At 33.0% G+C, this 72,089-nt stretch overlaps 4 protein-coding genes across 8 annotated transcripts; 1 reads left to right on the top strand and 3 right to left on the bottom strand.

Moving 5' to 3' along the window:
• Window positions 1-4,103: 4,103 nt before the first annotated feature.
• On the bottom strand, window positions 4,104-6,917 carry LOC120213249 (probable aquaporin PIP2-5). Its single transcript, XM_039211406.1, has 5 exons — window positions 6,583-6,917; window positions 6,346-6,496; window positions 6,031-6,175; window positions 4,826-4,966; window positions 4,104-4,539 (listed from the first exon to the last, which is right to left on the bottom strand). The coding sequence occupies exons 1-5, from the start codon at window positions 6,872-6,874 to the stop codon at window positions 4,420-4,422; spliced, it is 849 nt and encodes a 282-aa protein (XP_039067337.1). The 5' UTR covers window positions 6,875-6,917; the 3' UTR covers window positions 4,104-4,419.
• Window positions 6,918-27,185: 20,268 nt separating this feature from the next.
• LOC120213246 (mRNA-decapping enzyme subunit 2-like) lies at window positions 27,186-39,473 on the bottom strand. 2 transcript variants are annotated; one of them, XM_039211404.1, is made up of 9 exons: window positions 39,453-39,473; window positions 32,857-32,954; window positions 31,682-31,833; window positions 31,080-31,207; window positions 30,501-30,596; window positions 29,739-29,891; window positions 29,272-29,375; window positions 29,117-29,184; window positions 27,186-27,585 (listed from the first exon to the last, which is right to left on the bottom strand). In XM_039211404.1, the coding sequence occupies exons 2-9, from the start codon at window positions 32,934-32,936 to the stop codon at window positions 27,401-27,403; spliced, it is 966 nt and encodes a 321-aa protein (XP_039067335.1). In that variant the 5' UTR covers window positions 32,937-32,954; window positions 39,453-39,473; the 3' UTR covers window positions 27,186-27,400. The 2 variants fall into 2 exon arrangements, with proteins under 2 accessions (XP_039067335.1, XP_039067334.1); XM_039211403.1 differs by lacking the exon at window positions 39,453-39,473 and having other exon boundaries at window positions 32,857-33,212.
• LOC120213248 lies at window positions 34,253-36,814 on the top strand. The gene is made up of 3 exons (XM_039211405.1): window positions 34,253-34,605; window positions 34,869-35,265; window positions 36,482-36,814. Exons 1-3 carry the CDS (start codon window positions 34,452-34,454, stop codon window positions 36,768-36,770), a joined length of 840 nt encoding a protein of 279 aa, XP_039067336.1. The 5' UTR covers window positions 34,253-34,451; the 3' UTR covers window positions 36,771-36,814.
• LOC120213245 (phosphoglucomutase-like) lies at window positions 37,343-52,320 on the bottom strand. Of its 4 annotated transcripts, none has more exons than XM_039211401.1 (18): window positions 52,256-52,320; window positions 52,174-52,216; window positions 50,983-51,053; window positions 50,325-50,508; window positions 49,824-49,876; window positions 49,487-49,575; window positions 49,019-49,249; window positions 48,792-48,856; window positions 39,494-39,554; window positions 39,280-39,397; window positions 39,115-39,196; window positions 38,912-38,984; window positions 38,771-38,832; window positions 38,307-38,402; window positions 38,028-38,182; window positions 37,852-37,948; window positions 37,696-37,773; window positions 37,343-37,610 (listed from the first exon to the last, which is right to left on the bottom strand). In XM_039211401.1, exons 2-18 carry the CDS (start codon window positions 52,174-52,176, stop codon window positions 37,500-37,502), a joined length of 1,629 nt encoding a protein of 542 aa, XP_039067332.1. In that variant the 5' UTR covers window positions 52,177-52,216; window positions 52,256-52,320; the 3' UTR covers window positions 37,343-37,499. The 4 variants fall into 4 exon arrangements, with proteins under 4 accessions (XP_039067332.1, XP_039067331.1, XP_039067330.1 ...); XM_039211400.1 differs by adding an exon at window positions 51,329-51,560 and having other exon boundaries at window positions 50,983-51,049; window positions 52,174-52,300; XM_039211399.1 differs by adding an exon at window positions 51,329-51,556 and having other exon boundaries at window positions 50,983-51,049; window positions 52,170-52,299.
• Window positions 52,321-72,089: the final 19,769 nt, after the last annotated feature.

The following is a 72,089-nucleotide window of genomic DNA, read 5'->3' as shown; positions in this document are numbered from 1 at the left end:
AATAAAAAATATATAATATATGTTTAATATAATATATATAAATGTGTGATATACGGGACGAAATGATGTGTCTACACATCTATATTCAACTTCTTTTTGTTATCATTTTTAAATAATTAGTTCTATCCTATAAATAAAAATTATAATCTTAAAAATTACAAAACAAATTAATCACATACATTGACTATTTCCCCTAATCTTATCATAAAATTATATGATGTAAATAGGATAAATACATGAAAAGTTTTGAAATGTCTAACTAAATAACTCAGAAAAAAATAGAAGATATAAATAAATATGGTGAAAAATAAATTTTATTAACATTAACATAAAAATGAGTATTATTGCACGTTAACAAGCAATCTTATGACGATCCAAAAAAGACAATAACGTTTGATTAAATAATTATTTTGGCTCATTTTTTTGAAGCATTTTGACTCAAATGTTTTATTTTGTGATAAAAAGATCTTTAATGTTTAATAAAAAGTCAATTTAGTCCCTTTTTTGAAGTACTTTGACCCTAATGTTTTGTTTTTGGACAAAAATACCTTTTTATGTTAATTATTTTTTAACTAACAATTTTCATATGGACTTTATTACCTCAAAATAAAATGTTAGAAAAAAAAACCTAAAATAAATATTTAACAATCTTTGTCATTACCCTTTCCATAATCGCACGCAAGAAAGGGCGGGAGTAACATTGGTTAAGTTGGGCCAAGATATAAATTTTCTATGGCATGGGTATGGGTAGGCAATTTCAATGGACTGACTTAATTTCGCTCTTTAACAACAAAAACGGGCTTCAAAATAATCCCCTTCATGACCCAACAATTTAAAAAAAAAAAAACTAAAACTAAAACTAAAACTTTATCCAATAATTTAAAGAGTGGATATTTTATTTTAAATTGGATATATCTCAAGAGAAATTAGGCAAGACAATATTATTAAGTTTCAAGTTGTCCAAACATAATTTTTGTCTCCTTATAATGTTGTAGACAAGAATCCAATAAGAACACTAAACATCATTTTCCCCAAATATATAAGCAACACATGCAATCACTCCAAGCAACGAAGTGAAAGAAGCATCATTAAAAAAAATCACATGTTCAGTTCTCATGATCTTAATTATTTAATTATTTTTTTAATTATTAGAGTTACCATGTTAACATAAGGATCAAAATGGAATATTATAGATAGTTTGAGGATTAATATTAGATTTTCTAAGATTTAAAGACCAATTTAGAATGGACGTTATAGTTTGAAGGTTTATATAGAATATTTTAAAGTTTAGACATCAATTTATAATAAGAGTCATAGTTTAAGAACCTCTTATACAATCATCTCTAATCGTTTTGAAACTATTAAAATTAAGCCTTACTCTCAAATATTTTTTGTTTAATTATTTTTTAGGTTGATGTCAAATTTAAAATTATGAAAATAAGTCCTTACCCCAACTTTTTTAATTTAATTACCTTTTAATAAATTTGTACGTTATCCAATAATAAATGAAAATAGACGGCTGTAATTTAGGACCGGTAGATGAGTAAGACGAGTGAGATTAACAGTAAGAAATGTGAATATATTCATTGCAAAAAAAAAAAAAGAGTTAATCTCAATCGTCTATTTCTATCAATCTAATGATCATAAATCTGTGTGTTAGATCATATATATATATATATATATATATATATGGTTTGAAAATGGTACCCATCACTACCATATTCTTCTTCTTCCTTGATGCTTTCTCTTTGGTTTGGAGCCCTGAAATATCCCAGCTCTTGTTGGCTACTCCGGTGGCCGGATACACTTTCTTGCCACCTGAATCTTCAACCTTTCAACTCTTGCTAATTGGATATTCACTTCCATGAATAAGGTAATTCATCTTCGATTACTAATATTCATTCACCTTCAAGGATTTCATGTTTTGTTTCTTACATTTCTAGAACAAGATATCCATCGATTCATGACTTTACTAAATTCATGTATGCAGGTTACTGTAAAGGATAGTAGGCATATTTGAAGTGCATATCAGATTATTGATAAAATATGTTTAAACTTTAGGGTAAACTACGAGTCTAGTACCTAAATTATTACTTTTATTCTATTTTGGTACTTAAACTTTATTATTTTTCAAAATCGTACCTAACATTTACTTTATGTTTCATTTTGGTACATCGCAATTAAAAACTTACATAACTGCTTATGTGACATTTTTTTAATTATGATGTAACATTATCTTATATGGTGAAAAGTAATATCACCGTTAAGTTTTTAACGGTGTGTACCAAAATGAAACCTAAATTAAACGCTAGGTATGATTTTGAGAGAAAATAAAGTTTAGGTACCAAAACAAAAACAAAATAATAAGTGTTAGGATTGATGAATGAAATCGAGAAAATTGAAATATGATTCAAATCGTATTATGTGGTTTAATTTGGGTTTTTATTTTGTGGTTCAGTTTAGATATTTGACTTCATAATTCGATTTAGCTCCGATTTATCATATGAAGCTTATTTGTGAATTTAAACTTGGTGTTTGCGCTCAGATTTAAGTTTAAAATTTATTTTATTTAGGTAAAATCAAATTAATTTTTTCAATTTTATATCATTCAATTTTGATTTTATTTTTAAAATTTTACGCAATGCAATAAGATTCATCTTTTATTAAAAGAATTTAACTGAACTAAATACTCCCTTAATAAGTATGATCAATTGCTTGAACTGGAATGTTATATCAGATTATTATATGCTCAATTTATCTTTTATCTTTTTTTTTGTATATTTAAAAGTTTCTTAGATATTTAAAATCCATGACATATATCCAATTATATATGCGACAAAAATATTAAATAATGATTATTAGTAAATAGTAATATTTGTGGGTAAATTACATTCTTGGTCGTTAAACTATCAGTTTAATCTTATTTTGACTATTGAATTAAAATATTTCTCAATTAGATCACAAAACTTTTAATTTAGTTTCAATCAAACCACCCATGGTTAACCGTTAGTGGGATTGTTGACATGACAGTTAAGTAAATTTATATAATAACACATTTGGTTCATATTACTTATATATTCTATCAATTTGATCATAATTATGATAACACATATGATCCTTGTTATTTATACATTCTGTCAAAATGTAATAAATGTAAAACAATCATAAAATAAAGAATATCAAGATGTAATCTAGAAAAATCCTTTTGAGAAAAAATCACAGGTAGAAGATGAGAAAGTTCACTACATCAAAAAAGAGTACAATAAGGTTTGTGTCTAAATGTAATTTAGGGATTAATCAACTTATCTCTAAACTCTAATCTCTAGTATTTATTTATAGGAATAAATTTATTGTTTACAAATGAAACTTGCATAGAAATAAAAATAAATTTACTCAAACCGGATCTCCTACTCTTTATCAGTGCACAAAAGAAAAAGTAAAATTTTATATAGATTGAAATTCTCCTTATTTTTTGAAAAGAGTTTTTGCATGATTAAGATGGATAACTCATACAAAAGTGACATCGGAGTGTACTTGTTACAAAACCTCCTTAATCTTAAGATGGAACAAAAAGAGTGCACTGACCGAGTCGAAACAGCCAAAAACCACAGAGCAGGGGTTCAAACAAATGCAGAAACTGGACCTAACCCCTATTCCTGCAACATTGCACACTTAAAAGGAACATGACATACATCAAACTTGACAAAATACCAACAAACACAAGACAGCAAGTGATGGCTACCCTCCTCGCCTCATCTCGAACCTGATAAAAAGCAATTTGGGTCTTACAATTCTAACAGAATACAATTTTTTTTAAGTTGAGAGGAGAAAAGTTCAATTAATGAATCACATTTTCAATTAGTAATATATTAAACTCAAAAAAAAAAACTTTTCCAAAATGGTAAATAAATAGTCTTTAATTGAGCTTTTTAAGTGGTTCCTACACTAAATACAATTTCTCTCTCTCTCTCTCTCACAAATTAGTTATAAGCACATATAAAGCAAACCCAAATTTTATATCATTTTCATTATTGGAAATGAGTAAGAATTTGATAATGAAGCCCTTAAGCAATGAACACTAAGTGCAAATTGAGACACAATACATTAAAATAAAAGACAACAAAGTCCAACACTTTTCTTAAAAGCATAAACTTGGTACAAAACAAGAGCTAAAATGAATTTTAAGGAAAGTAAGTACTTGAAAAGCCCTCCCACCCCACACTTCTCAAAAGAGTAGTTTATCTACATTTTCATTATACCCTTAGGTTTCTTTTTCAACTTCACCCAAAGGAAATGTTGAAGAAGAAAGGGAGGGGCCCTTTGAAAGGACACTTGAACATACACAAACCATAAACCCTAATTCCCACATTATTCTCCACATTTTCCCTACTAAATTATATATGGTTTCGGTGCATGAAATCAAACATGGGTTTGGCTTCTGAATGAGCCAAGTGCCTTGACAGCTCCTGCTCTCAAGATGAATTGGTGGTAGAATGCTGCAATGGCTGCTCCAACCATGGGTCCAACCCAGAAGATCCACTGAAAAAATAGTAAAATAAGTGACAGATCCAAAAATATTTTTAAAGATAAACATACATATATTAACAATACAATTTTTTTATACGGCATGAGCACAAGTAATATTTCAGGATATATACCATAAATAAAATAAATAATTAATCGTTGAAAAATAGGATTTCAAGGTGGATCCGCCACTTAGTAGAATATATGGTGGGTTTGCTAGTTACTCTACATATGAATATTTAACCATTCGAACTTCGACCCAATTTTTTTAGATGTGGAGATTGTGGAGAAGAATACTAACATGATCATCCCAAGCCTTGTCGTTATTGAAGATAACAGCAGCTCCAATGCTCCTAGCAGGGTTGATGCCAGTGCCAGTGATTGGGATGGTAGCCAAGTGAACCATGAATACGGTAAATCCAATGGGAAGTGGAGCCAATACCTTCAAACACAATTAACAAAACTCATATTTTCCTATATTGTTGATTACCAAGAAAGACGTTTTTTAATTTGGGTAGAGTATACCAGAGGTCATTGAACTATGTTCAAATTATCGTTTTAGTCACTGAACTTTTAAAAAGATAAAGTATTCATTAAATTTATCAACTGTTATAAAATTATATTTAAATTTTATCAAATTGTTATGAAATGGTAATTAAATTTATCAAAATTTTACAATTATTACAACATTTCAGTGATCATTTTGTAATAATTCTAAAAAAGATAAAGATCATTTTTTAACTTTTAAAAATTTAATGACCGAAATAATCATTCAAGTATAGTTTAGTAATCATTGATAGGGATGCTCATTACCGTATACCCGCAGGTTCGGGTACTCAAAAGTGTCAGATACTCGATATTTTTAGTACTAAAGTAGTCGGTTTGTGTCTTGACCCATAAAACTCGAATACCCGTTAGTTCATGTAAGAGGGCACCCGGTACCAATTTTAATTTTTTATATATCAATCAATTTTAACTTTTGAAAACTCAACAATGAAAAATTTAAAAGTCGAAATTACATAATACAAATATAAAATTTTAGAGATTTAGGTAAAAAAAATTATAATTTTTATTCAGATTAGAAAATTAAATATCACAAATCGAATATTTTTAAACATCCCTAATCTTCGCTATACTTTACCCAAATTTGCTTTTGATCTCTTTATAATGGTATACACAGCGATGATCCAGTTAATCTCACAGTGCATGTTTCTTCATCTGATACTTGGTAAAAAATCTCATTCACATCCTTATCATCTATGGATCTTAAATCGAATATTTTTTTTCAATAATGTAAATATTATTATGCATATTTTTATTTATTAATTTTAAAAATATAAAATATATATGATTTAAATATGTTAAAAGTTTCATTTAATTGAAGAATGCATTATACATCAAAACTAGAATTTAAACTGCTGAACTTTTTTAACTCCAAACGACTTGATCTAACCTGAAGTAACTCGACTAATTATGACCTAGAAGAAGGTGGCGAATGGAACTTACAGGGACATGGGAGTCTCGAGCCTTCCTCTTGGGATCAGTAGCAGAGAAAACAGTGTAAACCAAAACAAAGGTTCCAATAATTTCAGCGCCCAAACCAGTTCCGGAACTGTACCCATCAGCAAGAGTGTTGGCTCCACCTCCGTATCTGTATTCACAAATTCATAAATATTTTCAAGAGTGAGCATATAAATATTGATAATAAAAAATTTTGTACGAAAAAAAACAAATAAAATTTTAGAAGAGATAATACCATCAATAAAACAAATATTTAATATAAAAAAATTCGAATTTTAGAATACACTTGCCACTGCATACCTGTTGTAGTACGATGACTGGAAAGCCTTAACCAAACCAACCCCACAAATGGCTCCCAAAGACTGAGCCACCATGTAAGCAATGGCTCGAACCAACGAGACCTTGCGAGCCAATAACAGACCAAATGTCACCGCCGGATTAATGTGACCACCTGTTGTTTGCACCCCAAGAAAACAAAACAAAAATCAATAGAGACATTTATAAAAACACATGGGAAACTCAAAAATCAAGTACTACCGGAAATCCCAGCAGTGCAGTAAACGAGGACGAAGATCATGCCACCGAAGGCCCAAGCGATACCAAGAATACCGACACCGGCACACGAGTCGGTGCTGGTATCGGCTTGGCTCTTGTATCCGATCACGGTCAAGACCGTGATGTAAAGGAAGAGCAAAGTTGCGATGAACTCGGCTATCAGTGCCCTGTAAAATGACCATTTCTTGAGCTCCGATGCATCGAACAACGGCGCCGGTGGAGGGTCGACGTAGTCCTTTGCATGGAACGTGCTGTGCTCTCCTTCTTTGGCCATGGATTAGTTAGCAAGAAGCTGATGAAATAAGCTATGCTTTTGCTTGTTTATTTTTTATGAGAAATGAGCAGAGGTTGAAGAAGGATGGGGGTATATATGTTGATATAACACAAGGCGTTTCTCTTTATCTTATATTTTTTATTAGTTTTCTTAAAATTATAATAATTAATTTCTCAATTGGTTTAGGGTAAACTACTTATTTAGTCACTCAACTATTTGTATAATTCTATTTTGGTCACTCGACAAAAAAATTAAATAATATTTGATGTTACATTTTGGTTTTATTTTGGCCACTCACTGTTAAAAAATTAATAATGATGTTTATGTGTCCATAAGATAATGTTACACTATCATTGAAAAAACTAAAAATCATCATGTCAATAGTTCTGTTAATTTTTTAACAACGGGTGACCAAAATGAAATCCAAATATAATATTAGGTTTGATTTTAAAAAAGACAATAGTTAAATGAGAAAAAAGAACTAAATGAATAGTTCAATGACTAAATACATAGTTTACCCATTTCTTTAATATCGAGTCAGAAAATTATTCTCCTCCAATCTTTAATTTACGATCATACGTACTTAATTAATATTTTAATTAATTAATTAAATGGTAGCAGATTAAAATCGCTTATATCTGTTTTAAGCTTCTTTCAATTCAAAATAATAATAAAAAATCGCTTGTTCAGAGAGAAAAATCTATCAAATAATTGTTCATAATATAAATTGAAAAATTCATCTAGATATAATTTAAATATAGAATTTTATTTAAAATATTTTTGTAAATAATTTATTTGTAGAAAATAAATAATCCGATATTAATATAAAATAAAATATATATAAGAGACAATATTTAACATGTATTGATTTTATTTATTACCATAAATAAAAGTATAATAATTCATTATAAATATAAGGAGCATGACTATATATATATATAAAATTTGTATCCTAAACAAACAAAGAAGATTACAAAGAAGAACATATATTTATGTGTAAAATCTTAAACAGGAAAAACATAGGCAAAGACAAGAAATTTTATTATGTTAACGACAAATTCAAAAGAATTTCATAAAAGTATACCATACCCTAAACTATTAGTTACGCATATATAATTTTACGAACATATAAATTATAATTTAATTAAATTGTATCATATCACGAGAAATTTATTCATGTATCATCAGGGATGAAGTCAGAAAATTTATTTTAAAGTGTCAAATTTATAAAGAAAATAAATTATTTTAGGGTGTTAAATTTAGAATATGTATGAAGAATTTTTTTTTTAAGTTGATAAAAATGAATAATTGGTGTCAATTTAGGTTTAAAGGTACTAATATTCTTTTGAATTAATCACTAGTATCCGATCTATTGATCGATTAATCTATATCGAGTACTGCAGGGCGCGGACGACCCTCCCATCCCAGTTTGCTCAATTCGCAAACGACAATGTTCGAACCCATGATCTTTATATTATTCTTTTAAAAATATGTTTATTTTTTTAAAATATCTTTATATTAATTTTATATAAAATATTTTTTAAAAATTATTGTGATGTCATATGACACCACTCGTAGTAGGCTGGCTACGCCAGTATGTATCATGTCAGGATCTATGGTAGATGTAAAAACCCTCAGACCGATTCAACAAATGTGTCACACCACAAAAATTTTAGGTATAGCAATTATTTAATTTTTTTGTTGAATAGAGTTTATTTTAGTTTGAGAAGGCTTTCTTTTTCAACATAAAATTGTACCTAAAATTTACTTCTTTTTAAAGTTGTTGATGATTTTAGCTTGAAAATATAAGATAATTTTTTTCTTGTTTAACTTAAATGTTTATTAACCATTTTCTTGGTTGCTTTTATTAGTAGAAAAGTGCTTTAATTGATGAAAATATATCATTATCTTAAAACACAGGCAACATTCATGAATTTGATTTCCTTTTCAAATAACCTTGTACTTATTGAATAAAGTTGTCAAATTATAAAACTTGATGAATTTAAAAAAACCTTAAATAACTGTACGAACTAAATGATCTTGGTGGTTAAAAGAATTATTGTTATCTCTAAAGGTATTAGATTTGAGCACAATGTTTATAGGGATGTTTGAGCGTTATCGACAAAAAATTGAAAATATTTCAAACAAATATTATCTTATAATCAATCTAGACTAATAAAAAAATCAAATAACTCGATAAAGATCTGAATTTAAAAAAGATAAATAAATATTTTACCACATCAGCATGATATATTACCCACTTGCAGTCACTCCTTTTGTCTTTTACTCTTTTTGTTCCATTTGGTGGTCTTTCATCCTCTTAGCATTTTCCTGTTTGAAACAAACCCTAATGCACTTTTAACCCTAAAAGGTAAATAAAATAAGAATTATGTTTCAACTTGTTTTATTTTTCTACTTTTTGTTGCCTTTTACTATAAATATATGAACACCCACTACGGGATGGAAAAGTATTAATGGATGGTAAACATAAACAGGGTTTCCCCCCTTTTTTAATAAAAGCAAATAATATATATATATATATATATCTTTTAAATTAGAATTTCTATAATTTTTCAAATAAATTAGTGTCAGAATACTTTAAATTCACTATAAATAAATTAAATATTTAGGACATGCAAAAATTTCTCATATATGTATTGGGTTTAAATTGATTTTAAAAACTCCCATATTCTTCTATTTGTTGGAATGTCCTACTCCTTCTAGGGATTAGAATTGCAAAATAATAATTAAGACAAAATTTCATAAAAAAAATTATCCCCTTATTCACACAAGTTCAATTTAATAATCATGAATTAAAAAAATTATTTCTATATGTATTTGATTTAAATTAGGATGAGTAAAATTTGATTCAACTAAAAAAATTGATTTGAACACAAGTTTAATTTAATAATCGTGAATTAACAAATCATTTTATAGTATTAGGTATAATTTCGAGTTTATTTGAATTTTCATGTTGGATATTGAGCTCAACTCCTATTATTAACATTTCTTTTTTGCAATTTAGTCTCATTTTGTTCAGTGTGGTTATTTGATTAACTTTCTTTTTTTTAATAAATTATTTCTTCTCATTAATTCCTTTTGACTCCTTTGTACTCCCATCAATAACTTATTCTAAAAATCTCTTATTTAAAAATAACATTATAAATATATTTTATAATTTCATAAATAATTTGATTTATTAAATAATATTATAAATCTTACTTACACATGTGAAAAATAATATGAAGAAATAAATATGTATATATTATATGGTTAGAGAAAGTCGTTTAAATGGAAACTAATATGTACCATAACATTATAAAAGTACAATTAAATTTAAAGAAAAACTCGAACAATTTGACTTGATTCGAATTGAATTTTTTTTAAATAAAATTTGAATTATAGAATAAGACTTGTTAACTCGAGTCATTCAAATATTCATACTTAACCTAAATTATATGGTATAAGATGTGTTAAACATTTTTTGGTTTAAATTTTAAATAAAAAATTCATAAGGAAATTAAATATGGAAAAAGTAGGGACAGAATTTTCTATACATATATAATTTATAAAGTTAAAAAAATTAAAGAAAAAGAAGGATGCTTGTGGCTGTCAACTTATTGGATTGCAGTTTGGGAGAATCTTTATGACAGGTTAATTGGGCATGGCTTGTTGATTTATTTAACTTCAAGCTCTGCTTTGCAGTTTCTTAACACATATATATATATATATATATATATATATATATATATGGGTTAGGATCTACTTACACCATGTAAAACTATTTAATTTTACATAAATTTAAGATTATTGGATGAGTATGATCATATATTTTTGGAATTTTGAATTCTCGTATAATTTATATATTATATATTCATTTTTTCTATTCATAATCTAATTTCACATTCTTTGAAAATTTATAATTTTACACCCTCTAAATTTCTAATATAATTTCTTAAGTTTGTACTTCTTGACGTAAAATGTTACTTTGGTTATTATTTGATATAGTGTCAATAGACAAGATAATTTCACAATCAATATTTAAATAATATTTGACATGTTAAATAAAATAAAAAAATGAAATATTTAACATCATCTAAATGATAATTATAAAATTATTTTTTCAATATATGCATATATATGGTCAAAAGATGCCTTCTTGCCTTCTCAATTCCTCACTTTTTTTTTTGCATCATCCAATTATTAAAAATTATAAACATATTATTCTTTTTATTTCTCTTTTTTTTTTCCTTTTATATATATGGTCAAAAGATGCGTACTTGCCTCTTTAATTCAATTCAATCTTTTTTTCTCTCACATCATCCAATTATTAGAAATTAGAAACCATTATTCTTTTTATTTCTCTTTTTCTTTTTTTCTTTTGTGGTGTCATTGTTATTATATTGTAATGCGTCGCTAAAGTTTGCACATGAATAAATATAAATTCTTTAAAATTAAAATAATCCTAAGGAATTTTCTTTTCTTTCCTTTTTCCTTTTAAGTATATGGCATTGTATAGTAAATAAATCAATTAATAATATATATATATATATATATATATATATTACTTTATATACTATAATTTTACGAGTAATGTTTAAATTAATGTGTTTTTTTAAATTAATAATAATCGTTAAATGTTTTGAATATGAAGAAAGTACAACAAAATTAAAATAGATTGAATCATATTAATCTATCATCTCTATTAAAATCATTGGAATGCATAAATTTAATCATGGAAGAATAAAATAGAATCATACTAAAACATGGTTAAAAGCTCAACTAAACAACTCGAAAAAATGATATATCAAACAAACAGCACTATTGACAGAACAATAAATACCATTAATATTAATATAATATATATATATATGTAGCAATATAAAAAAAATTTAAAAAAATGAAATTTATCATAATCCAATCACGATATATTTTTGATGATTATGAGTGTTTATCAATAAAAGGTAATCACTCAAATTTTAAAATAGAGATTTTTTTTAATAAATTTGGAGTGAATATAAGATAATATTTTTATTTAGAGAATTTCAATCATTTGATAATGAACATTTGTACCACGATTTTCTAACTCGAAACCTCAATAAATAACAATAAGTCTATTTAAAATTCAAAGTCGTTGACTCATTTTTCAAAAATAAAGATAAATTAACAAAGTAATCAAATAAAAAAGTAACGTCAAATAATATTAAAAAACATATTACAAAATAGATAATACATTTTTAGAAAATATATTAAAAAATATACTATAAAAATATTTTCATTAAAAAAGGAAGAGAATACTAATGGTTGATCCCATACTTGCAAGAAAGGCCATCCGTGATTGGTCGGTGAGCCAGGCTAAGCGATCCCCGTGAGCACGTGGAACCCATCAAAGAGGGCCGAATTTATTTTTGTCGTTAATAATTTTTTTATTATGTAAAAAATAATAATTGACCACTTGTTTTACCTTTTACCATTAGAGTTTAATTAAAAAACAGAAATTGTTATTTTAGAAATTAAAGAAACAAAGAGAGAGGGAGTCCGGGTTAAATTCTTTACTTCCATTTGGATTCTAGGGGGAAATGGAATATGAAATAGAATAACAACAGTAAAATTTTGAATATTTTAACTTTTTTTTTAATCCAAGTTGGGTTAAAAATGAATATATTTTGAGTTGTTTTAATCTTTCCAGGCCTTACAAATGGCACCCCTCTAGTTTTTGTTGGACAATGTGGATTTTACCGTTGATTTTCAACCAACTTTAAAAATATATTACTAAAACAATTACATGTAATAAATTAGGATAAAGTCAGAAAACTTATGCTATGTTGTGATGATAAATAAATCAAGTTGGGTTAAATTTTCAATCAACATGACTTGAAAAACATATATGTATTATTTATTTGAATTTTGATCTAATTTGAGTTTAGAGAGATCTCATCTTATTTTAAACATGACTCGAATTTTGAAGTAAACCCCACATTCAACCTTATTCAAATCAATACAAATATAAATTTTTATTTTTATTCGATAAAAAAATTATAAAGAGAAATATTACATCCATACTCTGCAGACACAGTTGCTTAAATCCATAAATTTAAAGAAAAATAACATTCTTTTTAATTACTAAAATCACTCATTGAATTCATTACTTTCTTCAATATTTTATTATAATATAATTTGTTTAGAACATTTCGTATTTTAAGAAATAAAATTATGTAACATGAAATTCGAAATATATATATATACACATTAAAACGTCTTTTATACCAAAATAAAATCATTCCAACTGACGGTGGAATCATATATTTTTTAGGTTTTAAATTCTCATTATTTTATGTAAGATAATTATATATCAACATGTGTATATTTAAAGAGAAAATAACCTCAGTGACCAAAAATGCTTTATAATATACGAATTTAACCAACTTTTTTTGGATTTGTCAAAATGACCAACAAATTCGCAACGCGATCTCAAATTCGCAACGCGAATATGTAAATCGCATTGCGATTTTCCAAATTCGCGTTGCGATAGTCAAATTCGCAACGCGAAAGTCAAATTCGCAACTGAATTTCAAATTCGCAACGCGAATTTAATTTCGCAACAGGTTTTAGTTTCGCAACACAAATGTTTTGGGTATATAACAACACAGCAGCAGCAACTCATAACCTAAATCCCTAAATCGCAACGCATTCCATCTCCATCTATCACTCTCTCCGGCGACATCCGTTCCTATATCCAACGACATCCTTCCCCATGTCTATTTTTTTTACATAATTTTATTTCTATATAATTTTCAATGATTTCTCTCCCAAATTATCAACTATCAACTTAATAAATGTATGTTTTTCTCTAAGTTAGTGATGATATCTAGTTTATAGCTCGTTTATTTAGTAAATTAATTTACAATTTGTAGAATGAAATCATCTAATGTTGATCATGTTTGGATAAATTTGTGTTTTGGAGGGTCATGGGAGAATGTTCATGGTGTTTTATAATATGTGCCTTTACCCATGAATCTTCAACTAAAACTGTCATTAAAAAAGTTAACTTATGAAACTCTAATGTTACGTGTTGCAAAGAAATTGAATTTAGAGCCTCTAAGTGGATTTATGCTATCTTATCAGAGAAAAGGTAAAGTTTATTTGTTAACCGACAATGAAGATGTTGAACGATTCATTGCTTACATTAGTGTTTCGCAAGAAGATGATGTTACATTGTATGTTGTTGAACCTAGAAGTAGTGAAGTTGGGTCAGTAGCGGGTAGTAATCAACTAAGTTCTTCAACCCAAAATTTAATGGTTCCACCACAATTTCATCACCAAACAAATTTTGTTTCACCACATTTCCAATACCAAACACAATCTCAAAACCCACAACATTTTCCTAATCCAAATCCCAATCAAATTTCAACACCAAATTCCGATTTTTGTATTGACCAGTTAGACGATTATGAGCCAACAGAAAAAATTATGAGTACTAGTCAGTATTCAAAATTTGATCTTGGTCAATACCCGGACTTTGATCTTGGTCAATACTCGGATTTTGATGATGTGATGGAAGAAGAAAATGATTTTGATATTGGTCAATACCTGAATTTTGATGATGAAATAGCCGCTGTCGAGGAAGATGTTGTTGATGATAATGAGGAGAAAGTTACGACTGTGAATGAACATGTTGAACATCCATTCTGTAATTCATATAACCCTGAAGAAGAAAATGAAGAAGAAGTCCCCGAAGAAAGGAAAAAGAAGAAAATACCAGGGGAGTATAACTGGAATATGCCGGAATTACTTCAGATACCGGAAGAAGAGTTGGTAAAGATATCAGTTGATTATTACACAAAAGTTATTCGTATCAAGAAAGATGATTGTTTTGATACAAATGAAGACTTGAAGATAGCTTTGTATACGAAATGTGTGGAAGATGACTATCAACTAAGAGTTAACAAATCAAGCAAAGATCGTTTCGAAACAAGGCGTATGATTGACAAAAACTGTACGTGGCGTATGATTGCAAAGAGGATAAAAGATTGCGAAATTTTTCAAGTTAGGACTTTTATTGATAAACATACATGTTCAAGAACCCAAGTTTTTCCTCACCATAGACAGGCAAACAAAAAGGTATTGGGTGGTTTTCTGGCTGAGTTAATGTTTTTGAATGGAAGGGTATATCGGGGACATGAAATTATGACTGACATGAATGCTCGGTTCAAGATTAGTATCTCATATTCTCAAGCTTGGAGAGCCAAATGTTATGCATTGGAATTGTTGAGGGGGTCTCCAGAAGCATTGTTTGCCCAACTGCCAGCTTATTGTCACAATTTAAAGCTTAAAAATCCTGGGTCGGTAACTCATATCAAAATAGATAGAGATGGATGCTTTGAGTTGCTGTTTATCGCCATTGGTGCTGCGGTTAGTAAATCATTATAATTTTGTTGACTCGTTTTTGTTAGTTGCATGCATTTAACATTAAAATAAAAGCTGTTTATTTACATAAATTGACCAAAATAACCAAAATCGATCAAAGATTATTCAACTCAATCAATTAGTACATGCCAACTATATTCAGATTAACCAAACACATTTAAATCATCTATTCTCTGATCTGAAACTTTGTAAGGAGAATGCTGACCTGTCTTGCTCCTCTTACCTTCTCACTTTGCTTTCCAGAACCTACGTATGAAACACTCACATGCTAAGTCTATGACTTAGTGAGGCATTAAACTTATAAGAGAAACTCTAACTTGTTAACCATGCATGAACATATCATACTATGCTATCACACAAAACAATATAACATTATGTATAATCAAATATACACAGAAACATACACTCATCATTTACTTCCATTAATCTTATTTCACTATCCATATTATTTTCATTTATATGTGTTGATCATACCCTCTTGAACCTAACCTTTTTAACCAACATATGCTTCGTGTAACCAAACAATACACATATCATCATATGACTCGTGCAATACACATATCAATATATATCACAAAAGCATATTCTTCACATATATATTTATTGTTATATCTTTGTCTAGCCCATGTACATTTATGAGACCTGTAGATATGTGAGTCTATGGAGGTTGTGCACTATGTTGTCACCACAGCTCGTAAGGGGTCCCATTAGGGGCTATGAGATTTTGTCCCGAAAGACCTATGAAATATCCCGAAGGATCACTGTATGTCCCGAAAGACCGCGTAGACCCTCAACTCTTGGCATGCCAACTATACCTATAGCTCTCGTATCATATAACATGGGCATTTTCACTTTATCATTTCACATGTCATATAAGCTCATAGCTTCTTTCACGTATACATGTAGTCATATAGCTTCTTTTCATATTTTCATAGGATCACATAGCTCATATCTTATACTTTGTTTTCTCATGTTCACATATAACATGTCATATGACTCATATCTTTATCATGCAATCATATAGTTCAGTTTCCCATATGTTCATATATATACATCACATAGCATATACTTCTCATATCATTATATTCAAAAGCATGTTAACCCATATAATCAAGCATACATACAATTCATGTCATTCATATACGTATAATCATATATTCATGCATTCTAACATAGGAAATAGACTTGTCACAAATCTTGTTTCCATTTAGCACCATAAACTAACTAATATGCACTCATCTTGGCCTCACTTGCTATCAATTACTCCTATGGCTTTCTTTCTCTTCTGGATCAATTCTAATATTTCAATTATTCAGAAACTTTCTCTCGATCGATATCTACACAATCATATATTTATACTATCAATATACAATCGATATAATATAATCTATCACTGCTTAGACTAAGAGAAAATCTAATTTCATCTTTTAATGAAGGCATGCATCGATGCACTCTACCGTGTATCGATGCATTCCTTAACGGGTGCATCGATGCACTACCGGTGCATCGGTACATAAATCCCATTTGATGTTTGTATTTTAAACGGGTGCATCGATGCACTCCTTATGCATCGATGCACTATTGGCATTCGATGTTCAATATTTGAGAGTGCATCGATACACATCCAAGATGCATCGATGCACACAACCCAGAATTTACATTTTACGCACGAATTCACTCTCTTTCAGCTTAACTCTTCATCTTTCACCTCCTTTAATATTCCTAACTTTCATATACATACTTAAACTCATTTCTACTCCATAATCACTTCTTTAAACTCAAAATTCTATCTTCCATATGAAATCCAAGAATCATACTAAATTTTCTACTTGTTCTAAATTCAATTCCATCACTTCATATCCCTTAATTAAGTTGATGACAAGTTAAATTTGTCTTCAAATACGAGTAATGAACTCTATTCCAAGATTTCATTTAAGAACTCAAAATCTTTAATCTCTCATATATCTTTTATCTTGTTGTTTAAGAACAAATTAAGCTTTCCTTAAGCTTAATTATCATCTAGTGATCATAACTCAACCTCTAAATCAACAAATAATCAAGAAATCATAAACTTACCTTTGAGCTTGTAGATACGGGAGGAAGAAGAAGAAGAAGAGAGTTTTCAGATAACTCTTTCTTTTCCCCTACGTGATTCATTCTTATAAAAGGGGAAAAATATCTTTCTTATCAAATGACCAATTAGCCCTTTAATTCATTCAATAATTACCAAACAACCTTCGACTATATTTCTAATAAGTCATTAAACTATTAAACTATTTTACTTTTATCACCAAAATTCAAAAATTCTCATTTTAGTCACTGACCCGGATTTCGGGATGTTACACTAACAATGAGATACTGCCAATAGCTTACGGGGTTGGCAAATCTGAAACCTCTCATTCATGGACATGGTTTATGGGGCATCTTAGGGATTACATAGGTCTTATTTGCAATCTGACAATCATATCCGATAGGGCAAACTCAATTGACAACGCTGTTAGAAGGTGTTTCCCAGATGCTTTTCATGGACTTTGTGGTGTTCATTTGTACAGAAATCTAAAATCAAGGTCTGCTGGTATAAAAAATCACAAATGGACATATTGGAAGGCTGTAAAAGATTATTGGGAAGTGGATTTTAATAAGCATATAAATTGTTTAAGACGTGTTTTGCCTCAATATGCTCAAACACTAGAAGATGTCGGGTTTGAAAGATGGTCAAGAGTACATCAACTTGGAGCAAGATATGGTTTCATGACGTCTAATAGTGCAGAATCAATCAACGCTCTAAGTCGTCATTCCCGGAAATTACCCATTACTATGTTAATGGAGTTTTTTTAGCCTCTATTCAACAGTGGTACTACAAGAAAAGAAACCATGCAGGTATTATTTCTTTAAATTCGTAACTTATCATATATTTTACTAAATATTATTTATTTAAATTTACAGGAACATTGGAACGTCGTGTTACACCATGGACTGAAAAAAAGATAACGAAACGTGTTGTAAAGTCAACGTCCTGGAGAGTTGAACTATGTTCAAACACTTTGTTTGAAGTATTGGATAATAACTTAAATGGGCTTGTCGATCTAAATGCAAAGACGTGTAGTTGTAAGAAATGGCAAAAATCTGGTTATCCGTGTGGCCATATTATAAAAGTTGCTCTTCATCTAAACCAAGATGATTCAAGCGTATACGCTATGGTTGCTACACTACATAAGTATATCGACAGACTTATGCTGAGATTGTCTACCCATGCCCACATCCTTCTGAGTGGGACATACCAGATGACTTACAAACAATTTTGCCACCAGTCATGGATAGCAGGCTACCTGGCCGACCAAAAAATCACGATCGTATACCGTCTAAGGGTGAAGAGAAGAGGATGTCGACATGTAGTCGGTGCAAGGAAAGTGGTCATACAAGGTTGACCTATGGATCACCAGTGCCATCACAATCATCTTTTCCTCTACCAAAAAATGGATCCTCATCAAAATCCAAAGCTCATATGGTGCCAAGAAAAAGGAAATCAAAATCGCAATCAAAATCAAAATCCCAATCACAACCGGCTTCACCTTTTGGGACTTATTAACTTAGGTGATTTTTAAATGCAAACGTTGTATTATGTGTATTTTATGTGTGAATGCATACATTTTCAGTTAGACATTCATTAGTAACTTCAGTTTGAACATTGCTATGATCTATTCAGTTGTTATCATGTTGGGATTTTCTCTTGTGTTTGATTGCTTGGATAGTTGTTCTCTTGCTTCTTCAAGTGTCCTTAGCTTGTATTTATAGCTTGGAATGTGTTTGATGTTGTATATACCTTGATGTTGTATGTTGCGATCAATACGAAAGTCAAATTCGCAACGCGAAAGTCAAATTTGCAACACGAAATAAGCGTTGCGATAGTCAAATTCGCAACGCGAAAGATAAATTCACAACGCGATAGTCAAATTCGCAACGCGAAATCGCAAATCGAATTTGACTTTCGCGTTGCGAATTTGACTATCGCATAGTGAATTTGACTTTCGCGTTGCGAATTTACCTTCAACATGTCTTTTTTACCTTCAACATAATGCAGATTGAAAATTAAACAACAAATCAATTAAACATTGTTGTGGGTACATTATTTGAACATTGTTATGAGTACATTATTTGGAAAAATAATATTCCAGACTTCGTTAGAAATAACCCTTTTTCATCGGATTAATTTCATTTTTGTAGGTACATTATTTGAACATTGTTATGCATAAATTTGTTGTGTATGTATGTTTTGGTTTGATTATATTGTATGTATATTTTCATTCAGATGAGATGGGCTGTGTATAACAAAACAATCTATCTCTTCCATGTGAGTACTTTAATCCAACCATATGACAAGTGTGACAACCCCATCAACTCACAACTCAGCTTTGAACTCAATCAATATTGTCTTTTAGCTTGATGGTTCATAAAGCATGTTACTTGAACAGTATGAATCAATTATGCAATTTCCATGTTCAATTTAACACTGCATTTCAAATTCATTTCATATGTAATTGGAGTTTGAATTTAAATTTCAATTTGAGTTTGAATTTCAATATAAATTTTGACTCCACTATAAATATTAGCCCAAGCCAATATGCATGTTATCATTGATTATTCCAAATTTCTATTGTTTTGTTTTCAACTTTAAATGCGAGGGAAATTCCGACCATCGTATTTTTTGGTTAACTTTAAAACGTCAGAAACGTTTCGGGTGTATGATCTAGGTGGTATACGAGAAATACAACAAATGTCAACTAAAAATCCCGATAATTGAGGGCTACAACTTGTAATAATAACAAAAATAATAAGTCCGAAATGCTTCCGATGCTCATCAAAATCCAAAGCTCATATGGTGCCAAACAAAAGAAAATCCAAATCCAAATCTCATATGGTGCCAAGCAAAAGGAAATCAAAATCTACAACTTGAGTTTGAACATTGATATGATCTGTTCAATTGTTATCATGTTGGGATTTTCTCTTGTGTTTGATTTTTTGGATAGTTGTTCATTTGCTTCTTCAAGTGTCCTTAGCTTGTATTTATAGCTTGGAATGTGTTTGATGTTGTATATACCTTGATGTTGTATGTTGCGATCAACGCGAAAGTCAAATTCGCAAACCGAAAATCGCGTTGTGAATTTGACTTTCGCGTTGCGAATTTGTACCTTCAACAGATTTTTTTTGCCTTCAAACATAATGAGCTTGAATTTTTTAGAAACAACAAATCAACTTTTACAAATCAATTAAACAAGCAAAAAAATAATTCTTATTTACAAATCAAATTAAACAAATCAACTTTTACAAATCAATTAATCAAAAAATAAATCTTATTTCCTCATCAATTAAATAAATCAACTTTCAATATAAAATTCAATTAAACAAAGAAAAAAAAAGTGTACCCCAGACTGTTGTTTATGCACAAATACATTTCACGCAGCTCATTTCAGGATTAACCTGCAGAAACCAAACATTTGCTCAAACAACACTTTTTATATATCTAAAACCAACAAACAACAAATTACTGAATTCTAGGTACTTAACCAAATATTTTCAAACCAATTAAATAGTACATATAACAACACTTGCTCAAACTTACCAATTGTTTATGTACAATTTTCAGCACGCGGATGCAGGTAGGCAGCGTCTCGCATATATCGATATGGCCATATAATGCCGAAACCACAAGCTACTACAGCTCTATCTCTATCTGTGGGAGGTAGATACTGTATACTTCCTGTCGTCAAACGTTCCAAGCACAAGCATACGAGAGGACCACAATCCCCTCTGGCTCCCTGCGTTTGTTGTGGTGTAGTCTCGTCTCTGATCATTGTAATTTTGAACTTCTTTGGCTTCTTGTTTCCATAATTTATCCAATAATTAAGCGCATTCAAGTATTTAGCCAAATGATCGCTCCATCCCTTTGTAATAATATCTCTCAAATCAGACAATGGTATGTAATTCAACATGCTATCATATACCATTATCTTCAGGGATGGGAGCTGAAGCTCGACGAGAAGCCAATGACGACGTTCCAAAATAGGGATAAACACCTGCAATCATAAATAATTGCACACATCAAATAAAATTTATGAAAACCTTTAAAATATTCAAAAAAAAATAAACCTGAGGAATGATACTGGCCGGTAACACATACGAAAGCCAACTCGCATCCATCATATCGGGCACGGGAGGGGGTTTATCAATATGTCAACATATGACGCCATGTGAATCGGGCTCTTGAACGGCAGGCGAGACCAGTTGAACGATGACAGGGGCCTCTTGAACTGTGGGAGGGGCTTCTTCGATGATGAGAGGGGCCTCTTGAACGATAGGAGACGTCTCTTGAATGATGATAGGTGCATCGGGCTTATTCTTATGGAGTCTTAGCACTAGTGGGGTGAACGGAGATGTAATGACACGTGCACGACGTCTGATGTGTGAACCCCATCGTACAAGAAAAACCTGACATAAAGCATCTACCTTATCGGGCCGCTAAAAATAAATTAATATATAAATCAATAAATAAATAAATAAATAATGTCGAAAAAAAGTTATTTGCATTTTTAGTATAGTATTAAACAAATTTACCTCATTGCGTAGAGTATTAACCTCATTCTACAACAATGAAACAATCTCGCGTAGAACGACAACCTCATCATGTAAGGTAGACACCTCACCGCGTAGCGCACCATTGTCATCGCGTAAAAAATCCACCTTACCACGTAAATATCGAACCTCATCACGCCATATCTTCACGTAAAGTACCGACCTCATGACGTAAAGCACTGACCTCATCATGTAATTCCCCTAACTCATCCCGTAGAGGAGGAGAACAGGGAGATAAATGTTGTGGCCTCTTTGCCGGTCGCCTATCATGAGGTGATGGTGGAGAAGAGGCTCGATGATGTGATGGAATAGGTGATGGTGGAGGTGGAGAAGAGGCTCGATCAGGTGATGGCTTCGGGTGTCGAGCTATAGAATCAGCCCGATCATGTGATGGCTCTCGAGGTGGGGGGTGCTCATCATTCATCCCATCAAAAAATCGCTTACTAGCTTGCCACCAGTCAGTGGCAAGCTCAGCCTCTGTGGGTGTTAGCCTCTGTAATGGATAGTTGGCCACCTAACAATATAAAAGCTCAAACAAAGTTAAACTTGTACTAGTAATAACTTGTTTATATGGTATTATTTGTGTGTTAACTTATATCATTCATCGTCGTATATGGGAGTAACTCTTCCCAATCCAACATGCGGATCATCTTCCAGGTAATAGCCCTAGGAATATCATTTGATCTTTTTATCACATATGTCTGCATACTGGGGAAAGCCTCAAATATCCAAATCTACAAACAATATAATACACAAACATTAGTAATTGTTAAATAATTAATTATAATTTTGGAAACATTATAATATAGAAATTCTTACCTTAAAGGCCCAAGTAAAGTCTGTCAAAGTGTATTTATAACCATCGCCCCACAAACTTTTTCGGTCCTCAAAGGCAGGCGACAACTTCTTCCAGGTAGCTTTCCATAGATATGAACCCCACGGAAATAGGTTCCATGCATTTAGGTCCTCTACCAATAATATTAGGTCCTCGGAGATTGGTTGTCTGCCCTCTTTACCTAAAAAGCCGGTATGCAAAAGTAATAAATGGCATACTCGGATAACATCAAGGTCATCCATCCGAGTAAAACCATCTTTATCAAATAATCTCTTCAAGTCGTCGACGTGTATACTCGGCTTCGACTTTGCCAGCTCAGGAAAAACCCGATATAACCATGATGGGCGGGAGATATGACTAGTGTACCGACCTACATCATCGTGTCCGAAGCGTAGACCGGTGATTAAGCAAAACTCCTCCCGCCCAAAACAAGTATACGCCGGTGCCGGAGGAAAATGAAACCATATCTCCTTATCACCACGTTGTACCCCATCGGGTAGATTGTTAGTCATGGTCTGAAGAAACAAATGTGTCAACATAGCATCTCCACCCGTATGTTGCATTTTCAGCCATGGCCCGAAGCAAGTATCCTCAAACAATTTTCTTTATAGAGGTGTAAGCGTTGACGCAATTTTAGTGGCTCTGCTTAATTTATTCCTTAAGGTCAATGCAGCTGAAAAAAATTTCTACAAAAACAATAAACATACCAAGTTAGATATACCAAAAACTACAAATTATACACTATAAACAGACATGATATTAAACAGTGAAAACAAAGCCAAATACGTTTCAAACTAGCACGATATTCACCCAAGTCATTATTCCATCATAGTTCACAAAATACATCAGATAACATTCCAGAAGTAAGCACTTATATAAACATTTAAAAGGACAACATATAGGTTTAGTGCAGGTTCAAGGACAACATAAATAGTAGTAGTTTATTCTTGAAACTTAAATTAGCAACACTGTGAAGTTAGTATTTGTCTTTGTTTTTTTGGTTGAAGTAATGCAATTCATTCAAATTTCAATTTGCAGAATAAAAGAAGTTTCTGAAACTTAAATTCGCAACGCGAAAATGAAAATCGCAACACGAAAATGAAAATCGCAACGCAAAATTGAAAATCGCGTCCGCGTTGCGATTTTCATTTTCGCGTTGCGAATTTGGTGTTGCAATTTAGGTTACTTCAATAAAAAGACAAAACAAAGACAAATACTAACTTCACAGGGTTAAAGACTAAACAGTTTAGCAGTATTGGCAGCAACCGAATGAATTTAGCAATCTCAGTGAAATGGTTAATCTAATAATAATACAAAAATTTCAAAATTAAAATAATTAAAAAACTAACCCTCAGTGGTTGATTTTCCATTTCTGACCGTGAATGGTTGTGAGGGTTGCTCTGAGAGATGGAGATAGACGGATTTCGTCGGAAATGGGGACGGATTTCGTCGGAGATGGGGACGGATGTCGCCGTAGAGAGTGAGAGATGGAAATGGGTCTGAGTTGTGCTTTAGGGTTTTAGGTTAGAGATGATTTGCGATAATATTGTTTACATTTGTGTTGTGAAATTAATATTGTGTTTCGTATAAAAACATTTGACTTCCGTGTTACGAATTTGACCATCGCGTTGCGAATTTGACTTTTGTTTTGCGATTTACAAATTCGCGTTGCGAATTTGGAAACTGAGTTACGAAATTGGAATTCGCGTTGCGAATTTGTTGGTCATTTTGGCAAATCCAAAAAAAATTGGTTAAATTCGTATATTATAAGGCATTTTTTGTCACTGAGGTTATTTTCTCATATTTAAAAGCAAAGACAGTGTGTGAACGTGAATATTTTCCAAATATTTGTTCTTCATATTTTAACGTGCATGAAATTTGAGGCATAAACCCTTAGTTTTGCATGATGTTGCATGCCACCACTTCTTTATTCAGATTTGATTCTCTTTTTATATTTATTAATCATCGTTTGATTGATTTTCGGTGTCCAAAATCGTAATGGACAATAATAAATGAGGTGGACCAAAGCATATGAGATTAATACAATTTTTTAATAAGATTGTGATGCCTTAATGATTCGAAATTAATAAAGCTTACTCGAATTGATTCCTGCAATTTTATGGCTCATCCAAAACTTGGTACCTTAAACAAATGATATAATCACAATATTAGTTACTAACCTTTGTTCAAATGTTCTCTTTGATTTCTATTATTCTTTTAGAGTATTTTAACTTTTAATATTTTCATTTTTATCAAAATAACCTTTGTTGGATGAATATTTTTAGTTGACTAACGGTCAACGTATATTGTTGATGTGATATTTTCGTATGTGTTTACTTAATGATGTGGTATATTTCACGTCATCAATATGAGTAATGTGGCACGACACATCATTATATTGAGTGATGTGGTACGTGCAACGTAATCACTTTACTAGATGTGACACATGTTATGTAATTATTTTATCATGCTATGTCATTACTTTAGGATGATATGGCATATATCATATAATGACTTTAATGATGTGACATATGTCATATCATTATTTTAAGTGAGTGACACATAACATGTCAGTAATTAAACACATATATTGACTATTACAACTAATGATTTTCATCTAACAGAGATTATTTTTTTATCAAAATTGAGACGTTAGAGGTTAAAATGTTAAAAAAAAAAATAGGAGTCAGTGACTATTTGGACAAATTGAGGTCTAATTTTTTTCTTTATTGACACAAACTCACATTTTGATATAATGGGAAAAAACAAGTTTAATATCAATGGAAAGTATGATATGCCATATCTTGTCCAAAGATCAAATTCCATTATTGACACAAACTCACATTTTTAAATAAAATTTAACTCAATTTCATAAAAAACAAAAATAATGACTTGGACATATGGTTTGAACATGCCTTGTTCATTCCTCTTACAACAAAAGTACAAAAGATACAAATCATTATATTAATTTTTAAATTATTAATAATAAAAAAATCTCAAAATTTTTTTATTTTGTTTTATCAATGATATATATATGTAACAAATTATGTCTTTAATTAAATTGAAAGAGGTATCAAATTAAATGTAATGTCGATCTATTAAAAATTTAAAATCTTAAATTCGAATTCTATTCTAAAACAATTGTGTAAAATTGTAGTATAAATTTATTTTAGTTTAATTTTTACTATGTTTGGATTTAATCTATTTTGTATTATTATGGATTACAGTAATTTATTCTAACTATGATTATTTGGATGTTATCTATAATTTTGATTATGTAAAAAATACCATAAATAAACAATGAATAATGTTGGCGATAGGGACAGAACTGAAGGGTTTGAAGACGACGAATGAAGGGCAGGGAAGATGAGTTGGTAATGAATAATTGATATATAATTCAACCATAACACTTCATGTTTTATTTATCTTAATCGTGCATGGTTTTTGTATGAATTTAAAATGTATTTATTGTTTATTGAATATAAATTATTTTAGATTTTTATTGATAACTACTTGTTTTATGGTACATTAAATGTATTCGTATGTTATTTTGATAAAATAAATTCGTTTAGTTTAATATTATTACAAAAATATTAAAAAAATAATTTTTTAAAATTAAAATAAGATTAATAAGATATATAAGTTTCATCGAATGAAAAACATAGTGTGCGATTGAGCTGTCAACTGTCCCATAACATAAAGCCTTGGCGACAAAATTAACTTGAGCGATTTTCTTCTGTATTATATCAGAAAAATAAGGGTTTTGCAGAACTCACAACAAATATGGACTGGACGATTCTTTTTTTCTGATTATTCAAAGATATTTTATTAGATTACACTGCAAAATACAATCCTTTTTGCCTGCCGAAGACCAAAAATATATTTTTAAATTTGTAATATGTTGATGCATTTTCATCGTATCATAATTATTATGGGTAAACTATAAAATTTATATTTCGATTACTTAGGTTATGAATTTTATTTTAATTTTTATTTAAACTTGAAATAAAGTCAAGATTTTCACCGTAATTGAGACAAGTTCTTTTTTAACTTAGACGATCAGATCCAACCCTAATCCTAAGTTACCATCATCGCAGTCGCACACAGCCGCTATCAACTTCAAGCATTGTTAACTATCACGGTACCAGCAAAATACTCGAGTATTTGTTATACAAAATATATTCAAACATGAAAATAAAAACTCGTTCTTCGCAAAAAAAAAAAAAAAAACACATTCGAATCGACAAAATACTCATGCCTGACACAACCAGAATAACAGAAGCACCCAATCAACCAAGTCTACAAAGAAGATAAAATACAACATTAAGATATAACAAGAATCAACAAAGTGAGTGATGGAGCTGTTAGCCACATACTAAGGTTACTGTAGTATTAGTATTTCACCAATCACCACTTTTCGACTTACAGAGCAATTAACAAGACCCGCATGCATTGCCACCAAAGGTTCTTTCTCTATACACAATTTACATGTCAAACGAACCCAGACATGACACAAGAATTTACAACCGATTAGGACGACGATGCTGTGTTTTACAACTGATGACGTTCTAGCAACCCAAAAGTCCCAGCTATGCCAACATTAAGGATGTCATGCTAACAACTTGATCTGATCTTCAGGAAGAAAAGCTACCTTCCAATGCTCTTAATATTGCGGCAGTATCAAATTTAAAGTCCCTGAAGCTCTTTCCAGGACCGGTGTCAGGCGGCTTAGCTTCAGATGGAAGCTTATTGGATTGGCTCTCTACAATCATTGTGTTACTTCCTACGGAAGTGTTCTTTGCTTTCCAAATAGAGACTCCTTAACAATTTGAAAAGCAACCCATCAGAAAACAAACAATAAAACATCTCCATAGTACCCGAATCTTGAGAGAACATATCGTGTTAACAATTACCCATTCAAAATGCAAAATTATGGATGATTCATCAAAATATAATCTGAAATCTAAACTAATGAGAGAAGGCCATTGAGACTTTCTCCCGTCGAACATCAAAGGTAGATTAAGATAAAGCCAGAATGTGAAATCACAGAAGTTGAGTTAATTAATGACAGAGTTAAGTAACTAAAACACAAACCAAACAAAAATATTTAAGGCTCAAATCAAGCTCCTATATGTGTTTTTAGATTGCTTGGTTAAAAAATCTTAAATAATATGATATTTTGATTCAGGTGTTGAGCAATTGTCTAGTGGGATGGTGCAAAGAATTTATCAAAATCGGTCATCTCGCTAGACAAATGCATGCAAAGGGCCTCACTGGCTTCTCCTTAATGAGAGCTGCTGGTAATGCAGTATTAATGATTTTCGAAGACTCTGCTTTATTGAGAAGTGTTGAGAACGATAAATCAAAGACTCTCGCAGAGTGGTTCTCCATAGTCGAAGCTTGGTCAGAGAGTTTGGTAATGGAGTGTCGCCGAGTATGGTTAGTTTGCGAGGGTGTTCCGTTTCACGTATGGAATTGGGATACTTTCAAGAACATTGCTGATTGTTGGGGTCAGTTACTAGCAATCGATGAAAGCTGTCAGTCACCATCATCCTTTGATCGGGCAAAAATTCAAGTCATCGCAAAGGCTGGTGCGAGAATTGATGCGACGTTGGAATTGAAGGTTGGTGACAACTCCTTCAAGATCATGGTGCATGAGATAGAGCCTTCATTCAAGCCAAACTCTTGGACTCCTGAAGAAGACGAATCTCATTAGATCTTGTCTCTCTAATTGTGTTTTGATTTAGTTTATATGGTTGCAGGTGTTGCGTCCCTTTTGTATTATGTTCTGTTGCGTTGTTTTAATTCTATTGCTGGAGGTGTATTTAGAAATAAGGTGATTCGATTGTGACTTTGGATGAGGTTTTATGAGCTTAAGGTGTTTGTTGTAATGGTGAATATCACCATAGGAGGATATTCCGTGTTATCTTTTGTATTGGGTATTATTATTATAAACTTTGAGGTACTATTTTCTTCCTTCCAATGTTCGTTAACATACTTCTTAGTATGTGAACGAATACGAAGGGAGTTTTTAATGAGACCTCCAACTTCTATCAAAAACAAATATGATATTTTGATCAGATTAAACAAACCCACAGGTCACGGAAAAAAGAGAGAAAAGAAAAATAATTAACAAATCCAATACGACACTATTGCCACTGGCTTGGGAGTAGATATGATCATATCTAAATTTTCGCTAATTACCCATAATCCCTCTAGTAACAAAAGCACTGTTGGAGATCAAAAGAATAGATTTTATTGTTTTACTTTCTTGAACTACCTTTGTCATTTATAAGGTTCACATGATGCCTAATACTAATTCTCTTTCAAAATTAAGGAAAGGGAAAAACCTTTTAGTGGCAAATCTGGTCTTGGAGGTAGTGGGGACGGATGCTTTGAAATCCATGACTTCAGAGATCTGCATAAAGACATCATATATGAGCAATTTACCCAACAATGTAAAAACATTTGAAAATTAATCATAATGTAAAAACAAAATACTCACGCTAAGAAGGGTGCCACCATATAAAGCTTTAGGCCAGTGATCCCACGAGATATTACTTCATTAGTTGCTGGCTGAAGATCATCAAGCCGGTGCCAAGCAATTTCCTGCAACAATGCCAAGCTGGCTGTCAACATTTTTACTTATTAAGAGATGCAAATGCAATGTCTCAGATATCCTCTTAATCACTTGGCAGTTTCCTAAAGGTCTCCTTTAATTTTTGTCATTTCCATGAGGCAGTGAAAGACCCAGTAATGAGAGGTAATGCAAATGTCCTGTGTTTATTGTTGACAGGTACTAATCATTATAAACAGTGCAAACGGGGAGTTTCTTGACAATTGATCATTCTAAACACCAGTTAATTGGATATATCTTCTGAAGTTGAGGAAAATAGCAACTACATACAGAAGGGTTGCTTAAAATTAGACTTCTATCAGGGCATTGATCTTATCAACAAAAGAAACACATACACTGATCTCCTTTTTTGTAAGTGGGGCAAAGGCTGTATCATCCTTTACACCAGCAATAATATATAGCCGCACCCTCTGCTGGCCAAATATTACTTCGATGTGTTCATCTTTGTTTAGGAGAGCTGAAACATCAAAGCCTGTTTCTTCTAAGACCTGTATTTTCATTGAATGTACATCAACAATCATAGATAGAGAAAGAAAAGAGATGTAAAAGAAGTCAATGACTAATTAGTAGTTATCTGGATTCTCTTATCACCAGAAACTCGATACATCTTATTAGTAGAGTAACATCAACTCTTTAGTTCTCTAAACAATAAGGGAAGCATGCAATGAATAAATTACAGTTCATAATTTACATATCCATTGGCTCCATGCCAAATGAAGTTCAATGACAGGTTTAATAGAGAGATTGTAAACCTTGCTCCAGCTTTTACTATTGAGAGGTGAATGAACAGACAAAAAAGCTAGTTAATAAAATAATGTACATTCCACGTTTCTTCTGCAGCTACATAATTTACAACTAGAGAGCAATATCATTCTGAAGCAACCGTTAAATCTATAGCCATCGGCATTACCTAGTAGAGTCTAATATTACTCTCTGAAGAGCTCATACAACATAGGATAGATCATCTTGTGTGCAAAAGGTTAAACTTCTATCAAAATAAATACTTTTCCAATCTGATTCTTTAGGAGTCAGTTTCGATCCGTACACAAAAAAATTAGTTAATAATAATAAAATCAAATCCATGTGAATAAGCTTACTTCTCGAATGGCACATGCATGGTCCTCCTCGTCTTTGTTCTTCTTTCCACGTGGGAAGCTCCAGCTTGTCCCTTTCCATCCCTTCACTAGGATGCACTATTAAATGCAGAAAAAAAAAACACAAGTAAAACAATCTTAGAATGAAAGTTCACTAATTGACATCAACAAATATGACAATCCTAGAAAATGTAATACAACTTGAACTCAATTGCAAAGAATAGCTTTCCTTGAGTTCAATCAATTAGAAAACAATATTTGAATGAAAAACCCAAGAAATACAGATGCACTAACAGAAAAATCTCTGATAAATTATCAAAAGATTGGAATTTTTTGGAAAGAGTGAAGAAGAGGAATTGAGAGAAACAGAGAGAGAGAGAGAACAGGAAACTTCTGCTCTTTAGCACAAATACATGAATGTATTTCCCTGATGTGTATTAAGAGTGTTAAAGTTGAGCACCATGAAGTCAACTTGTTAAACTGGATAAAAAAGGGGGCATAAAAGTGGCATTTACTAAAAGAAACAAAACTAGAGAGGTCAAAGGACTTTTTGTTTTAATATAGCAAAAGGAAGAGACTTACCCGTTCATATGTTTCATCCAAAATAATTGCCCCAGTTACAGGAACTCGAACCTTATAATCAGTGAAATCTTTAAAGATATCATCTACATGAGCAACGTAAGGCCTTAAAACATCGCAGTTGTTAAACACTGGAACAAGTTAAGGAAATAGAGTCCTTTTTTTCCCCGGAGAAGTAAGGAAATAGAGAATATAGACAGCAGAGAAATAAAAAACAGACCATGCTAATAGCATGGTATAACAAAAGGAAGTCGGAAACTGCCATAAAGATAGTCTTCCAAGAGTAAAATAAGATGTCATCATGTCAAGTAAAAAAATCTAGACTTATGTTACATTTAATAGCATAAACTCTAACCTTCAACTTGGAGCTTATTAGTATAAGCTCAGCCTCAAACTACCTGTTACAAAATCCTAATGGTAAAGATTAGATGAGATAGAAGTCAAGATATTTGTAATCATAACATAAACTAGGGGAGTATACCAACCCAAATTTTTGCCTGTGTGAGCTCAAAAAAATATTATGTGGAACCCACGCTTTTAAGTGGTGGATGTCTAGTCCTAGCAACACATTATACAACAAAAAAGTGTCATCAGATATAGGATACATAGAGAAGTGAACTCCTTCAGACTCAGTGACTTCAGCGATGGATTTTTTTCCACTGTGTTGTCTTCATAGAACCAGTGCGCATACTCCACAAGGAAGAGAATTCTCTCAAATGACTGCTGATCCTCTTTCGGCACATTTAAAACAAACCGACTGCGCAACAATTATTAGCACTAAGCTTTAGATAAAAGCAGAAGGGGAAAAGAGTAAAACAGAAAGGATCGAGAGAGAAAAAGAAATTACTTCCCTAATCATGGTAGTGATTTTAATGTCATGATGATACTCATGGAAATAAAAAAAAGCATGGGAGTAAAATCATACAAACAAACTATCAGCCAATAATTGGATCATACCAGTGAAACATAAGAAATAAATTTGCTATAAAGAAAATCAATTTCCTTGGCGTTTTGCTGGTTTGATGAGAATAAATCCAGTGAAAAACTAGTACACAACTTGTCAAAGAATAATTAGTAGGAAAAATTCTATTGTGTTATACTTGGACAGATGATTTACCTATAACACAATCTAACATCTAAACATTCTTGAGCTTAAACCTTAAACTTAACTGGTTAACCCAGCATAAAGGCTACAGCTGCTTGGAAAAAAAACGAATTATTTTGACTCAACCTTCTCTTACTTACTCAAAGTCTATATTCTAAAGAACGCACACAACAGATCTTTCATCCTAGTACATAGTTCAGGAGATATGAACCGAATCCATAGATCGCTGTAGTTCCACAAATTTATTCATCTTTTTTAAAAATCAACGATTTTGTATATAGCTAGAATGACCCTCGATTAGCAACTATTAATTTGTTAAGATAATACAATGTGCTTGACAGATAATGCAAAGGACCATGCTTCCAAATCACATTATTTTTCAAAGTGCTAGAGCACTTCAATTAAGAATTCATGATACCAAAATGTGCAATAAAACTAGGTTTAGTTTGCATAATAAGTTCATTCCCTACCACTAATCACAGTAAGAACCTTCAATACAGACAGTTCTAAACAAGGAACATAAAAATCATGTGCTAATAAACCTAACTTTAACAATTAAACAGCTTAATCCAGCTACTTCTTCTATAACCAAAAAATCCTAAGCTACTCAAAATAAACCAAAAAGACAACGATCACGGAATTTAAACACCAAATTCTCTGAAAAAAAAGTGAAACCTGCAAAGATCGTCAAGGAGCTCTTGAGGAGGAAGACCGTTCTTTAATGGCGCGCTCGAAGACCGATGGAGACCATACATGGCTCTTTCCTAGTTTGGGAAAGGAAAAGAAAAGGGAGAAAAAAACTACCAAAACCCTAACCCTAACTACTTTTTAGAGAAATATCCAGAAGATACTAGAAGAAGGTTCAAATATTACTGTAGCTTTCTTGGTTTACTAAGGTTATCGGAGAATGGAGATGGAAAAGGTAGAAAGAGAGGTCCCGCCGGCCGCTGGGATCTCTCAAGGGGATGGAAAGTGGTGACCCGAAAATAAACCGTTTCTCCGCCTGCCTATCTGGAAAATGAGTGACCTTTCCGTGGACTTCGGGTATTTATATGACCCGATTTGGAGGTTGATGAACCGGGTTTGAATTACGAGTTGGATATTATTATTATATATGCGCCAAAATTAACCTCAAACTTTTATCAAAATGGTTATTTTGATCTTCATATTTTCTTTAGTATTTTTGGTTCAACATTTTATTTTAGAATAAAAAATTTCATAACGTTTAATTAAATAATTATTTTAACTCTCATTCTTTAGAGTATTTTAACTTTTAATATTTTATTTTAAGGTAAAAAATCTTTATTTTTAAAGTGTTAATCACATGTTAATTAAATGATTACTTCTACAAAGGGCCTTTTTGTCCTAAAATAGAATATTGAGGGCCAACATACTTCAAAAAAATAATAAAGATTAAAATAACTATTTAATCAAATGTTAGAAGTTTTTTTGACATTATACATATTATATAATAGAGTCACTTATATTATTAATTTATTAAATTGATGTCATCAAAAATTTTAGCCACTTATATTATTAATTTATTAAATTTTGGTATATATATTATTGATTGTTACATTTCTGTCATCAAATAATTAACTTATATTAGTTTGATGGCATCAAATATGACATGTTAATTAAAAGACGTTCGTTTTTAATATGATTCTTAATTTTAGATAAAATATTAGTTTGATATTGAATTTTAAAATAAATATTATTTTAATCTTTAAATTTTAAATAAAATATCAATTTAATCATTAAATTCGATCAAAATCTCTCATCTTTAACCAACACTTATCACTATCATTATTGATCGGCACTGGCCATCATCGAATTAAATGCAAACAAATATTGGAAAAAAGTACAAATTTTACTTAATTTAATATTTTCATTTGATTCCATTTAATTCGGTCAAATATATATAATTTACCGAAAAGAAAAAGAAACAGGTTCAAATTATTTTTCAAAAAGAATTTTTTTTTATCGTAGTCTTTAACGATGATTATGGTCAGGGTTTTGTTGTTGTTGTTTAACGATGATTATGAAGAAGGAGAGGCTAACCAAACCACACAAAAGTAAACGAAATATGTGTCCAAAGATTGCTTAATTATTACCTCTGCTTACTACTTTTGTCTGTTAGTTAACAAAATCTATTGCTTCCTTCGTAATTCTTACCCTTCGATTCAACAATCAAACAATCACCGGAGAGATTAGAAGACAGCGAGAGACAAGTGAGAGGTGAAACAGAGACAGCCCAAAGTCTCCTAGAAATGCGGAGCTTAACCTTGGGCACCTCACTCACCGTGTCCTCATCATCTTCCTTCAAATCCCCTCTTTCAATCAAGCAGCCGCCACCCTTTTCTCCTCCTCCTCCTCCTCCTCCTCCTCCCAGGGTTTCTCATGACTCATCAGTTCCCAAATTTGGTAAAGATTCTGTCTTTAATGGGTGTTTTTTTAAAGAATTTCTTTGATGTTTTTTCAATACAAAAAATGGGGTTTTGGTGTTTGTCAACATGTGGATTTGTTTGTGCATGGATTTGTTGGATTTGGGTGTTTTGTTGTTTTTGCATTGACTTTGCCAATTGCTTGATTATATGTCTTGTTGGCGATGAAATTGGTATGATTAGAGGCTATATTTGTTGGAAATGTTGATGTTGTTCATTGTTTGTTTGGTTATTTGTGTGCAGGAGCATGTAGAGCTACTCAATTCATCGACCTCTTCCCGATCGTGTCTCCCGAGATTGTTGTTCGGGAGGCACGGTTAGAGGACTGCTGGGAAGTGGCCGAGACTCACTGCAGCTCGTTCTTTCCCGAGTATTCCTTCCCGTTGGATTTCGTGCTACGAGTTGATAGACTGGTGGCAATGCTGTCCGGATTCTCGATTCCGACTGGTTGCAGGAGAACATGTTTGGTTGCTGTCATCGGTGGTTCGGTTGACGACACGTTTTTTATTGGAGCTGACGATTTCAAAGTCGGAGGTTTCAATGGGAAATTTAGTCTTAACAAAGGTTATGTGACTGGTATATTAACCGTCGATACTGTTGCTGATTTTCTTCCTCGAAAAGGACCACTTCGACTGAGAAGGTGATTTTAATTATTTGATACTTGACTATACTAGTTTAATGCCATTTAATGCTTCGACATGCCGGTTGAAATTTACTCGAAGAAACTTCTTTTATTAACCGTTAACTACTTATTCTGCAAGATGTCAATGTCCTAAACTTTTTTATTTTATGTTTGCATAAATGCAGCTCATCAAATTTACCATAGCCGTCTAGTCACCCCTTAATGTTATCAATAAACAACACTTATGGTCTTCAGAATCTGTTAACAATTCCGAAATGCTGTAGTTCGATTACAGTTAAGGCTTTTAACTGATTATGGTTGAGTACTTATGATCCGTGTGTTCTAGTTCAAAATAACTATTCTGAAGCTGTATAAATGGCTTTCAGGACCATTAGTTTACTATTTTCGCTGACCTAGTTTGATTAACTGAAACCTCTGTCTGCCCGTTCAAGCTGAAATGCTGGAAAGGAAAAAAGCACAGAGGTTTTCTCCGTTGTAATCATTCAAGATCTCGTAACCAATGAGAGTCCAAGTGAATACTACCAGAAGCTGGATATGTTCCAAAGCTTCTACATAGATTATCAAATTACGTTGTTGTTTTGTGCTATATATTTTTCATTTTGTTACGGACTATTTCTTCCATACCCTAGAGGATGAACAATGTCTTAAAAATTTGGAAATATTTCCGGCATCCCTTATCTTTAGGGTATGAATAAGCAATAGTTGGTAAGGATGCCTAGTGTCAGTGTCTTAAAAAAGAAATTTCTGGCACAAGGCGGAACGTTCGTTATTAAAGAACAGTTCTACGTGACAGATATTTTTGGCTGTTAAAACCTTTGAGGATACCAGTAGCTCAGTTAAATCTCTTTCTCCTTCAATGTTATCTAGTGAAAATAACCGGTTTTTCTGGCTAGGACACATTGAGGTGAGAATGCATGAAATTTTGACGAGAAAAATAACGATTATCAAATAGAGAAGAATGGAATAAGTTATCAATTCACAGTTCTCAACTTGAGGCATCATATATCCGTGTTCTATAGATGCTAGGGTTCTGGTTTTAGGCAGGTATAGTAGATTAGATATTTAGATCTGCTGTAAATGTTGTCGTGCATTGAACATTGGTCGGTATTTCGTTACTTTTTGTTCTTGATTGAAGTTAACTCTTTACATGCAGAAAGTATTTTACTTGTTAATCTCGTCATTAATAAATGATACCCGAGAATCTTTATGGTAGGACTGGAATTGCATACATATCAAATGTTGCCGTTCGGGAGAGATTCCGTCGGCAGGGAATAGCTAAAAGGCTCATAGCTAAAGCAGAAGCTCAAGCAAGGAGCTGGGGCTGTCGTGCCGTTGCTTTGCATTGCGATTTGAACAACCCCAGCTCCACAAAACTTTACAAAGACCAGGGTTTCAAATGCATTAGGGTGCCAGAAGGAGCAAACTGGCCTAAGCCGAAGACCGCACCGGACATGAAGTTCAACTTCATGATTAAGCTTCTTAACAACTTTACCACTGCATAGAATTTGTGTACAAACATAGCAGTATCATCGAAGAACTCGTCGAAGATGCAAATATGTAGGATAAATGAAATCAGTTTGTATATAGTTTAAACCTGCCGGATTCGTTTCAAATATTTGTAGTTACTGTATTTATTTTGTAATGTTAATGTTTCAAGTCGGTTTTGTATCGACAAAATGGACATTGTGTATCCTTATTCAGCCATTGATCTATACAAAGCTGATGATATAGATGTTTGCAATCAGGAAGAAACCTACAATGTGATTTAGTTTCATCGAGCTGCTTTGTCTTCGCTGTCTTGTTCGGGTACCAGATAGCTCATTAATTCGAAGTCGAGGTCTTGGTAGAAATTCTTGTGAAAACAAAGCATTAGCATATCATAATCACTTCAAGTATCGCAATTCACAACCCATAAAGCTATGTTTACTCAAGTTAAGGTGAATATCAGATACAAATATATTCAAGATTTTCGTATATTTGAATAGAAGTATTCGATATTTCGAGAAAAATAATCGAAATATAGGTATAAAGCCATGGATTTGATGATATGATTGGATCTCTATTATTAGGGACCTGGAAAATTGCCTATAAACTTGAACAAGTTCTTAGCTGTTTAAGGTCACTACTCAAAAAAGAAATACAAAGAAACTTCCTCAACCTCAAAACTACCATTATTACAGTAGGAAGTCCAGCTCATTATTGCAACAAAATAACTCAAAAGCTGATAGATTTCAGTGGGGTTGGACAAATTTGTCTAAAGCAGACGTGTCCAAAGCTTGAAATTCCTTCACAGCAGAAGCTACTTCGAGCCCTAGTTTCACAGCGTCTTCGTGGCTTGGCGCCTATGACACGTTCATATTATTATCAAATCCATGAATACCAGTGCTTGTAACTACTTACGAAGTTTGTTGGATACTATTTTCATACCTCGATGTTAAGAGGAAGGACAGGATCGTGTAGCGAAAGCCTCAGAAGAAACCATCCTCCGAATCCCGAAACTCGAACCTGTGTTCAGAAGCAAGATAGTGAAACCGGTAAGATGGTGAAAAATTACAAAGTCGATGTGTATCTATCAGACTTTACCCCTTCATAGTTCACTGGGGCTTTCTGAAGCTTGGGGTTCGAAGCAATGGAGTTTTCCAAGTGCTGCAGCACTGCTTCCCCATATTCCCGGAAGGATCTGCAAGTTTCTAACTGTAAGCGACTTTAACAGAAACCCATGGGGCATCAAATGATCAGAGCAATATAGTGCACCATACCTTCCTTTAATATCGGGATGACTCTGATTAATCTTTAGTCTCAGCTCCACGGCAATAGCCGGTTCCTCCAGACCCTCAACCAGATCGGTTAAAACTTTGCTTCCATCACCTCTACCGGAAGCCTTTGCTGAAGCAAGTTTATTTAGGAGTTTGACCTGTACTCAACAGAAGGTCAAATGACATCGTATGTGCATTTAAGTTAATGTTTTTGTTGAAATATACGGGCCAACCTAATATGCAAGAATAGGCTTATCCCCAAAATAAAATCAAATGGCTTACCATCAAGTATGCTCCATCATCAAGCCAGTGATTCTCTTTGAGAGCTCCATGGCCACTGGTTTCTATAGCTAGATGTGATTCTTCTCCAACAGAGTTCTGTCAGCAATTATTTTACATTAGTATGGATAACAAACTGAAAGTTTAACAAGATGATCAACCATGGTGTATGCAGGTGACAATGAATGATCTTCAGTACCGAATGATGAAAAATGGACCAAGAATCATCAATGACTATATTAGCATGCAGATGAGTTTTTGCTCATTCCTATATGAGCTAATATCGATCTGTTGATTGAAGTCCATCTACCTTGTAAATGGCAATGGACTAATGCTCGGCGCTAGTGCTTGGGTGAGATGATTAGTATTACGTTGTTGATATCCCATTTTCTTGTTTAGATAGCACTCCAAGGCGGAACTATAACTGATATAAATATCAGAAACTAAGACAAAAATATAAAACTTACCAAACGAATCGCCTCATCAATGACATTCTTATAGCCTCTTTTGAATCTATGGTGCTTTCCCCCTAAAAGAAATTCAGACTATGAGTCTTCTCTAGAAGAAACAAAGCAATTAGATGCATGTAAGTTTGGTTTTTATGATACCAAGTTTCTTCTCAATGAATGACGTAAGCCCATCTGAAGTCACACTGTCCGTAACAATAGTTGTTCCTGGATGCTGAATGGAACAAAATGAAGAGATTAAATGTGAGAGGAAAACCGGAATTGAAAAAAGAAAATTTAAAGAAACTTCCATTTGTTTATAGAGGGGGTATAGAAACTGTACATAGAGTCGGGAAAAAACTTACTTCCTCGAGAACAATGGCAGACATTAAAGCAATCAAGCGATTTCGATTGAGTTCATGACCGGTGGAATCCACAGCAGCAGACCTTTTAAGACAATGCTCATCAGAGAGGATAAAGAAAAGGAGTTGAAGAAGATAAAATTGATGTATAGGTAGTCAAGCTATTACCTATCTACATCTGTATCAAAGATGATTCCCAAGTCGGCCTTGTTGCTAAGAACTGCCTCGGTAATAGCTTTCATTGCAGCCTTATCCTCAGGGTTCGGAATATGATTAGGAAACATACCTGATCCCACAACCACATATCTCCCAATAAAGTTAATAAGTAAACACACACACACAAAAAAAAAAGGGGGGGAAATTTTCCAAGACAAAACAGTACCATCTGGCTCCAAGAACTGACTGCCAGAAGTAATGGCACCAAGAGGCTCAAGTACTTTAGCCTGGGAAAATCATTTAGAATAGACCGTTTAGGACAAACCCCGTAAACAAACTGCCGTCACAATTTTATCAACAAAAAGAAGGAAATGCAGTTTGATGAACTTGTAACACCCCCAACCCATACCCGACCCGGATATGAGTCAGAGATACTACATTGACTTTAAAACACACTCTTAATAAATAATAGTAAAATATTGGGACTTGTATTAAGAAAATACAATAATATACATACTGTAATATAAGTTTACAAAAATATTCAGAGCATACACAACTTAACTCTTTAATTACATGCCAACTGCTATTTACATAACAAAATAACCTACTGATAAGTTGCTTCTGATCTGATGGTTGCAGGAGTAATACTGTCAAGCTGCTTCACCTGTCTCTTCTATTTTCCTCGGATCCTACGTGTGAAACACTCACACGCTAAGTCATCGACTTAGTGAGGCAACAATAATAAGGCAATGTATTGTAATGAATATGTCAGGATCATATGAGATGAGATGCAAACATGTAACTAATCAATGTAGTATACTTTAACAATATCCATACCTGTAAGCGTATGACTGTAACATTCATTATTCAGTATTAATAAGTTTATTGGCCCATGATAGCATATTGAGAACCTAAGGTATTTGAGTAATGTGAGGTTGTGCACTATGCTGTCACCACAGCTCGTATAAATGCACCGAAGTGCCCGTAGAATTGCACCGAAGTGCCCGTAGAATTGCACCGAAGTGCCCGTAGAATTTTGTCCATAAGGACCACGTAGAATCCTTTAAGAATCATATACATATACTATGGATCAAGTATGTGTCTTTCAAGACTTCACACAGGTTCCAAAGGATATACATATGTCCTAAAGAACCGAGTATACCCTCTACCCTTGGCATGCCAACTATACCTATAGTTCTCATCTACATAACATGGGCTTATACATTTCCCGTAGTTCATATCGCGTAGACATAGTATTTCCATACCTTTAACACATAGGCATATCATTTACATACTTTTATCACATAGTGCATAGAACTTTTCTGCATATTCATGTCATGTAATACATATAAGATGAATTCATGTCATGTAATACATTTAATACAAATTCATGTCATGTATCATAATATGGAATGTAATCATGTGTCAAATATGGAATCTAGACTTATCACAAGTCTAGAACTGAATATACTACTGTATTCATGTTATGCATATGCACTCACCTATACTTCTTTGCCTTTTCCTCGATCGATCCTACTTGTAGATTGTTCCCGAACTCGAGTAGGCTCGGTATCTACATAAACATAATTTTTTAAGATGATCATCAGACGTCTGTGTCTTAAAATTAAGCTTTAATAGCTTACTAATTAAAAGAATTAATAGCTTAGTCTTGCTTTCTTTTCTTCTTCTTCTTTTTCTCATGGGGGAATCGGTTCCCCCCCCTGGGGTATCGATTCCCCTTAAGCAATCTGGAATTCATATACGATGAGGGGGTATCGGTTCCCCCCCTGGGGGTACCGATTCCCCTCTAGCATTCTGGAAATCATATTCGTTGAAGGGGTATCGGTTCCCCTTGAATGGGTACCGATTCCCCTAACCCAGAAATCCTATTTTTAGCCCGAAAATCATCTAATTTCAACTCAAACATACATATTTCAATCCCTTTACTACTCTTAGCTCTCATACACTTACTTAAACTAATTATTATCCATTAAATACCTCTAAAACTTAGAAATCTAATTCTCCATGTAGCATTTAAGAATCCAACTCAAATTCCAATATGTTCTAATTTGAATTCTAACCCCTCATACTTCTTAATTAGCTTATTGACAAGTCAAAATTCTGATTCAAACATCAAAACCTCATCCATATCAAAATCTCATCTATAAACTCATTTTCCAAATCTATCTCTAAAACCCTAATCTTGTTGTTTTAATGTCATATAAGCTTTCCTTTAGCTTATATAACATCCAAGCTTTCATTTCCAATCATAAAACATCAAAGAAACTATCAAGTTCAGATTCTTACCTTAAATGCAAGCCCAACGTTGAGAGAAGGAAGAGAAAAATGAGGAAGAAGGGAGAAGAAATGGGAGGTTCTGGAATACACGTGTTCTCATATACCCCATAGCATTTTATTTAATTAAAAATTCCCCTTGCAAATGACCATTTGGTCCTCACCTTAATCTCATATTTACCAACCTTTATTTTTAAACTATATAATTGTTCTACTTTAATCACCAAATGTTGAAACTTTGCAAATTAATCACTAACCCGGCATGGAGGATGTTACAAATCTCTCCCCCTTAAGAAAATTCGTCCTCGAATTTTCATTGCACGAACAAATGAGGGTATTGATGTCGCATATCCTCTTCACGCTCCCACGTTGCTTCTTCTACTCTGTGATTCCTCCACAACACTTTGACCAAAGGAATGGTCTTGTTCCTCAATTGCTTAACTTCATGGGCTAAAATTTGAATCGGTTCTTCCTCATAAGTCAAGTCAGGACGAACCTCAATCTCTTCTGGTGTCACGATATGAGAAGGGTCAGATCTATATCTTCGAAGCATTGAAACGTGAAAAACATCATGTATCTTTTCCATCTCAGGGGGTAAAAATAGCTGATATGCTACAGGTCCTACTCTCTTTACAATCTCATATGGTCCAATAAACCGAGGACTCAATTTTCCTTTCCGACCAAATCTCAACACCTTCTTCCATGGAGACACTTTTAAAAACACCTTATCTCCAACTTGAAATTCAATTTCTTTCCTTTTAAGATCAGAATAGGACTTTTGCCGATCAGAGGCCACTTTGAGGTTATGCTGAATTCCTCGAACTTTCTGTTCTACATCTTGAATTAAATCCGGACCAAGAACACTTCGGTCTTTGAGTTCATACCAATTTAATGGAGTACGACACTTTCTTCCATATAATGCTTCATAGGGAGCCATCTTGATACTCGAATGATAACTATTGTTGTAAGCGAACTCTGCCAGCGGTAAATACTTTTCCCATGATCCTTTAAATTCCATTACGCACGCTCTCAACATGTCTTCCAATATCTGAATAGTTCTCTCTGATTGCCCATCAGTCTGAGGATGAAAAGCCGTACTAAAGTTTAAACGAGTCCCCAACGCTCCATGCAAAGATTTCCAGAATCTAGAAGTGAATCGAGGGTCCCGATCAGAGACTATGGAAACAGGTACTCCATGCAATCTAATAACTTCTCTAATATACAGCTCTGCATACTTTTCCATAGAGAAATCCGTTCTAACAGGGAGGAAATGCGCTGACTTAGTTAATCGATCAACAATTACCCAGATTGATTCTCTTTTGTTTGGAGTCAAGGGTAACCCCGAAACAAAATCCATCGTAACATTTTCCCACTTCCATTGAGGAATTAAAAGCGGTTGCAATAATCCTGATGGAACTTGATGTTCGGCTTTGACTTGTTGACATATCAAACATTTAGACACAAATTCTGTGATGCTTCGCTTCATCCCTGACCACCAAAATCGATCCTTCAAATCCATATACATCTTGGTTCCACCCGGGTGCATCGTTAACGGACTGCAATGAGCCTCTGTTAATATTTCTTTCTTCAAGTCTTCATTGTCAGGTATTACAATTCTTCCTTTACAATATATATTTCCATCTGACTTAATCTCAAAGTCTTTAATCTCTTGATTCTTTACTTGCTCAATTCTTTTCAAACACATTTCATCTTTACCTTGCAATTCTCTTATTCGTTCCAACCATGCTGGTTTAAGGGTTAATTCTGCACAAAGACCACCGTCTCCCGTTAAAGATAATCTTGCATCCATAGCTCGTAAAACTGCAAACGTCTTTCTACTCAGAGCATCTGCGACCACATTAGCCTTTCCGGGATGATAGTCAATTATCACATCGTAGTCCTTTAAGAACTCTACCCATCTACGTTGCCTCAAATTCAATTCTTTTGAGTCATCAGGTACTTCAGGCTCTTATGATCCGTATATAAGTAACAATGTTCCCCATAAAGATAATGACGCCAAATCCTGAGAGCGAATACTACCGCAGCCATTTCTAAATCATGTGTGGGGTAATTCCTTTCATGTGTTTTCAACTGTCTCGATGCGTACGCTACCACTTTTCCTTCTTGCATTAATACACACCCCAACCCGTTATGGGATGCGTCACTGTATACTACAAAATTCTTGCCAGATTCCGGTTGAACCAATATCGGAGTTTCCGTCAGAATTCTCTTTAAAGCTTCGAAACTTTCTTGACATTCGGAAGTCCAAACAAATGGTACGTTCTTTCTCATTAGCTTTGTTAGAGGCAGCACAATCATCGAAAAATTCTTAACGAATCTTCGATAGTAACCGGCAAGTCCCAGAAAACTCCGAACTTCAGACACATTCTTAGGAACTTCCCAATCCATTATAGCTTTAACTTTCTGAGGGTCTACTCTAATCCCAACTGCCGAGATCACATGCCCCAAGAAAATTACTTCCCTTAACCAGAACTCACATTTGGACAATTTGGCATACAACTTTTATCTTTTAAAATTTGCAAGACGATCCTCAGATGTGTGCTATGCTCTTCATGGGATTTCGAGTACACCAGTATGTCATCAATAAAGACAACAACAAACTGGTCCAAGTAGGGCTGAAAAATCCTGTTCATAAGATCCATGAAAGCAGCAGGTGCATTCGTTACTCCGAATGGCATTACTATGAATTCATAATGACCATATCTCGTTCTGAAAGCTGTCTTCGGAGTATCTTTCTCCTGGATCTTCAATTGATGATAACCCGAACGTAGATCGATCTTTGAAAATACCGAAGCTCCTTTTAGTTGATCAAACAAATCATCAATGCGCGGAAGGGGATACTTGTTCTTGATGGTCACCTTATTAAGCTGTCGATAGTCAATGCAAAGACGCATTGATCCATCCTTCTTTTTAACAAATAACACCGGAGCTCCCCAAGGCGATACACTTGGTTGGATAAATCCCTTCTCTAGCAATTCTTGTAATTGATGCTTTAACTCTTGCAATTCTTTCGGAGCCATTCGATAAGGTGCCATTGCAATCGGAGCTGTTCCCGGCATTATTTCTATTTGGAATTCTACCTCTCTATCCGGAGGTAATCCTGGCAATTCAGCAGGAAAAACATCAGGGAACTCTCGAACTATTGGAATTTCCTCTAACTTTTTCTCTTGAGCTCTTGAATCAATCACATTTGCCAGAAAACCCTGACATCCTTGTAGCAATAATTTCTTGGCAGACATCATTGATATTACATTTGCTAACGGATTAAACTTTTCACTGTTCACACTTATCTCTATTCCGTCTGGACTTTTCAGAGTTACCTTTTTCAATCTGCAACTAACATCTCCATAATACCGAAACAACCAATCCATTCCCAGAATCACTTCAAACTCGTCAAAGGGTAATTCCATCAGATTAGCAGGGAATTCAATTCCCTGAATCTTTATGGGACACCCCTTACAAACTTTATTCACCCGGGCACTCTGGCCTAACGGAGTTGTTACTATATTCTCATTACTCGTAGCTTCTAAGGGAATCCCCAACTCCTTTACTAACTTACTTGTAATATAAGAATAATTAGAACCCGGATCAATCAGTACCAATACCAATTTATCATACAACTGAAAAGTACCTGCTATAATATCAGGGTCATCACGGTCTTCACTTGTCTTTAGGTTGTATACTCGAGCAGTGGATCGAACTTCAGGTTGAGCAGAGAATTCAGACGGGTTCCTTCCTCTGCCTCTTCCTCGGCCTCTTTGTGAAAAAGAACCAGCTCTTCCAGATGGTGCCGGCTCCCCAACCATCAAGGGACAGTCCCGGACAAAATGTCCAGCATCCCCGCATCGAAAACAAGTCCCAGCTGCCATACGACACTCCCCATAATGATTTTTCCCGCAGTGCTCACAATGTTTCCTTTGACCTGGAGTAGATCTCCCAGCACCAGATTCTACTGACTGCGTCTGTCTAGGTCTTGCCTGACTTGCTCCCCTAGCAGACGATGCAACTGATTCTGATCTAGTTTGTGATCGAAATCCCGAGTCTCTTCCCCTTTTTGTTGGTGTTGAACCAGAATAAGTAGTCGTCCTCTTTGATGTCTGAACCCTTGAGTCCCCAAATCTTTCATTCTGAGCCCTTTCAAGAGCTTTTGCACGATTGATCACCTCCTGGAACGAGGACAAGTTTAATACTATCAACATTTCCTTAAGCCTAGGGCGCAAGCCCTCCACGAACCATTCACAAGCATCTTTCTCAGTAGGCACAAGCTCGGCTGCAAACCTGCTCAGCTTATTAAACTCACATTCGTACTCATACACAGAGCGGCTCATCTGCTTCAAACTCATAAATTCCTGCTTCATTTGGCGGATAAACTGATCCCCAATGTACTTGCTTTTAAATTCTTCTAAAAACAAAGACCAAGTCAACTGGTCGGTTGACATCCTCATGGTGACATTCGTCCACCATATCCTCGCCTGACCCCTTAGTAAAGACACAGCTCCATCTAATTTCTCCACTTCGGAACAGTGGAGACCATCTAACATGATTTTCAAATCATTCAACCAAAGATCCGCTGACACCGGACCTTCATCAGCTTCTCCCTTAAACTCGGGAGCTCCTAAACTTCTCAATTCTTTTGCTACATTAATTCGTGGAGTTAGTGGAGCAGGAGGTTGAAGACGCGTCAGAATAGCGTCTAACGTTCTGAAGAACGTATCTTGATCTTGCACAGGCACTCCTTGAGATGCCTGTTCTTCACCTTGCCTGGCCAGGGCAGGTGAATTACTGCTTTCAGCATGTCTATCTTCTCCCGCTTCACTTCGGGAGCTATTATGTCCGGACATCTAATAAGAATATACACATTGTTCTATTAGCAAAACAGCATACTCATACTATACCAGATCAGAAGTTATCACCATTTGTTGGCATGTATTCCATTTAAAGACTCCATAGACTCTGGTTTATGCCTAGAATCGGCTAAACCATAGCTCTGATACCATTAAATGTAACACCCCCAACCCATACCCGACCCGGATATGAGTCAGAGATACTACATTGACTTTAAAACACACTCTTAATAAATAATAGTAAAATATTGGGACTTGTATTAAGAAAATACAATAATATACATACTGTAATATAAGTTTACAAAAATATTCAGAGCATACACAACTTAACTCTTTAATTACATGCCAACTGCTATTTACATAACAAAATAACCTACTGATAAGTTGCTTCTGATCTGATGGTTGCAGGAGTAATACTGTCAAGCTGCTTCACCTGTCTCTTCTATTTTCCTCGGATCCTACGTGTGAAACACTCACACGCTAAGTCATCGACTTAGTGAGGCAACAATAATAAGGCAATGTATTGTAATGAATATGTCAGGATCATATGAGATGAGATGCAAACATGTAACTAATCAATGTAGTATACTTTAACAATATCCATACCTGTAAGCGTATGACTGTAACATTCATTATTCAGTATTAATAAGTTTATTGGCCCATGATAGCATATTGAGAACCTAAGGTATTTGAGTAATGTGAGGTTGTGCACTATGCTGTCACCACAGCTCGTATAAATGCACCGAAGTGCCCGTAGAATTGCACCGAAGTGCCCGTAGAATTGCACCGAAGTGCCCGTAGAATTTTGTCCATAAGGACCACGTAGAATCCTTTAAGAATCATATACATATACTATGGATCAAGTATGTGTCTTTCAAGACTTCACACAGGTTCCAAAGGATATACATATGTCCTAAAGAACCGAGTATACCCTCTACCCTTGGCATGCCAACTATACCTATAGTTCTCATCTACATAACATGGGCTTATACATTTCCCGTAGTTCATATCGCGTAGACATAGTATTTCCATACCTTTAACACATAGGCATATCATTTACATACTTTTATCACATAGTGCATAGAACTTTTCTGCATATTCATGTCATGTAATACATATAAGATGAATTCATGTCATGTAATACATTTAATACAAATTCATGTCATGTATCATAATATGGAATGTAATCATGTGTCAAAATATGGAATCTAGACTTATCACAAGTCTAGAACTGAATATACTACTGTATTCATGTTATGCATATGCACTCACCTATACTTCTTTGCCTTTTCCTCGATCGATCCTACTTGTAGATTGTTCCCGAACTCGAGTAGGCTCGGTATCTACATAAACATAATTTTTTTAAGATGATCATCAGACGTCTGTGTCTTGAAATTAAGCTTTAATAGCTTACTAATTAAAAGAATTAATAGCTTAGTCTTGCTTTCTTTTCTTTCTTCTTCTTTTTCTCATGGGGGAATCGGTTCCCCCCCCTGGGGTATCGATTCCCCTTAAGCAATCTGGAATTCATATACGATGAGGGGGTATCGGTTCCCCCCCTGGGGGTACCGATTCCCCTCTAGCATTCTGGAAATCATATTCGTTGAAGGGGTATCGGTTCCCCTTGAATGGGTACCGATTCCCCTAACCCAGAAATCCTATTTTTAGCCCGAAAATCATCTAATTTCAACTCAAACATACATATTTCAATCCCTTTACTACTCTTAGCTCTCATACACTTACTTAAACTAATTATTATCCATTAAATACCTCTAAAACTTAGAAATCTAATTCTCCATGTAGCATTTAAGAATCCAACTCAAATTCCAATATGTTCTAATTTGAATTCTAACCCCTCATACTTCTTAATTAGCTTATTGACAAGTCAAAATTCTGATTCAAACATCAAAACCTCATCCATATCAAAATCTCATCTATAAACTCATTTTCCAAATCTATCTCTAAAACCCTAATCTTGTTGTTTTAATGTCATATAAGCTTTCCTTTAGCTTATATAACATCCAAGCTTTCATTTCCAATCATAAAACATCAAAGAAACTATCAAGTTCAGATTCTTACCTTAAATGCAAGCCCAACGTTGAGAGAAGGAAGAGAAGAAAATGAGGAAGAAGGGAGAAGAAATGGGAGGTTCTGGAATACACGTGTTCTCATATACCCCATAGCATTTTATTTAATTAAAAATTCCCCTTGCAAATGACCATTTGGTCCTCACCTTAATCTCATATTTACCAACCTTTATTTTTAAACTATATAATTGTTCTACTTTAATCACCAAATGTTGAAACTTTGCAAATTAATCACTAACCCGGCATGGAGGATGTTACAGAACTCATGCGAACTTACTGAAAAAAAACCTCCTGCACCATTTCCTGCATCGACAATAATGTGGAATCCCTCCAGCGGCTTCTCTAATAGTTGATAACAAGTTGTGATAAATATACTTAAGCAACATTTGTGAAAGATCATAAACACCAAAGAAATATATGCAGCTCGGTTTATATTGCACTTCCCATGATGAAGAAAGAAAGAAAGATCGATAATTAATCATTTAAAATTTAGGAGGTTATTACCTATATTCCCAGAAGCCTTCCGGACTGCCTTCACAAGATCAGATGTATAGACAGTCATATAGTCAACCTTTTTGACCAATTCTGGAGCATTTTTTACCGAATAACCTTTGGATAGGAAATCACTGTATATCTTTGCAGCACGTTCCAAGATGTCTTTTATGTCACTTTTCCCTAGACCTCCGGCATTAGTGAAGAACTTGAACCCATTCCTGTTATAAGGAAGATGACTAGCTGTTCACAAGAGAATAGCTTATTAGGAAACAAATTAACTACGAAAAGGAAATCAATTTAATTGAAGATATTCCGGTTTCCATGACACTGTTCATCAAGTATAATGATAATGAGACTCTGTCGCTGAATCTTCGAGTATGTGAACTCTTACATTACATGTCGCATAGGTAAAAAAAACTTTTACATGTTCACGGATGCTAGCAGCTATCCACACAGAAGAATAGAGCCATAGGCTACCTGTTATCATAATAGCCCCATCAGCTGGACATAAAAATGCCTCATCTTCTGTAAGTGTACTATTGAACATTGCTGGTGTAGATGCTAAACTGAAAAAGGAAAAAGAACGTCACTTAGTTAACAGTATATTGATGTAGAAAACTTCTGTTCTCGATAATAATGCACGCTAACACTTTCAGTGACAGTACTTGAGAAACAACTCTAGTGACTGCTATCTTAGATAGTTCATATCTGAACTACCTGAATCTTAGACACAGTTTGAATTGTATGACCTTGAAATAGGTATTAATGTCATTGGATTTTCAGATTAACATGAAAATGGAATATCATAACTCACCCATATTGAACAACTTCAAGTCCTGCACTAGCAATGCCTCGGGAAACAGCATCCTGGAAAGCCAATTGTTCGATTTTCAGAAACCAAAAAAGGTTTATTCATAGGCAGGAAATATGCTATATCATTAATGATTCCAGTAACATATGTCAAAAAGAGCGTTCATACACTCCTGGTTTCTGAATATTTATAAAATCAAAATAGACAAAATTGTCATGGAAGAAAAACAGACAACCGGCATTAAGAAATGGAAACATCATCCCCAATGAAATCGAGAGTCTTCTTTCTTACCATTTTATACATAAAATTTGAAAATAACTACCAGCAACATATATGAAAGTTATGCCACAGAGTTCATGTCACAGATGATGATAGAAGTAACAATAAGAAGATCCAAGGACTAGAAAAATACTTCAAAAACAGAAAAAATGTAAAATCTAGGGATGAAAGGCGGATAAGGTACACACCAACACTTACATCTGAACACTAACATAAGGGAGATACCTGTAATTGTTGTGCAGATATACGAGAATCATGGCCAATGGAAACTCTCAACTTTTGAGATGCATCAGCCTTTTTCTTATCTAACAACCATGCAGCAAAAGCAGCAGCTATAGCCTCCGTAACTGGCTCAATAAGGCTTACTGGCTCTTCCTCAACACCAGAAACAGCCACACCTCGAATATCACTGTATGACCATCAGGGGAATGAATGAAGAAGCAATCTTTGATAGCCATAGATAAAAACTACGAGGAAACAAGTTAAAATCAAACAAAAGCAACAGTAAAACATTTTGGTTCCATTAAAATACTGTAGCCCTATCAACTAAAAAAACGGAGTATACATATGGTTGGCCTATGCTTGAGCTGCATTTTGTTAATTGCGTTCTTTTGGTGTTTAGATTCACCTTCGTAGAAATGTTATTTGTTCAATTAGCCTTATATCAATAGAATTCAAGGGCACAGAAAAATTAGTTAAAATCAATCAAATCAATAACACATAATTAATAGATTTGAAATGCAGTTAAGATTGGATAATCCAAGAAGACAGGAACGATAGCATATGTGGATTAATGGTTGAGGAACACTCAAGCTGAAATATCAATTAAGAAGGTTATAACTTATAAGTTTAAATGCAGGATGCAATGGGATAGATTTCTCACCTGCCATTTTGAAGCTTCAGAAAATCAACTTTGTCCAGAGATGGTATTGCAGTAGCAGATGAAGCCGCTGCAGTTCAAGTTCCCAATGTAAATAAAAGAATTCAGAAGATAGAAACTTTAAAATTTCAATGGACTATACAAAAGAAAAATTCAAAGATATAATGACATCCTATAAATAGATAGGAGTCTACCTTGATAACCAGAAAATGATACAATAAATGTAAAAGAAAAAGACAAGGTCGATCTTATGGATGATAGAAATTCAAAGAAAATTAGTGCTTTTTGTTTCATTTAACACACAAATTGTTGCATTTGATATGAACTGGATAGAGAGACTCGAACAGACCACTGCAGTAAAAGGTTCCTCGGTTAACAAAACCACTCTGGTATTTCGGTAAGTTGTGGCGCACTTGCATGGAGGAGATGCTAGTCCATGCTAGCTTCCCTCCATGAAAAGGAGGCAAGGTGCGCGTATAAGGGGCACAACTGTCCCTTTGATATCGGGTCTCGAACTGCCTACTCTGTTGGTAGAATTGTGCAATAAAAACATTTTGAACAACCTTCCCTGACATTGCTGCATAAAATTTGCAATTTTATCAGATTTTGAGATGGATAAAAACTCTTAATTAATAGTTGAGTGTCATCTAAATCATTTCTTCAACTCCATTAAAACCGATAATTTTCACCTCCCTTGTTCCTTGAACTGGCTTTAGCATTCAGCTAACCTCAACATTAACTATTATTATTCCGTTCTTTTTTCGACCTGATTCACTTAAAAGTTTATATATTTTTTACATTCCCTCGAATAATTTGGGGTGGAAATTTTGGCGACCTCTAAGTAAGTATTTTAACAAATAATACAAACCAGTTATCACTATTAAATATATGTAACTATTAAACAAATCAGAAGTAAGAGTTCATTCATAATTCATAAATAATCATTTAAACTAAAAAAAAATCGATAATTTAATCTAATCCAAATTCAAAAACACAGTAACATCAATTTAATGAAAACAAATGTGAGGTATAAGCCATAAACTAAAATAGGTTCATCCATATTTACTCAAATAACAAGATGACATAAAATTCTCATAATAAAAACAAATCATAAGATATGTAATTAACAAAAAAAAAACTTTTGTATTAAAATAAAAGAAAAATGAATAAAAAGTTTTAATATTTTTTACCTTTCATTTGAAGAGATGGAAAGTTTGATCATAAAGATAGATTGAATGCGGCTGTAAAAAAGAGGAAGTGATAGAGAAAAACGAAAATAAACAAAAATCGGAAAGTTGAGGAAGACAGAGTTGGTGACCTCAGAAGCTGCCAGATGCCGGCTAAATTTTATACTAAACTGTAGGGTAAAGTACCTATATAGACATTAAACTATAGTATCGACTCTATTTTAACCATCGAATTAATATTTTTTTCAATTAGGCCATTCAACCATTAAATTACCAATTGTTGTTTATGGAAGAAAAAAGACAATAACAAATATTAGATTACACCCTAGGAGATAAACACAAAATATAAACAAATTACTTAAGACAATACAACAGACTCAAATTCGAAAAATAATTAGTTAAATTCTATCATAAAAGAGTAAAAATCAACAGTTATATTGACCGCATCTTTCAATCTACATAAATGTTCATAGTTTCTTCGAACATTTAAACACAAACTTATAAAAAAAATTCACGAAACCAAAAAAATATTTGAGTATGAATCTAAGGGACGACTATGACTGTCAATGTGTTGTGTGTGATTCTATTACGTTTTTTTCTTCTAAATGTTTGGTTCATCTACGACATAGTTAAATTCTATTTTATTTTTGTTATTTTATTTTCTTAATTAATAATAATGATTTATTTTGCAATAGTAGTATTATTTTTCGATCGATTGTTGATCACATTTTAAAATTTAAATAAAATAATAATAATAATAATAATAATAATAATAATACGTAATTTTGAATTATTATTGGCAACAAAAGCAAATAACAGGGACAATAGCAATATTAGCTACATTTATTTTCCGAGTTGCACAACTAAAGAGAGAATATGTTTAATAAAGTGAGTGAGTCACCCATCTCCTAATGGGGACTAGGCCAGGGTGAGCAGACAAGTTGATTACTTGCATTCGTAGTGCACTTCCCACTGCAACTATCAGAATCGGTTTTGCAAGGCACACCCTTCATCCCTCAGCAAATAATGGTTTCACACATGTAGTCATCGGAATAAACGTATTCGGTTGTATCCCGGCTCTGCGACCCTTCTTCGGCTACTGCAACTGCGGCCGACGTTGCTAAAACAACAACCACCAACACTACTGCAACCACCGGTAAACAAGATTTCTTGCACCCCATTTCTTATGTGTTGCTCAAGATTCCTTAATTTGTATATACATGATGATGATGATGATCCAGAGGGCTTAATATATATGCAAGGGAAGTACGTTTCTTCATCTCAACTTGATGATCTAAACTCATAACTGCTTAGAGTTACATAATAATTAAACTAGTGGGTTCTTAGAGTTACAAAATAATTCATTCATGACACTTATTCAAACATTTCATTATGAGTATGTAGATACTATTCTTTTGGTTATTCAACATAATGATGTGCTACTAATCTATACATACTACCTTTTAAAAGTTGGTCCTTGAAATTTATGCGATGCTTGAATTATTTGAATTGAAATCATCTTTCTTGGACAAGTAATCCATGGAATTTATAGATTGCTGGAAATGCAAATGTTAGGTTTGTCCCATATTGAGTGGGAAAATGTCTTTAATTGAGTATTTACAGAGTATTTGCATTTCTTTATTTTTGTTTAGTAGTGAAAGATATGTTATTCGCAAGTGCATGTTGTAGTCGTCGTTGACGTTTGTCCAGTTTGTGATAGTTGGGATGTTTTCTGGATGTTTTTAACTCATCTTCCAAATCTATAAATAGTGAGCATTTTTGCTTATTTCAACTTATCCAAACAAAATTATATCTATTTACTCTACTTCCATTTCTTTATTTTCTCCAAATAGTGTTTTCTGTCCTATTTTGAGAAGAATAGTATCGTTGATTTCCTCTTTAGACTTTTAAGGATGGTATTAATTTTATAAGTTTAACGACAGATAATCAAAATAAAAAAATAATTTTTGATGGAGAAAAATAAAAACAAGAGTAATTAAATGATTAATGTAATTTACCTAAATAAAATAAGAATAGGAAGAATTTTAAATAGTGATAGTTTGTTGAATACCGGATGGTTGGATATAGGATTTAACTTTTGCATTATTTGAAGATAATAAATATATGTATTTGATTTTATTTTCAGAATTTGACCGTAAAGTTGATATTTGTACTAAAAGATAGAGTGTTAAAAGGTTTGCATGCCAAAATATAAATAAATTCAAAATATTTTTTAATAATTATTTACATATTTATCATTAAAATATACTAATAATATATATTTAGAAATATCTATAAACAATCTAGATGTTTATAACATTTAATATTATATATAAAATTATTCATAGAAACATCTAGATATTTATAGTTAATGATTAAATTATTAATACGTGTCAACAATATAATAATCACTAAAATCTATAAATAGAGATAGACTTTTTGTTGTTGTAAGTGTGCAAAAGTATAATGGTTTCAAATTATTATTTCAAGTTTTTTGTGCAATTATGTTGGTGTTAACATATGATCAGTTATGTTACCTAAATAATAAATTAGGTTTTATCGCCTGAATGATATATGATCGATTTTATTGTCTGAGTATTATTGTCACATTAGCAGTTTCATCGACAAAAACCACACCAACTTCCGTTGCGGAGATTGATCGTACTTCATATTTTAAAAACTATTATAGGTTGAATGTGAATACTATAGCTTCTTGATGGGAGTTTGGGTGGTTGGAATTTCTTGATTGAGACGTGGATATTGTAGCTATAAATATAAATTTGGCATGATGGTTCATTGTTTATGTTTACGGTTGTCCTTTACATACTAGAATGCAATACCTAAAACACTCGTAGAGTGTAGAGAAAAATAACATCACAAAACCCTCAAATATTATAATTTTTTGTTCTCTTACCTTCTCAAAAAATGGATTCCACAATTAATGGAAAAATTGTTTTAGTCCCGGTTGAAGTAATTATTGGTATTGTGATAACAAACTTTCAAAGTTCGCAAAAAGAAAATCTTCATCGCCTACCTATCTTTCGTTGATTGTTTGGTTAGTCCCTCTTGTTCCCGCTTTCACATGGCACATTTGTCCTTTAAATCTCACCGAATTATTCGAGAGAAGTTTTGTCTTCATATTTTTTTGTTGAAATTTTGCAAAACTTTCTGGGCGCATTCATATCGTATAAACTTTGTTAATCGAATGATGTTATAGACGATACGCTCATATCGACTTGTTTCTTAGTTGTGATTATGAAACTTTGCATTAATTTAATTATGTTGTCTAAATTTCGATGTCCAAATCATGTTATCTTTGTTGATTTTACGTTGGTGCTATCATTTTATGTTCCATCGAATTACATATGGTTGAGGGTATCTTTATATTATGATTTTTGTTTACTAACACTAATGTTTAGTATACACATGATGATGATCCCGAGGACATTAATATATGATTATGACTAAATATGTCATTTTAATAATAGTGAAGAGAGCTTAGAGGTAATGACAAAAAAAATAGTGAGATAAATGTTTAATGTTATTTTTCTCTTGTAATCTTAAGTTTTCATGTTGAACTTTATTTCTATAACACCAACACAACCAAATATAGAAGACCAAAGCCGATAAATTGATCCCCGTCCTGTTCACCATCTCTGCATCGGAACTACCACAGCCGGCAGGTACCGAAGGCGCCGCCGCAACACTCATATGAATACACGCAAGGGTAATCATTCTCGTAGCAGTCCTGAGCTACCGTTGTCAGAAGTAGCAGCGAATAGGAAAGCAAACTTGTTGAACTCCATTTCTGTTTAATTTCCCAGTAATTAAAACCGAAACTTTCTTAAATCCCCTTTCTTTTTCCAGGTAATTAAGGCGTGTATGTGTAGAAGACACTAAAAGTTAGTTATATACGTAGGCTATGTTAATATTTATAAGAGTTAATTACATCATATGTCCCTAAACTATAACTCTCATTTAAATTGATCTTAAACCTTTTGAATATTCTAATTTCATCCCCAAATTTTTCCAAATATGTAATTAGTTTCAACTATAGTTTAACCTAAATTTTGTTTTGCTTTCAAACATATAATATAATAATATAACTTGGCATAATAATTTTATTAACGAGAGATATGATTAGTATATACTTATAGTTTGGAATAAAATTTGAATTTTCAAAAAGTTCGAGGACCAATTTAGATTGAAGGTCATAGTTTGGGCATGAAATCAAAATGTTTAAAAGTTTAATAACTAATTTAGAATGATGGTCATAGTTTAGGGATCAAGGGACCGAACTAAAATAAAAGTTATACTTTGAGAACATGTGATACAATAAGTTCTTATTTATTTATATAATTTAAAGAATATAAATAATTATGGACGAATTATTTGTTGGTAGAGATAGACTGAAAGGGTATAATTGTAACTTTTGAGATTTTAAATTCTCACATACTTTAGATTTTTTTATACATTTTATAGATAATTCAATTTGCATCCGTAAAACTTTATAATTTCACACTTCCTAAATGTTTTATATAACTTTTTAAATTTCTATCCCTATTAATGTTTGATTCTAACTTTATGCTTACAAATAATCATTTTAAAAGTTTCATAAGTCAATAAAATTTTTAAAAGTAAATTGCATAAATAATTTTATTTAATAATAAATTCATAATATTAAAAAAATAATGGATTATTTGACCGATATTAATATTTAATAACTCATGTTTCATTTAAAAACGTTACAGTTTGGTTTGATATATAATAGGGAAAACGTTTTTATTTATAAATCTCAACTTGACGTTTTAAATTATTATTATTATTTTTCTTTTATTACCAAGATAAGACTAACAACGTGGGGTAAACTACAAAAGGGATTTATCCAGCCAATGCTGAATATAATTTAAAGAATATAATTAATTATAGACGAATCATTTGTTGGCAGGAATAGATTGAGAGGGTATGATCGTATCTTTGAAAAAAATTATAATTTTATACTCCTTAAACGTTTTATATAATTTTTTAAGTTCGCATTCTCAAACATAAGGCGTTGTGACCCCTTAATTTTTTTGGTATAATAAAATTTCAGGTCCTATTAGTTTAAATATTAGTCTAATAAGGCTTTTACACCTAATTTTATATTCAAATACTTAAAATATCATTGTCTCTTAATATTTGATTCTAACTCTATCCCTACAAATAACCATTTTAAAATTTCACAAGTCAATAATCATTTTAAAGTAAATTGCATAAAATATGATTGTGTAAGCGGTTTGAGAAGTCTTGTTTGACGAGGAGACAATAAATTTTAAGAGAGATGAGTTGATTTGTGATTAAACTAATCGGTTCGTCAGAGCACGAGTGATGTAGGTGATATTAGGATTCAAGGGAGAGAGAAAAAGAAAAAGAAAATTAAATAGACCTTTTTTATATAAAAAAAAAAAGTGAAGTGAAGAAACAAATTAGAAAATTAGGGGTTTCATCCAAATATTTAAAATCAAGATTAAATTTATTGAATTATTTTAAATTAAGACATAATTGATTGAATTTATAAGTTTTGAGGATTAAAATCGCTATTATGGTAGTTTATATTACACTACTTCAAACTGTTGTAAAGTCAAAGAAAATGGGCTAGCAGCCAGTATCTATTTTTTCTTTCAAATTGGGCGGCTAAATTGATTATGTTAGACAACTAAAATTGTTGAATTTTAGCAAGAGATAATTACTAACTTTAGTCACTAGACTTTAGGGTATCTATAATATTAACCCTCAAGCTTCAACTATAAATACCCTAACCCATTTAGCTTCAAAATCATCCTAAAATCCCAACATCCCAAAATCAATTTTTTCTCCCAATACTAGAGAGTTTTCTTGTGAGTAGTGAGTGTTTTGTAAACACCTGTAAATTTTCTCTCTTAGTAAAAGATCTGCAGCAGTCCAGATACGTAGGCATAATTGGTTGAACTCCGTTATCAATTTCGAATATTATTTTTCCGCTTTTATTTCACATTCTTACTAATCTGGTTATAGAGAAATTGCTTGTTACTCGTTTTATTTCCCAGCAACTGGTATCAGAGATTTTGGTTGTGAATTTTGTCAATTTTTGCGAGGTTACTATTCATTACTATTCACATAAATAGTGAATTTCGTGAATAGTAAAATAATTGTAGGCGATACGAATTTATCAACGGAGGTATTTTAATACACAATGGTTCGCAAGAATTATCAAAAACGATCCAAAGGAAGCCAGATTCGAGTGGGAGTGATGGATTTGAGAAACGAAGTTGATGAGCTCAAGATGGAGATGCTCAGATGCAAGAGAGAAAAGGTGACTGAGCTTGCAGGTGACAAGCCAAGTAGCGATGTGTCGTCCAAGCCCATGCCCAGAAATAGTGGCAACAGTGGTGGAGACCGGGAAAAGGTGCAGCAGGGAGATGGTAGAGAAAGCTCTTCGAATGGCCAAGGTGAGCCATCGACTGTTCGTAGCCGAGGAAAGCCATCGGGAAAGAATGGCAAGGCTAAGTCCGGTGTGAAGAAAAAGGGGAGCAAAGAAAAATTGAAGTGCTACTTCTGTGATGGTCCTCATTTGATTAGAGGATGTCCCGAGAAGCGTCGCCTTACAGCCATCATGAAGAGGATGGAAGAAGGAGAAGTAGCGGGAATTGGTGCTGTCGCAAGTGTTAAAGCTACCAAGCCAAGAAAAAGACTTGGCCTGATTAATGGGATCAATGCGGCCAAGCAAGGATCGAGACGAGGCAAGACTGTTGATGTTGAAACAGCCGAACCCGAAAGAAAACGTGACAAGACTACGGGTGTCAAAGCAGTCGAGCACAAGAAGGGACCCGGTGTGATAGCAAGAGATAAAGTCGTCAAGCCAAGGGTGCAATGTGAGCAAGTCCGCTCACAGTATGCCAGGATGGAGGCGTGGTCCAAGTTGAGGCGTCTCAGGCATAAAGGGACACTTAAGGAGTATGTGAGTCGATTAAGAAAACTCATGCTCAAAGTCCCAAGTTTGACTGAAGAAGATGGATTCTTCATATTCATGTTCAGATTGAAGCCATGGGCAAAGAAAGTGTTGGAGCGAAGGGAAGTCAAGGGGTTGTTTGAAGCCTTGACAACCATAGAGTCCATCAAAGAATTTGGAGTCAAGAAGAACAAGACTTCCAAAGCAAAGCCGAAATACGAGGGTAGCAGCAAGAGATTCCGCAATGAAGACCAGTCAGAGGATGAGGAAGGTTGTTCCTCGAGTGGCAGAGAAAGTCCACTCAAAGATGAACCAAATGGTGGATCTGGTGAAGATGTGTGTAGTCTTGGCACAAGGTCGAGTGTCAAAGATGTTAAACCGAGGGTAAAAGTTGAGCAAACGAGGGGAAGCATACTTAAGATGCCAGAAGTGTTGCAAAATTACCCGAGGTGAGCTGAGTCATCCAAGGTGATGGATGAGCCCAAGATCGAGTTGTCTAGAGAAGAGGACGAACCCAAGATCGAAGAGGCATTGAGAGTTGGCTCAATAAGGTTCATTTCTGCTAAAGCAAGTAGAAGCCAAGTGCAAGAAGAGTTGTCCATGTCCAAGGAATTTGCCGAGCATGTTCGCGTAGAGAACATGGCTTCAGAGACCATCATAAGAGAAGGGTCAAAGAAAGGGCTTGCTGAGGATGTTCAACTGAGGATCAATCCTTCAAAGACTAGTAGACAAGAGTCGAAGGAAGCCAAGACGTTGAGGGACAAGGCAACCACGGAGAAACTGCCAAATAACAAGTGGGTTTACAGGGCGGTGACTATAGACAAACTGAAGTTGTGTTCAGCTTCAGTTGGCATGCTACAATAACAAGAGCAGAAATGTTGTTGCATTGATCGAGGTGTGAAAGATAGATTAAAATCAGTCTTCAAGTGGGAGATTGTTGTAAAGTCAAAGAAAATGGACTAGCAGTCGGCATCTATTTTTTCTTTCAAATTGGGCGGCTAAATTGATTATGTTAGGCAGCCAAAATTGTTGAATTTTGGCAAGGGATAATTACTAACTTTAGTCAATAGACTTTAGGATATTTATAAGATTAGTCCTCAAGCTTTAACTATAAATACCCTAACCCATTTAGCTTCAAAATCATCCCAAAATCATTTCTTTCTCCCAATACTAAAGAGTTTTCTTGTGAGTAGTGAGTGTTTTGTAAACACCTGTAAATTTTCTCTCTTAGTAAAAGATCTGCAGCAGTCCGGAGACGTAGGCATAATTGGCTGAACTCCGTTATCAATTTCGGGTATTATTTTTTCGCTTTTATTTCGCATTCTCACTAATCTGGTTATAGGGAAATTACTTGTTACTCGTTTTATTTCCCAACAAAAATATGAATACTAAAACATATATAATAGATAAAAACAAGGAAAGAAAGAAGCAAATATATCGATTGCAGTATGTGCATTTATTGCCAACAAAAGCAACAAGTAATAACTGCTATATTTATTTTCTGATTCCACACCCAAATAGAGGACTAAGCGCAAACATCACGTCCCCCGATTCTGGCGCATAAGCCATAGCAACACTCCTAATCACCATAACATGGGGCACCGAGCGGATAGCAATCTTGAGCTACTGCAGCCGGAGCCACCATCCCTAAAAGTACCACCACCACCGCAATTGCAACAACTAGAAAACAAAATTTCTTGCCCACCATGTTTTTATTCTCCGAGTGATTCAAGATGGGTTGATGTGCTACTCAACAACAACAACAAAACCCTACTCCTATATGTGCTGCTCAAAGTATGTTAATTTATATATATAGGTTGAGGGTTTAGTGGCCATTAAAATATGCACATCTCTTTCTCTTTTTTAATGACCACGTTTTAATGACAATAATAGTGCACAATATTTTAAATTGTCTCATATAATATTATAAATTAGAGTACATTAGCAATCCTTCAACTATGATTTGAGTATCGTTTTGATCATGATTATTTAAAATTTTATTGTTGGACCCATCAAGTGACCTCAGTGGCTAAGGGAGTGTTGTTATCCTTAGAGGTCGTAGCTTTGAGCAGCGGTGTCTGTATAGTACGTTTGTGTTTATTGTCAATTGGTTAAGAGAATTTCGAACATATACCGCCTTATAATCATCCCAAACTAATAAAAAAAATTCAACCATTACAAAATGGTCACTGTGACGTTATTTGTCATTAGGATGAGATGGCGCGGTAATTGACTCAATGGTTAGTATCTGATTTATCCCCTCAATTAAAACGAAAGTTTTATTTTGATACTTTTTAATATTTCTAAGTAATAATTCTTGAGAATAAAAAAAATCTAGAAATTTTAGAAAAAGAATTAATAATTTATTTTTAAAATTAAAAGAAATTATAAAAAGGTGTAGGAAATGTTATTTTTATAAAAGATATTCTTATAATTTTAAATAATATTTTCATATATATATATATATATTTAAAATTAGAAATATTGTTTAAAAATATTAGAAAAGTACCAAAATACAATTTTTGTTACAATTAAAAAGTCAAATGAAACATTTATCATTAAGCTAACATGTCTCTTTATCGTTTTCATGAAAGAAAATTTTGCAATAATAAATTTAATAATTTTTAAAAATTCAATAATCAGAATTATCCTCGCATCGGTTTGGGACTACTGACTCTATTAATTATACTGATGTATACATATATTTATACGCACACCTACCGTGAGTATTCAATTCATTTTTAAAGAAAAGGAGAAGGGATAATAATTGAGAAAATACTGTACATGCATTTTTTATAAAATAATTATGGGTATTGAGTTTTTAAATATATATCTATATGCACACCCACCAAGAGGTTGACATATATAAGTATTAATTCTCTTTTTCTTTTAAAACAAGGTTTAATTGCACAAAACATTCATAAAATTATATTTCAAATTTTAATTTGATCCAATAATCTAATTTTCAAATCGAATTAACACAGACAGATTTTACATGGGAAAAATCGAATTAACACAAATCTAATTTTCAAATCGAATTAACCGGACATATTACAAGAATGTTATAAAAATCTCATACAACCTAAAAAGTCATACGTACGTATAAATAGATGTACGGACACGAAACAAATGTTGACCCAACCTTTGCATCCATCATCCAATTTTTTTTAAATAATAAAATTTAAAATTCAAATCCATAATCCTAAAATACTAATTTCTAAAACCTAAATTTTAACAATAAACTCTAAAACTAAAGCCTCTAAACTCTAAACATCAAACTAAGTCTGAACATGTTTGTGTAAACCAAAGTTTCGACAACAAGTGCATTAAAAATATTAAATTTTAAAAGGAGTTGTTGTGCTGAAATCCACATGTATTTTATACCATAATACTATTTTTCTTACACATAAACACTACTTTCAGTGACAATTCTTGAAATACAACTCCTGCAACTGCTATCTTAGATAGTTCATATCTGAACTACCTGAATCGTAGACACAGTTTGAATTGTTTGCCCATGAAATAGGTATTAATGTCGTTGAATTTTTAGATTAACATGAAGATACAATATCATAACTCTTACGGTCTCCATCTCCGTAACAACTCTACCAAGGGGTTGAAGATTAGGGAAGAAAACTTGTCGAAACATAAGGGGGGACGAAAGGAAGTCTAGTAAACGGAGTATCGAGAGTGAAAAAAAGAAGTGAAACGCAAGTTATTGTTGAGAGAACTAGGAGTAATGGTGATCTGGGGGTTTCTTGTCTTAGAAGTCACATTAGGGTTGGGATTATCAATAAAAGTTTGGCAGGGGGAAGGCTGTATTTGAAGAAAGGGCAGGTGGTAGATGTTGTTGGGCCATATACATGTGTGACATATCAATGGATGGGGTTGAGTAGGAACTGCTTGAGACTGCATTGCCGAGGCCTGGCAGTCCAGTTCGGAATATGACTGTATGACCATCAGGGGAATGAATGAAGAAGCAATCTTCGATAGCCATAGATAAAAAGTAAGAGGACAACAAGTTAAAAATCAAACAAAAGCAAAAGTAAAGCATAACCTAAGCCTTAATAACTCGGCGATGGAGCATTCTAAAATATGGTGTAGTTTGATTTGTAAAACAAACCTCACCATCTAAGGTTTTTCTCTTCCATATTAGGATCAATGGATAAAGTATAAATATCAAAGTCAGTTCATAAATCATTTATACTATTTGGAGATATCATATATCCACCATAGAAGGGCCATAACTGTTAAACTGTTAATAGACAGGGTACACAACAACCAATCAACAGGATTCGAGGACACAGAAAAGTTAGTTAAAGTCAATCAATGACACATAATTAATAGATTTGAAATGCAGTTAAGATCGGATAATCCAAGAAGACAGGAGCGATAGTATATGCGTATTAATGGTTGAGGAACACTCAAGCCGTAAAATCGATTAAGAAGGTTATAAGTTTAAATGCATGATGCAATGAGATAGATTTCTCACCTGCCATTTTGAAGCTTCATAAAATCAATTTTGTCCATTGATGGTATTGCATTTGCAGATGAAGCCACTGCGGTTTAAGTTCCAAATGTAAATAAAAGAATTCAGAAGATAGAAACTTTAAAATTTCAATGGTCTATACAAAAGAAAAATTCAAAGATATAATGACATCCTTGAACTGCCCTTGTTCCTTGAACTGTCTTTAGCATTCAGATGACCTCAACATTAACTATTATTATTCTGTAAAACCAAAATTTAATTTCAGCCAGTGTCATCCATTCTTTTTTTAATTTATTGTTTTCTTGATTCAATTAAAATATTATATTTTTTTCACATTTCATCTAATAATTTAGGGTTGTAAATTCTAACAAAGAACACAAACCAGCAATCACTACTGAACTTATGTAACTATTAAACAAATCAGAAGCATGAGTTCAATCACAAATCATAAATAATCATTCAAATTAAAAAAAGTTCAATAATTTAATCCAACCCAAATTCAGAAACACAATAAACATCAATTTGAGAACAAATGTGAGATACAAGTCATAAACTAAAAAGGGTTCATCCATATCTAATCAAATAATAAGATGGCATCAAATTCCTATAGAAAACAAATCATAAGATATGTAATTAACAAAAAAAATGCCTTTTTTTGTTAAAATAAAAGTAAAAATGAATAAAAAGTTGAATCCTTTTTACCTGCCACTTGAAGAGGTGTAAGATTTGATCAAGAAATATAAATTGAATGCAACCGAGAAAAAGAGTTTAAAGAGGGAGTGAAAGAGAAATGAAAAGAAACAAAAGTTGATTATAAAATTGATATTTTATATTAAATTGTACCAACAATTTATCCTGATGGATATTTTAGGATTAAAGTTGGGATTATTTTGAAGTATTTCAAGTTAATAAACGCCAAAAACTTTGGAGGAATGTCTGCAACAGTTGTCCTTTGCAATACTGGACACCCTTACACTTACAGCGTACATAATAAATGGTTGGTTGCTTTCATCAAATGCTGTTCTCTTTCCTTTTCTCTCTTCCCTTGTTCTCTTCACACTTTGTGCTCTCTTCCGTTGCTCTCTTCACACTGGTTGCTGTTATGAACCGAGAAGAATAGAGAAGAAAAAATCGAAGGAATGAAGGTTTTAGAAGAAGAAAAGCAGAGAGATTACAGAAATAAGATTTTCATTCATTCATCAGGTATATTTTTCATTCCTTAGTACACAGTTTTATTTGATTACAATGTACTATAGTAAATAGAAAGAGGACAGCTGTATAACTAATTATCTAACAAACTCCTTGCAGCTGAATATTTTCCTCCTTTGGGTTGATAACTGGATCCACGTCTGAGCCCATCTCCTCTGCCCAACTCTTCTTATGCTGCCACTCCAGGTAATTTCCTTCAGCCCTCTCATTAGAGATTGAAATCCCTAATTCCCTTATCTCTTTTCTCTCAATCCCTAATTCCTCGTCCATTTCCCCCAATTCCCTCGCTTCAATTCTAATCTTCTCGTCCTGGTCTTCTCTTGCAACCGTGACGGTTGCTTTCATCAAACACTTGTTCTCTTCACTTTTCAAAAATGGCTGCCACTAGGGAAGAAAAAATTGCGTTAGTCGTTATTGGAATAATATTGGTTACTTAGATGACATATATGTTAACCTTTTCAAAGCTCTCACACAGAAAATCTCCACATATTGTATTTCTTTTGTTGATTGGTTGGTTCCTATTGTTCATGCTCTCACATGACACATTTTCCCTCCAAATCTTATCGAATTCTAGGGTAGATGAGCCTTTCTATTTAAGTCTTATATTGAAGTTCTTCAAAGCTTTCTGGTTACTTCTTCCCTTTTTATCAAGCACTGCGTGCTTGCTTTCCTTTTCATCAAACTATGGTTGTTTTCTTTCCTTTTCATCAAACATTGGGTGCTCTCTTCCCTTTTCATCAGACACTGGTTGCTCTATTCTATTTTCATCAAACATTTATTACTTTCTTCCCTTTTCATCAAATATTGGTTATTCTATTCTTTTTTCATGAAACATTGGTTGCTTTCTTCCCTTTTGATCAAACACTGCGTGTTCTCTTCCCTTTTCATCAAACAATGGTTGCTCTATTTCCTTTTCATCAAACACTGTGTGTTCTCTTTCCTTTTCATCAAACATTGGTTGTGCAAAAGAAAAATATACTAGAGGTATTTGTCTACTCTAAAATTTAAAACTCCTTTTATTAGTTGTTGATTTCATTTATTGTGTCTACTTTGAAATATGATTTTTTATCTTCAATAAATTTTATGTTGTTATATATGTTCACCCTTAAAAATATTTCTTGGATTTGCCACCCATAAATATTTTAGGTGTGGACTTAGGGTTTTTTATTTTCTTGTAATTAGTTTTTTGGAAAATGTTTTCCTTATTTTCCATTGTTTGGATGATGGGAAACAAATGGTTAATGTAATTCATTTTCCCTACTCAACAAATTTTTCTTTGCATTTTTTGGAAAATGAATTACAAATTGAGTTTTTGTAAGTTATTTTTCGAAATTTTCACTTCAAAACATAAATACTTAAAGTAATATTATTTTATATATTTAATATTAATATATTATTTTAGTATCAATTTAATAAAAATATTAATTATAAAATATATTAATAATAATTTTAATTTATTGTATTATATTTTTATTTTAATAATATATAATAAATTATTAATAATATTATCAAACACTGGGTGCTCGTTTCCCTTTTCATCAAACATTGGTTGCTCTCTTTCTTTTTGATCAAGCACTAGGTGTTCTCTTCTATTTTTATCAAACACTGGGTGTTCTCTCTCATTTTCATTAAATATTGCATGTTCTCTTCCCTTTTCATCAAACATTAGTTGCTCTAACACTGGTTTTTCTCATCACTTTTCATCAAACACTGGTTGTTCTCTTCCCTTTTTGTCAAACATTTTGTGCTCTCTTCCCTTTTTGTCAAACATTTTGTGCTCTACCCTTTTTCATAAAACATTTGGTGCTCTATTTCTTTTTCATCAAACATTAGTTACTCTCTTTCATTTTCATCCAACACTGAGTGCTCTTTTCCTTTTTCATCAAACACTAATTGATTTATTCCTTTTTCATCAAACATTGGTTGGTCTCTTCCCTTTTCGTCAAACATTGGTTGGTCTCTTCCCTTTTTGTCAAACACTGGTTGTTCTCTTCCCATTGCATCAAACATTGGTTGCTCTCTTTCTATTTAATCAAACACTGGTTGCTCTATTCATTTTTCATCAAACACTGATTTCTTTCATTCATATTCATCAAACATTGTGTGCTTTCTTCTATTTTCATCAAACACTCGTTAATCTCTTCCATTTGTATCAAACAATGGTTGTTCTCTTCCCTTTTCATCAAATACTGCATGTTCTTTCCTTTTTCATCAAACACTGATTGCTCTTTTCCCTTTTCATTAAAAAATTATTGTCCTCATCCCTTTTCATCAAACACTGCGTGTTCACTTCCCTTTTCAACAAACACTGGTTGTTCTATTTCCTTTTCATCAAACATTGCGTGCTCTTTTTGTAACATCCTCAATACCGGGTTAGTGATCAAATTGTAAAGTTTCAGAATTTGATGACTAAAGTAGAAGAATGAAATAATTCAATGATTATTTGAATATATGTTGAAGGTTATTTAGTAATTATTAAAGGAAATTAAGGGTTAAATGGTCATTTGATCATTCAAGGAATGATATACACGTGAAAAGGGGAGAGAACTCTCCAGAGTGCTCTTCTCCTTTCTTCTTCTTCATACGTGGGGGAGCAAGCCAAAGGTAAGTTTCTTTGTTTGTAAATGAATTGTTGATTTTAAGGTTGGGTTTTGATTATTAGATGATAACTAAGCTTAAGGAAAGCTTAAATCATCTTAAAAACAAAGGATGGAGGGGTTAAGAGAGATTAAAGATTTGGAGTTTTTTATATGAAATTTTGGAAAGGAATTGATAAGTAGAATTTGAAGTTAAATTTGACTTGTCAATGGTTAAATTAAGAGATTTGGAATGATATAATTTGATTTTGAACATATAGAAAATTTGATATGATTTTTGAATTATATATGGAAGATAGGATTTTGAGGTTTAAGATGAAATAAATGAATATAGATTGGTTTAAGTATGTGTACTAGAGTTAAGAATGAAAAGGAGATGATATATGAAGTGTTTTGAGCGAAAATGAAGGAATTTTCGGGTTGAAAATATGATTTCTGGGTAAGGGGAATCGGTACCCATTCAAGGGGAACCGATACCCCTTCAAACGACAGAATTCCAGAATGTCTGGAGGGAATCGATACCCCATAGGGGGGAACCGATTCCCCCTAAAGGAAAATTGGGAATATGGGTTTAATAAGTTCGTTTAAGTTGCTAGTATTCAATTACAAGGTGTAGGTATCTAATGATTACCTCGAAATGTACATTTATGTAGATTCTACGCATAAAGAATTCCGGAACGTTTGGCAAGTAAGATCGATCAAGGGGAAAGATAAGAGATTGGAATTGACTAGTGAGGCCAGGTGAGTGCATATTAATTAGTTTATGGTGCTAAATGGAAACAAGACTTGCGACAAGTCTTTTCCTCTGTTAGAATGCATGAATATATGATTATACGTATATGAATGACATGAATAGTATGTATGCATGATTATATGTGTTAACATGCTTTTGAATGTAATGCTATGAGAAGTATGTGCTATGTAATGTATATATATGAACATATGTGAAACTGAACTATGTGACTGCATGAGAAAGATATGAGCTTATATGGCCTGTGATATGAAAGTGTATATGTGAAATGATATGAAATATATATGTGAAAACAAGTATATGTTATGAGATCAATGATTACACGTACATGTGATACGTGACTGAAAAGAAAAGATATGTGGTTATAAGAGAAAGAATATGAATAAGTAATGTGAACTGTTATAAATGATAATGCCCATGTTATGTGATATGAGAGCTAGGGGTATAGTTGGCATGCCAAGGGTCGAGGGTTTACCTATGTTCTTCGGAACATATGGACTGTTTACCTATGTTCTTCGGGACATATGGACTGTTTACCTATGTTCTTCGGAACATATGGACTGTTTACCTATGTCCTTCGGGACATATGGACTGATTACCTAGGTTCTTCGGAATCTATGGACTGGTCCTTCGGGACATTGATCGAGCTGTGGTGACAGCATATATGTGCACAACCTCAATGTACTCGCATACCTTAAGTTCTCACTAGTGTACATGGGCTAATAAAGTGATTAAACAAGCATACTGAATGTGATATGTATACGATGGGTTTATAAGTGGTTTGAAATGTGTTACGTGAATCATATGATGTTGTGTGTATAGTGTTTGATTGAAAATTGTTAACAATAAGAGTATGTGATTACATGATAAACTGTTAATGATGAATTATGTGTCTGTATGTATTTACTGTAATTAATCTGATATGATTTTATATGATACGAAGAATGCATGAAATTGGTATAACATGATAGAACAGAACATGCATGTATTGATATATGTTATGAAGTGCATTATAAGTCGTTATGCCTCACTAAGTCTTCGACTTAGCGTGTGATTGTTTCACACGTAGGTTTCGAGAAGAGTAAAGAGTAATGCGGAGCAAGACAGGTCAGTTTTCCTTACCAAATGTCAGATCAGAAAATGTATGTACTGTTTACAGAGTGTAGTTGGCATGTAGTCTAAAGATATAAATGGTATGAACTCTGATATCTGTCGTAAACGTTTGGAAATAATTTAAATGTTATCAAAGTTTTTAAATTACCCACTATTTTATACGAATAAATGTTTAAAAAGTCAATGTGTCACTTCGGACTCGTATCCGGGTCGGATATGGGTTGGGGGTGTTACATTTAATGGTATCAGAGCTAAGGTTTAGCCGATTCTCGGCATAAACCGAAGTCCAAAGTGTCATAAAAGGTGTACATGCCAACATAGATTGAAAAATTTCTGATCTGATTGTGTAAGGAGTATGTTGTCTTGCTAATAGAATAAGAATAGTTTAATACAGTAGAAATCCGATCGTGATAATTTCAAAGTAAGTGAAAGGTGATATTCCTGATTGTGATAGCTATTCACTTGCCCTGGCCAGGCAGGATGAAGAGCGGACACCTCAGGAAATGCCTAGTAAGATCAAAAGTTGATTTCAGAAAGCTGAAATCATATCTGAATAATGATAGAAAGTTTTCATCGTTTGGAATCGGAAAAACGATATAGAGTTATTATGTGGATAAGATAGAATATGGTGAACGGGTGTCACCATAAGAATGTTAAAAAGATCTAAGGACGTGATGAGTACGTATAGAAGAACTTAAGGATAAGTGCATCAGTGACAAGTGTATAAGATGTATAAAGTCAGAGTTTATGAGTTTGAAACGAAGTGATAGTATTGCGCATAAACAAGAGTATGTTTATGATAAGGGTTTGCAATTAAGATGAAAAGAGTTAGTATGGGCTAACTAGAGTATTTGATAAAAAAATGTACTGGAATGATAAGATTATAAGATATTGTCAGGATATGAGAACCAAATCCGTAATGGATCTGGATACAGTTGCATATTTGGATCATAGTAATGTGGTATAGTAAAGGAAAAGAAAGTAAGAATTTGTATATTTAAGTAAAGCTGAGGATTGATAAGAAGAGTTTGAGAATATGTATATCGATGATCAGATTATAGGACACAGGAAGTCAGAATGTTGAGTTTGAGTAAAAGAAATTTCAGGATGTATGAGAATAGAGGTGAAATTGATAAGTTGAGTAAGCGAATGTTAAGATAATTTAGATTGGAAAGAATGTATATGATTGGTATAAGAGGGCTTGTGCCCTAGACTGAACCAAAGTTATTATCTAGCTGTCAGAGTAAAGGTGCTAGAGTTATAAGATTGGAGGAAATATATAGTGGAGTTAATTGATTATGATATGAATTTGAATATAATTTATATTCTGAGCAGATAGCTATGATGTAGAAACAGAGATAAGTATTTGCATGGAACCTTCAGGAAGGAAAATACAAGTATAAGAAATGAAAAGGGATTGATTTAAAAGAATCAGATACGATAAATATGGAAGTACAGAGGACAGTTTTGATATAGAGTGATGAGATGAATGTTACTGTCAACGTGATGAGTGACATTATATGGAATTTTAGAAAGGTCAAAGGAAAAATGCATAATCGAATGAGAGAAAAGACAACAATGGATTGGTATTACTGGTTATTGCTTATGTGATAAACAACAGAAGATGAAGGTATAAACGAAAAAGATAGTCGAAAAACTAAGGGATTGAAAAGTAAGTTTCTGATGATGACAAGAAAGAATAAGTCAGGGAAGCAACATAAGAACATTAGAAGATATGTTCCTATTAAGATGTGCAGTGAAAATTCGAGGACGAATTTTCTTATAAGGAGGGGAGATTTGTAACATCCTCAATACCGGGTTAGTGATCAAATTGTAAAGTTTCAGAATTTGATGACTAAAGTAGAAGAATGAAATAATTCAATGATTATTTGAATATAGGTTGAAGGTTATTTAGTAATTATTAAAGGAAATTAAGGGTTAAATGGTCATTTGATCATTCAAGGAATGATATACACGTGAAAAGGGGAGAGAACTCTCCAGAGTGCTCTTCTCCTTTCTTCTTCTTCATACGTGGGGGGAGCAAGCCAAAGGTAAGTTTCTTTGTTTGTAAATGAATTGTTGATTTTAAGGTTGGGTTTTGATTATTAGATGATAACTAAGCTTAAGGAAAGCTTAAATCATCTTAAAAACAAAGGATGGAGGGGTTAAGAGAGATTAAAGATTTGGAGTTTTTATATGAAATTTTGGAAAGGAATTGATAAGTAGAATTTGAAGTTAAATTTGACTTGTCAATGGTTAAATTAAGAGATTTGGAATGATATAATTTGATTTTGAACATATAGAAAATTTGATATGATTTTTGAATTATATATGGAAGATAGGATTTTGAGGTTTAAGATGAAATAAATGAATATAGATTGGTTTAAGTATGTGTACTAGAGTTAAGAATGAAAAGGAGATGATATATATGAAGTGTTTGAGCGAAAATGAAGGAATTTTCGGGTTGAAAATATGATTTCTGGGTAAGGGGAATCGGTACCCATTCAAGGGGAACCGATACCCCTTCAAACGACAGAATTCCAGAATGTCTGGAGGGAATCGATACCCCATAGGGGGGAACCGATTCCCCCTAAAGGAAAATTGGGAATATGGGTTTAATAAGTTCGTTTAAGTTGCTAGTATTCAATTACAAGGTGTAGGTATCTAATGATTACCTCGAAATGTACATTTATGTAGATTCTACGCATAAAGAATTCCGGAATGTTTGGCAAGTAAGATCGATCAAGGGGAAAGATAAGAGATTGGAATTGACTAGTGAGGCCAGGTGAGTGCATAT

Source organism: Hibiscus syriacus, unplaced genomic scaffold (genome assembly GCF_006381635.1).
Source record: "Hibiscus syriacus cultivar Baekdansim isolate YM2019G1 unplaced genomic scaffold, ASM638163v2 tig00110020_pilon, whole genome shotgun sequence".
Classification (NCBI taxonomy): Eukaryota; Viridiplantae; Streptophyta; class Magnoliopsida; order Malvales; family Malvaceae; genus Hibiscus; species Hibiscus syriacus.
Note: the sequence above shows the minus strand (reverse complement) of the source record. Positions and strands in the feature narration are given on the sequence as shown.

Coding starts and splice junctions, on each gene's coding strand:
- LOC120213249 (XM_039211406.1), bottom strand. CDS start 6,874: ATGGCCAAAGAAGGAGAGCACAGCACGTTCCATGCAAAGGACTACGTC. Junction 6,176..6,345: donor CAGTCATCGTACTACAACAG/GTATGCAGTGGC, acceptor TTGTGAATACAG/ATACGGAGGTGGAGCCAACA. Junction 4,967..6,030: donor CTCGAGACTCCCATGTCCCT/GTAAGTTCCATT, acceptor TTGTGTTTGAAG/GTATTGGCTCCACTTCCCAT.
- LOC120213248 (XM_039211405.1), top strand. CDS start 34,452: ATGCGGAGCTTAACCTTGGGCACCTCACTCACCGTGTCCTCATCATCT. Junction 34,606..34,868: donor CTCATCAGTTCCCAAATTTG/GTAAAGATTCTG, acceptor ATTTGTGTGCAG/GAGCATGTAGAGCTACTCAA. Junction 35,266..36,481: donor GGACCACTTCGACTGAGAAG/GTGATTTTAATT, acceptor TCTTTATGGTAG/GACTGGAATTGCATACATAT.
- LOC120213245 (XM_039211400.1), bottom strand. Junction 49,250..49,486: donor TGGGGCTATTATGATAACAG/GTAGCCTATGGC, acceptor TCTTGTGAACAG/CTAGTCATCTTCCTTATAAC. Junction 48,857..49,018: donor GAAGGCTTCTGGGAATATAG/GTAATAACCTCC, acceptor ATCAACTATTAG/AGAAGCCGCTGGAGGGATTC.
- LOC120213246 (XM_039211404.1), bottom strand. CDS start 32,936: ATGTATGGTCTCCATCGGTCTTCGAGCGCGCCATTAAAGAACGGTCTT. Junction 30,597..31,079: donor TGGATGAAACATATGAACGG/GTAAGTCTCTTC, acceptor TGCATTTAATAG/TGCATCCTAGTGAAGGGATG. Junction 27,586..29,116: donor ACCAGATTTGCCACTAAAAG/GTTTTTCCCTTT, acceptor CAAATTGTTAAG/GAGTCTCTATTTGGAAAGCA.